At 37.2% G+C, this 72,089-nt stretch overlaps 3 protein-coding genes and 1 pseudogene across 5 annotated transcripts; 1 reads left to right on the forward strand and 3 right to left on the reverse strand.

Annotated features, from left to right (window-relative positions):
- Nucleotides 1-3,810: 3,810 nt before the first annotated feature.
- LOC149016600 (uncharacterized) lies at nucleotides 3,811-18,800 on the reverse strand. 2 transcript variants are annotated; one of them, XM_089154703.1, is made up of 4 exons: nucleotides 18,289-18,800; nucleotides 8,065-8,136; nucleotides 4,370-6,301; nucleotides 3,811-4,243 (listed from the first exon to the last, which is right to left on the reverse strand). In XM_089154703.1, exons 1-4 carry the CDS (start codon nucleotides 18,296-18,298, stop codon nucleotides 4,143-4,145), a joined length of 2,115 nt encoding a protein of 704 aa, XP_089010829.1. In that variant the 5' UTR covers nucleotides 18,299-18,800; the 3' UTR covers nucleotides 3,811-4,142. The 2 variants fall into 2 exon arrangements, with proteins under 2 accessions (XP_089010829.1, XP_089010828.1); XM_089154702.1 differs by having other exon boundaries at nucleotides 3,811-6,301.
- On the forward strand, nucleotides 17,936-27,742 carry LOC149016601 (beta-amyrin synthase-like). Of its 2 annotated transcripts, XM_089154705.1 has the most exons (18): nucleotides 17,936-17,947; nucleotides 23,070-23,270; nucleotides 23,435-23,620; nucleotides 23,754-23,843; nucleotides 23,926-24,123; nucleotides 24,241-24,325; nucleotides 24,660-24,826; nucleotides 24,902-25,090; nucleotides 25,179-25,292; nucleotides 25,462-25,581; nucleotides 25,677-25,799; nucleotides 25,873-25,971; nucleotides 26,088-26,144; nucleotides 26,346-26,392; nucleotides 26,493-26,636; nucleotides 26,742-26,919; nucleotides 27,340-27,504; nucleotides 27,620-27,742. In XM_089154705.1, exons 2-18 carry the CDS (start codon nucleotides 23,070-23,072, stop codon nucleotides 27,740-27,742), a joined length of 2,286 nt encoding a protein of 761 aa, XP_089010831.1. In that variant the 5' UTR covers nucleotides 17,936-17,947. The 2 variants fall into 2 exon arrangements, with proteins under 2 accessions (XP_089010831.1, XP_089010830.1); XM_089154704.1 differs by lacking the exon at nucleotides 17,936-17,947.
- A 16-nt stretch (nucleotides 27,743-27,758) lies between these two features.
- LOC149016602 (alcohol-forming fatty acyl-CoA reductase-like) lies at nucleotides 27,759-32,508 on the reverse strand. Its single transcript, XM_089154706.1, has 10 exons — nucleotides 32,338-32,508; nucleotides 32,113-32,216; nucleotides 29,995-30,197; nucleotides 29,794-29,894; nucleotides 29,503-29,695; nucleotides 29,204-29,365; nucleotides 28,891-28,972; nucleotides 28,540-28,806; nucleotides 28,260-28,387; nucleotides 27,759-28,160 (listed from the first exon to the last, which is right to left on the reverse strand). The coding sequence occupies exons 1-10, from the start codon at nucleotides 32,414-32,416 to the stop codon at nucleotides 28,007-28,009; spliced, it is 1,473 nt and encodes a 490-aa protein (XP_089010832.1). The 5' UTR covers nucleotides 32,417-32,508; the 3' UTR covers nucleotides 27,759-28,006.
- Nucleotides 32,509-59,627: 27,119 nt separating this feature from the next.
- LOC149016603 (F-box/kelch-repeat protein At5g60570 pseudogene) lies at nucleotides 59,628-60,779 on the reverse strand (annotated as a pseudogene).
- Nucleotides 60,780-72,089: the final 11,310 nt, after the last annotated feature.

The following is a 72,089-nucleotide window of genomic DNA, read 5'->3' on the forward strand; positions in this document are numbered from 1 at the left end:
CCAATTCATTAAACATATAAGTCCAATTTGTTAGTAAAATAGTTAACCCATTGTATATTTTTCTTTAATTTAAAAAATGCCCTTACCAAAAAATGAGGAAAAAAACTAAAAAATCAAAAAACAATGTCTTCATCAAATAACTTTTGTACACGAATCGAATGTCATCTTTTTTTTTTGATAAATGAGAATAAGATTTCTTAGAAGGGTATAATATTATTTGCAATAATATAACTAATTCTATAAATTATATATATATATATATCTAATAGAATAAGATTTATGTATTTTTCAAACAAAAAGTGAGGTGTCAGTGCAATTTGCTCTAAATAATAATAAATTCATATCTTACCAAAAAATAAAGCATTACATTTCTCTAGCATATTGATAGCTGGAAGACTCAGTTAGTTGAGTTGGTTGAGTTCGACTATTTAACCGCTTTCCAATCCTTGGTTTAGTACCATTTTTTTTATAACCTCAGTTGCTTTCAATAAATAAATTTTCTACCTAAAAAACAAGGCTGGAAAGATGGCTAGATATAATTTTCCCAAATGCAACCCAACCCTCAACTTGACTCTCCCTTAGCTGATTTCCTTGCTTTGGATGCAAAAAAATTATCTTTTGTCACGCGTCTGGTGGTCGTCCCCACTCTTTTTTCATTATGGACAATCCCTTGTTCTGACTAGACAGATCTCCTGGAACTCTTTTATATGATATGATATTTTCTTTGGTTCAAAAAAAATTAAAAAAACTAATAACAAATAAATAGACTGTTGGATCTTCTCCAGTGTTTTCCACTTTGGCTAGCTATGCTTTATTGCATTTCTCATAACATCTTCATGTTTCCATCAATAGTAGGGTTCTCTTGAGGAGGCTCCCAACCAAAAAAAAAAAAAAAAAAAAAAGCTGTAGAAACATCCATTTTATATTAATTAAATGTAGAATTAAATAGTATATGAAGGGAAATAGTGGTTTTCCTTCCAATTTTCCAACATGGAGGTGCAATAAAGTTGCCCTTGTTCGACATCTCTCCTTGCATATAGGCATGAAACATGCTGTTTCAGTTTTAAAACATTCTTGCTTTGTTGCTCTTCATATGATTTCTATTATTTTGTTTGTCTATTCCTTCTTAATGGATTTAATGAGATAATTGGTTTTTCAAAGTGGGAGGAAAAACGTGGGATGACTTCACTTGATCAAATAATAATCTAAAATCACTAATATTATGTTTTGACCTGAATTCTTGTAAATGTTTTGGAAGATGGATCCGCACGACATATTTTGGTGGGCGACCCGAATGACCCGTTTGCAGAGATCTATGATGAAAGTCACCATTGATCTTTGTATGTGGAGGGGGGTGTAGGGCCACAACAGTAAGATACAACCACACCCGATGGGTTTATCTGATTGGAGTCTATATGTATACATATCTTATGTTTGCCTACCACATTATTGAAAGATTTGGAATTTTCGATTAAGATTTTGGATGAGAGTTCTTGTAACACCGTTCTTGGTGATTGGTTATAAGATCTCATTTTGTTATTCTTCTACATAGTTAACAAACTCTTCTTCTCCACCCATAGATGTAGCATACCACATTGATGTGTGAACCATGTTAAATCTCTAGATGTTTTCATTTTTGTTTTTATTATTTTTTATTTTTTTTATTCATTATTTCGTGATGTTTGTTCTAACAAATAATAATTCAAAATCTATAGAGGATGCTTACGACCAATACCGTGCAAGGATTTTTTTTCTTCTTCTTTTTCTCATTGGTCAGTCCTATCATGATAATCTCCATGGTATCAATAAAAAAGGAGTCAATAGTGTGTTTGGGAAAAAAATTTGCATTATTATTTTTCCTTCATCAATCTCATACAACTCTTACCTCAATAATTTTTTGTGGGGAAAAAAATGTAATTCTGAAAATCAAGTTGTTTATTGCCATTGAAGGCGGCAATGTATGATATGATCCATCAACTAATTACAAATTGTGAAAGCAATTTAGGACTTTAAAGCTATCTTTACTAGTTCCACCACATCAAACCCACTACTCAAGTAAGCTAAGATCATAAGTTATATCGTGAAGTCATTTATGAGCCTCGCATGCAGAGTCTCCTTAAATAAGCTTACAAGCCCTCTTTTGCAGGTCACTTGTCCCTTCTTCAGGGGAATCCCTTTGCAATGGGGTATGGAATGACAGAAAGCAGAAAGAAATGGAAATCTCAATGAGTTTGAAGCAGGAGGGAAGGAGTAAATTGCAAGGGACAAACAAAATGGCCAACACATAAATCTTAATGTATTCTATTGAATCTACTAGACCACACTGTCAGTTTCTTGTCAATAATGGAATTTTGATCCTTAGATTTGCCCACAAACCGCCTCTATTTAATGGTTTCAAGGGTCTTCTTGTTGCATACAATAAATAATTGTGTGCTCTCTCATCTCATCTCATCTCATCTCTGGCTTCACTGAGATGAGTTGGAGATCTTATCCACTTTGAGATTAACCAGTCAAGAAATCTTTGAAGAATTTGATGGGTCAAAGAAAGTGTCTCTTGCTTTCATTGCTCAAATTAAGGTTACCCAGATAAAGGGGAATGTGGAATTTTGATTGGTCTATTTTCTACATTATCTGGGAGAAACCATGGCCCATTCAAAGAGGTAGCTTTTTGTTCAAGTATGGCTACAGAAAAATTTGAAAACATGCTTTATGTGCTTCTTGTGTCATATTTTCCATTGATGCAAACGTTTTTTTCTTTTTCTTTTCTTCTTCTTCTCCTTCGTGGTAATAAAAAATGAAACCCATCATTTTCTATGTTCAAAAAGAAGAAACACAAAAAAATTAGACAACCAACCTCCATGATTCTGGCATAATGCATGCTTTCAATGCATCATCACTTGCGTAGCCATTGCGTAAAGCTGTTGGAGAAGACCAAAAGCTCTAACACAACCTCTCATTGTCACTGGCCTTCTCTGTAAAAAGAAAATTACCCCAAAAGGATTATAAAATAGCAGATACTCTATATCGATCAACACCATTAGCAGCTGCTATTGGTAGAAGACCAAAGAAAGAGAATATGATAGACAAATTAAACATATAAAAGTACTGTGAAAATATATATGTTACCAAACAACCCAGAAATATTCTTCTATAAAATAAAAGTCTAACAATAGCCCCATATTGTGGAAGATCCTGTAAACAAAACTTTCAAACTGCTAAGAAAGAGGTTGATCTGGTTCAGATGTAAACAAATCCAAATGTCATTTACAAGTTTACCAATTTTAAATTGCAGGTTTGAATTTAGATTTATCATTTTTCATCTCCATTTTTGACTTTCTCAACCCAAACAAGGACCTTATTAAAGACCCAGTTCATTATTTGGATCCAAAAAGAGATCCAGATGCAAAGAATTCCTGGAAGTATGACAATGCCCAAGTTGACCAAAGTTTTTAAATTGGTCCAGTAAGAACTGGATTGTGGATCAAGCCCAGTTCCTTTGCACTGGCAACAGCCCATCTAACAAATGGGGAATTTCAGCTTCCATTCTTTTCTTTTGAGCTGACATCAATTTGGATCAAATCATAAAACCAATACCCACTCTACAGAACACATCCACCATTTAATATGAAAAAAGGAAAAGAAATTTCAGCCTACACATTTCTGTTTGAAGTCAAGTACTCTATTAGATCTTTAGAAGATAACAGTTAGGATTCAAAATGTCTGTGCATTATGTTGGTCTTTATGTGAATCTGATGACCAAGCAACAGTATCAAAGTGGATGAATCAGAAGTAAAACCAGTATAGAAAAACCTTCAGCAGAAAAAATGAGACACTAACCTGAATTATATATCATGATGAAACCAAATAAGATTTAAAGAACATAATCCTACTTTGTACCAGAGAAGACTGGGAACAAGAGATTTATCGTCAACCAAATACAATAAAATATACTTCTTGTATGGGCAGACAGAGGTGGATAATTATCCGAATTCAATCAATCAAAAGATTGATATAAACAATACAACTGAGAAGGAAATTATCAATTTAGATTAGAACCCAATTCAAACCCCACCTGCCAGTATATCAAGAACAAAAGGTTAAATGAATGGTACCCAAAACCCTCGGCAAGGAATGCCAACTTCTTAGCAAGAAAAAGAAGTACAACCACCTGAAGTTCCTGATGACTCTGCAACATCCTCTAATCTCAATGTTACTGGTACTTCCTCAACCAACTTCCCTCTATCTGTTGATGAACCATCAACAGTTCTATTCAGTCTCTTCAACCAGATGTCATAGTCCACAGGATATGGGGTTCCACAGAGGCTATCAACATAATCAGCAAATGCCTTTAAGAGAGCTGAAACCTCACCAAGCTTCTGCTGAACTAAACGTCTGGCCCAGAATCTTTCACGCCATTGTAGTGCTGATTCAATGGAATCCTGCTGCTGGATTGTTCCCCCACAGACAAAATATAGGAGATAAACAAGGCTCTCAGCATCTGATGCTGGACACAGCTTCCCCTGCTGCAATGCGTAAGTAGATGAGAATTGTAAATTTATTGCAGGACTATCTCTATCTTCCAGAACTGCACGCCCCCAAGATACAGGGACATATCGAAATCTGGTTCTGGAACCATTGGGATCAAAAACACGTATAATGTTCTCAGGACAGATGTCACCATGTAGAACATTGGCTGTTGTAGCACTTCTCAGAGCTGCTAAACAGTCCCTACAGCAGCATACTGCCTCCTCAGCAGAAAATGGTCCATCCTGAGCAATAATGGATGACAGTGGCTCACCAACTGGAGATGTCACAAGAATTGGCGTCCCACACCATGGATGATCACATCGACCACCTGGACTCTCCTTGTTACAAGGACCAGAATGCAAAATTCGACCAGAGGCAATGATTTCTGGCAAATACTTGCACGAGATCCCCTGTTGCTTAAAAATGTTCAATACCTTAGTTTGCCTTTGTACTTGGTACCACAGGCTCATATCCTCCCATGATGGCTCAAGCATTGATGGATGAGCTCCCACATACACAGTTAACGGCTCACCAGGATGTTCAAGAGAAACAGCACTATACGACAAACAGTTCCCTTCCAGCAGAGCCTCCTGTATTCGAAATCCTTGTCGACCCTGCTGATCCTCCAACACTATCACTTCACCATGTTTAAGCTTCAAATGTGATATTTGCTTCCCAAAGGTTGGATCACCACCGTGGTCAAGTTCAACAATCTCTAGATTCTGGCCAGAAGGTAGCATGGAGACAAGTGCATTGCTATCCTCAATGAGGCAACATTCTATCCTACGCTGATGAAGACGAAGACTGTGATCTGCAGCCAATGCGGAAATTGACCTTCTAGGAGGACCTTTCCACTGAACAATGGAGTAAAAAGTTGCTAGAAGCAGCTGCAGAGTTCCTAGGTCCCCCCAATTTGCATTTCCTAATTTGTTCCATATTCTGTCCACAGGTGAAACAGTGACTTCAGCATGAAGCCTGATCCATTCTGCCACGGAGTGGTACAGGTTGCTTGTGTTAACTTCTAGTTTGCTTAGATCACCCCCAAATTTGACTACCCCACCAAATTTAGAATCAAGAACTAGCATATAGACATAATCACAACCAACATTATTGTACTTGCTCAAAATTCTTGATAGAAGTATATGAAAACCATAAAAGAGGGCTTCACAGATTGACATGACAGAAAAACCCAACCCATTTCCCTGAGCAACATCAGGTTTAAACAGAGTAAATTCTACCACCTGGTCCCACTGAACTTGTATATCATCCCCAGTTTTGGCTATCAAAGCAGCACCACAAAGCTCTCCAATTCTTCCCCTCATTATTGCCCTTTCCACAGTATAGAACCTGGATCCAGGATGGCGAGGACAAGATACAAAGAATGGCAATGGTCCAGATTTGTGCCAGAAGGTGCGCCACAAACCTTCAACAGCAGCATGGAGGAAGTCCTCAAGGGCAAGATACTCATCTTCCTTAAGATCATCAGAATCATATGGTGAGTAGGGCATACGGATAAGCTGCTGAAATAGCACTCCTTCTAACGCATAATCAAATTTACGCAATTCATCAATGTGAAAAGGAGATTTGAAGAATTGCTTGCTCTCAGCAGAACTGGAACATGTCTTTTCCAGAATCCAGTCTTCAAGACACTGCTTAAATGCTTCAATATCAACCAGCTTCCTTGCATAATCTTTTAGCCCCTTGAACATTCTTCTGGAAGCAGGAATGAACTTGCTTGAAGTTGAAACCTCAGATCTCCTATCAGGGGAGACACCTAAACCCAAAGTCCAGTCAGGGACGTAGAAATTTTTTCCTTGTTGAAATAGAGGGAGGGAGATGGGGCAGGGGCATTGGGGGGGGGGGGGGGGGATAGCTAAACAAAGAACAAAAATGTAAAAAGCCCTGCTGAAAGAGAAACCAAGAGCGAATAGTAAAGGCAACAGCTAATGTAACATGGAACTCATCAAGGTAAAACTCGTTCCCCATGATGTCCTAGTGTTGCCAAGAATTACTGATGTCAATGGAGGATCTAGCCTCTACAAACAGTAGAGGTGATTAGATGCTTTAAATTTTAGTAGGAATTAAAGATATGAAGAAGACACCAATAAGAAGGATTTATATTGGCAAATAAAAAATGACAGCATAATAAACTGGACTGACCCTCCCTCCAAAAGGGACTGGGGGCTGGGGCCTCCCTCCTTAATATATAAGCTCGCCCATCAAAGAATTACTCAAGTGCACATAATCTGGCCTGGACACCTTGGTTGCCCACCCCTCCCCCCCCCCCCCCACCCCCAAAATATAAAAATATAAAAATAAATAAATAAATTCAAAGCTAGGGTCCGTAATATTTCAGACCTTCCCCCCTTCTTATGCAGCCTGATATATAAGAACAGCGTAATAACCTCCAAAAAACCAAGCGGTGAGTGGTAGACAAATCATACCCTGGATTTCAAGAAAACAACCTGAAAAGACATCAACTGCCAAAGTAACGAATGTGCAATCTCATAAACTAGAATCCCCAAAGTAGAGGTGTCTCCAGACCCTCTGTTTTGCTAGATCATTTGTGTGCATTTGCTTTTAGGTAAATCTACAATTTCTTTGGAAACAGCAGAGAGAGATGCAAATATTTTTTTTGGTTTAGAGATGGAGGAAAGAGATATGGAATCTTAGTACCTATCTCTTCTTATATGATTGCTGTGTGAGAAAACCAGGTTTCAATGACTAGATCTAGAACCAGCAGAATATTTGGGTGGAATTCAGTATATATCATCCCTTTTCCACATATAATGGATAATAGCTATTAATTCTGTTATTGCCTTGATATTTCTAGTTGATATATGTGGAATTTTGATAATTCTGGATTCTAATGTTGTTAATTTCTTTATATTTTACTTACCCCAAAAAAAAAATTCTTTATATTTTAAAAAGGCAATTGTAAGAGAAAATAGTGTTTCTTTTCTGAGGTCAACATGTTTACATACAGGCCCATGTATTTCATACATTAGCCTCCCTTTTATTGTGTACTCGCCCTTTGAATGTCATTTATATACATGGTATGAAATAGATAATTTTTCATTAGCTATGTCAAAGGGAGACTTCATTATTTCTCTCTTTTTTTTTTTTTTCTTTTCTTTCGGCGGGGGGGATTCGAACTCTGACATCCTACTTGGAGTTGTTGGTTTTTTAACAACTGAGCCACCCCTGGGAGTCAAAGTACATAATAACTTGCATTTAAAAATGGGAAGAACAGTCAATGGTATAATTCAACACCAGCTGTGTAATCAAATTCTCTATTTCACATCATGCACATTCTGTTTCAAAAGCAGTGCTTTCAAAATTTCAAGGAGTACCAGTTAGGAATCTAGTTTCCAAAGCAAAATCAGCCAATCATACAGGGCACTGTACACATCATACATGCAAAAAGAACAATAAGACCATTGGGTTTACAAAGTTGGCAACACTAGAGCATGAACAGTTGAACTTCATACAGAAGACTATTGCTAGAAACAGCTCAGAGAAATCATGGATACCAACCAGATCTAGACCTCCTGAAACTTCCATCAAAACTTTTCCCTGAGGTAGAGTCAAGATCCTTTTGATGCAAACCTGAGAAAAGTGAGTAGTAAGATACAATGCAAACCATACATCCACCTTCTGAAAGCAAACCATGCTACCACCATCTAAAAGGTATTAATTCTTTAGTAAAATAGACAGGGACTAGTAAGACAACATGGAATGAAGGCTCAAAAAATCAACTGATGCTTTGGTAGAAGGAACACTACAGAATTCAGTCAAAATAGCAGTTATAGTAAGTAAAGATGAGAGTTATGTCATAACAGGTTCACTTTCAAACTTCATGTCACATTAGGCATATAACCTAAAGAACACAAATACAAAGAGAGAGAAAGGGGGGAGGCAACAGGAGGGGTGACTTAAACAATTAATCCACAGAAAATGGGGGGGGGGGGGGGGGAATGAGACAAGAAAGGAAGAAGTGAACAATATAAAGCACAAAGATACTCATTGCTTTTGAATTGTACATAAAGAAAAAGGGAGAATCCTGTGCCGAAGGCTTCCACACAAGCAGACTCTAGGGAGGCATTTTCCTACAGTCTTACCCCAGCAATTTTTGCTGAGAGGCTGTTCCAATACCTTGACCTCAGGCTACAACTATGGTCTACTGACAATTGCGCCAAGGTCCACCCTTGGAATTGCACTTTAATCCCAAGATTAAATCCACATTCAAGGTGCAGAAGAAAACATTGATCCATAACAGATCAAATGCAAACAAACAAAAGAAAAAGAAAAATTACAGCAGGGCAAAAATGCTGATTTACACGTGTATACCAGCATAATTCTCAGAGTACCTGAAGGACATTAACTGCAAGTATAATATTTTATACCAATAGAAGTGCAAACTAAAATGATGCAATCACTATGCTACAGAACTCCCAAGGGAATGTAAATAGGGATCAGAACACTCAAGCAGTCAAAAGTCAGCACAGATCAACATGTGACCAATAACGGAGGCTTTTTACAATCAGGAAAATCTGAAGTGCCAATTTTGAAGATAACTGTCTACAACCAGAACCAAGAGAAATGATCTGAAGAAATCATCTTTAAACTTTCATTCTTTCAAGTTGTCTACCACAATAGGGGGATTGCACCTACTGTTTTTGTGCTGTTTTTTATTGATTCCTAATTTATTTCAATTGAACTATACCAAAGTTCAGCTTTAAGCCTTTATTTCTTTGCATTTCATCATGGATACTTTAACTAGGTAAATCCAAGACGAGTCCCTTGGTGGTACACTTTTTGCAAATAGTGTTTTAATAGATGAAACAATAGAAGGATTAATACTAAGCTCAAATTTTGGAAATCAAGTTTGGAATAAAAAGTTTTTCCTTTTCCTTTTCCTTTTCCCCAGCAGGGCCTCCCGGGGGGGGGTTATCAAAAGGTTTCAAGTTGAACCATGATAGATGATAATCTGGTAAAGGTAGAGGAGCAAGAGCTACCACAAAGTTAATGCCTTAGATACCTTCGGTCAATCTTTAACAACGAGGGTGCTTAGAAGATGTTCCCCACTGAAATGAAGTAGGAAGGATGAAGTGGAGATGTGCAATGGGAGAGTATGTGACAAAGCATGCTGATCAAGCTTAAGGGCAACTTTTACAAGACAGTAATAAGACCCAATCAAAACATATGGAGTGAAATGTTAGGCAATTAAGAAAAGCAACATAGATAAGATGAATGTAGTAGAGAAGAGGATGTGCAGCATGCACAGAGAGATAAGAGTAAGGAATAAGCATATTACAACTGAACTGTGAGTTGCACCAACTCAAGACAAGCTCTGTGAGAGCTGCCCAAAGTGGTATGGGCATGTCCAACAAAGGCCTATGGATGCAGGAGTAAGAAAGAGTGACCAGATTCAGTTCAATAGAACTAAGAAAGGATGTACATGCAGCATGGCTTGAACCTGGTGTGATTGCAAAAAGTTCTTTGGAGGAGAAAGAACTGTATTGCTGACCCCTTGAAGTGGGATGTTAATGGAATGCTTTTCAGGTTACCACTTTGATTTCTTCCTTTAGTGTCCTACTTTGTTTTACTCCTTTTTACTTCTTTGGTACTTCACATATTTCTATTATTGTCTCAGCCTCTTTAGGATCCATGTGGCTAACGCCATTTAATTGGGACAAGGTTATGATAGTTATGATTGTTGTTGCCTCCTAATTTGGTTAGTAGTGTAATTCTATTGTTTCCTAGTTAGGATAGAATACTCTGGTTTCTAAATAAAGGGCATGGAAAAACACAAGATCTATTGGATCTGCTTTATTTCCAAAGCGGGTTTCTCTCCTCCTTCCATCAATGTATTTCTTCTCCCTCTTTATCACTGGTTTATTAAAGCTTAATAATGTGAAATGGTATCAGATCCCTGAAGAAGAAGAAGAAAAATAAGAATTCCGGGAGAAAAATCCAATTGAAATACCTGATAGTTTTCTGGTTTTGCTGAAGCTCATAGGCACAGATTTGGATTCTCTCTCATTGCAGCATATTAGCTTCACACAATTACACCTGCTTGTCATTGGTGAATGGTGATTATTAGTTCGTTCTGATGGTCAAGCTGGTTATCTTGGCCTACTTGATTTTTGCCACCGCCCCAAGGTTCGAAAGGTTACTGACACCGCTGTCTATTCTTCCGCTTGACTATTTGGCTGTAGCATCTATCCTCTGAAGTCAATTTGCCGATCCTAGGGGTTTTAGTTTCATGACGTTATCCCCAAATCCTGATGCTCTCAATTAGAGCTACAACAGGGTCAGGTTGGACCGGGCTTTTTAAAATGCTGATCCTGACCCTAAATACCCCAGCTCAGCCCTGACCTAGACACTGACCCTAACTAACTCTAAACACTTGCCCTACTTGGACCAAAAATAACCTATAAGGTGGTAGGTGTGGCTGAGGCCGGCCCTAGTCAAACACTCCTAGTCAGGGCCACACTGACCCAGCCCTGGCCCTCCCCCAGGACCAGAATTTTGAGCCCAACCCCATTTGGACTCCAGGTGGGCCAGGGCAAGTTCGTGCCATCAACGCCAAACTTGTACCCCTGCTATCAAATATTTATGGAGTTATCAATTGTTGCTTGAGGATTGAAGACTTCAAATTATTTGCTTGTTTCTCACATGCTATCTCTTTGAATCTATTCCTCGGTTTGAGCGATTGCTTGGAATGCAATATATTCTCTTCTACCCCTGGTCAATAATTATAAAACATTTCCATATCCTATGCAATTTATTTTACCTACTAACCCTTAATTCTAGCTTATTGCAATTCTGTGACTGGCTCTTAAATTTTAACCATTTTTGTTGATTGGGCGGGCCCATAAGCAAACCAAGTCGGGTTTCTTTTTCGGATTCATTTGTTAACAATTTCAAATCCCCTTCGTATCCATACCCTTTGTGGGTCCTAAATTGTTAAGGTATTTACAGAATCACCCTTCCATGTTAAAATTGAGAGTTTGTTGTTTACAAGACTACCTTTCTAATTGGTACACTCGGAATAAATTACCAAATCTGCCATCTTATTGTTTGTGGGCCCTCAACTGCAATAATTTGGGATCCAAAAATCTTCTAAGGATAGTATTTGCATGGAAATATTTACTACTGTGTGCAGCGATTGGAGACTATTTGCAGCTGATTTTGATTATGGGATTTAGTGTGATACTCATTCTTTGTGGTGCAGAATATTGTTGCCATATCATTCTGGAACACTTCTTTTAATTGCATCCTTTACATCAATTGCCCAAGTGTAATGCTACACAAGAGTCGGAGATTGGTGTTATTATCTACTAGATCAGAGATCCTTATCTGCTCTAATCATTAGTTTGAGATATTATTAAATTTTATTTATTAAGGTGGTATTCGCAACAGTTTTATTTATTTGTTGTATGACAACCTGATGTTATCTAGCTTGCAGTAACCTATACTGCCTATTTGGTCCACAATAAGTTATACTGCATCTCTGATCCACACCATATATTGCCTATTTAGTTAATTGGTCAGCAGCAATCTGACATTGGCCGGTCCGAAGAAAGTTATACTGCTAATTTATCATTGGCGCTATGACGCAAATTTATTGTCTATCAATGATGCCGATGATTAAGTTGATACAGCTACTTGAATGAAGTTCTTCCTGTGTCACCAGCATCTACCACTACTGTTTATGCTCCACATGATGTGGCTTTAAATATTTGTTTGTTTTTCTGTCCAAGATGGAGCCGTGATGCATAAACTCCAGTTTGAGGGATATTGCTAAGTACTATACCATGATAAGGGGAGTGTCCCTGTCATGCTTGTTTTGTTATTTACTGGTTCTTATTTTGGGTAGTAGTCTACTATTGTTTCCTTGTTTTTCTGCCAACTTGAATGGCCACTTGGATGTTCTTTGGGGGTGATGGGACTGAAACTTGGTATATAGCTGGCACAATCAGATATATGAAACAAATAAGTCTCAATCAAAGTTCAAATTCAGACAATAGGCTGTAACTTGTGACCGCTAGGATCAATTAAAAGTCTAAAAGACCCCATTTTATACATATTTTAGTCATAAAAGTACACAAATGATAAATTTCATAAAATGTCAATAAACATTAAAGATGTCAAAACATTCTCTTGGATGTGCTTGAAGGTTGGCTAGATTGATGGTAGATGGAGGCTAGACGCGCAGCAATCATCTACAGGGCAACTCCAATAAATTTCCTACCAACAATAGTCTTGAAGAAGTACACTTCCAGAAGTAAAATGCAGGAACTGAAATGCAAAAATCAACCAAAGTCATCTATTTGTTTAGAATCCTAGGCCACCTTACCCTTCAGACCATCGTACAAGACAGGCCTATCCCAATAAGCCAATTCTTTTCACTATACTCTTCCTCTACATTGTTGGGTTGGCTCTGCTTCCCTCTTGCCGGGGGGGTTCCCCCCTGTGCGGGGGGGGGGGGGGGGGGGGGGAGGGAGGAAGAGAAGAGGGGGGGGGGGGGGGGGGGGGGGGGGAGAGGGGGGATCAACAAATACCTACAATAGGTTTACCCTCGAGAGACCTTAATTCACAGCATAACTTTTGCTGATCGGGGAGGGGCAATTTGGCCAATATCTACGCTATGAAGAGACTGGAAAAGAACTTCATCCGCAATTCACTTGATTCTCCAGGAATCAAGCTCTTGTGAGAGCATTACCATAAAGACCATGTATGTGATTGAATAGTAGAGACAAACAACAAACCACCGAAGCAAAACTGTTGGCATCGACTTGAGCAGAATCATCAGTAAGGAATTGAACAGTAAAACTTACTATTAGTTGATGGATTCAGTTTACCAGAAATGAACACCAAGCTGACCTGCTATCAAAGTGACCAATAAGCTTATTTTCCTTACGGTTGTGGAGTTGAATTTAATTGGAGGAAAAAAAATCATCCACCTTAATTAAATGGATGCTGAGGCTCTGTGCATATAAAATTATACATGACGATCTGAAGACCAGTCTCTGTGATATCCCCTACCAGTCCTAACCCAACTTGTGTTGTAGGTCCAAAACCCAGGAGAGCTGGGCGGCTATTTCGTGGGCATTAAGGGTGGACCCCGTAAGTCAACCCGCTAATATGGAAGTAGAAGATTCACATCATGCAGTCATACAGGAAGAAGACTGGAGAAGTAACTCATACTTGGATGGGATGGGAAGATGGAAAGTTAGATTCTAGGAGTCACATATGTGAGCTGGCTCCATCAGGTAAGACCCCATCACTGTAACTCAGTTATTCAATCATTTAGTCCCATAGGTATGTGTGTGTATGCGGGACTTACTGCAATAGCACTGAGTCCCAGCATACCCCTAATGAATGACTTACAGGCCTTGGACCTAGGTGGAGTAGGGAGTTGAATGATCAAAATATAAGGGTTGGGTAGTAGGCTGAGTTTGACACCCATTGTAGCCACACGGCTACCAACAAGTACAGCTGGTCAATACACTATTGACTGCCTACCAGCCCCAGGCAATAGTAACTAATGTGGGGTAAATTGGGGAAAAGACCCCAATGCCTAATATAGCCCCTAATACAAAGGAAAAGCACTTTATCTCGTGAAAGACGGAATTGAGCTTGAGGAAGGAGAGAAGATAGGAAACTAAAGCTTAGAGGATTGGTGGCCAGATTGGGAGATTGAAGGCTTCAGAATCACTGGGAAAAACAGTGGGAAAAGGTAGATCTCACTCCCCTCTATCTTTACATACACTTTTCATTAAGTTTGGGTAGGATTGGGTCTATCAATAGGGCCAATGATGCTAGGAAATGGTGGGGATAAAAAAAGGGGTTTTAAAATGACTGATTGTTGCACGTTTACTGCTCTTAGAATAGCCTATTGGTGTGATTAGACTAACATTATAGCAAGGTTTGGGTTCTAGTTGAAATTTAACCCAAGAATTGGGTAATTTGAAACCCTAGTTGAAGGGATGGATTAAAGGCCTATTTAGGGGGGGGGGGGGGAATATGCCAAAGTATGCTGGTATAGTGGGGAACCTTCGTTGGAAAACTCACTGGAAATGGGGAGAAAAGACCCAAAATCCAGATTGAGTTTCCTATCAGCAACCTAGGTGGTCGATGCTGTAACGGCCGGCTGGTCTTTCTGCATCGACTAGGTAGGCTGAAGACAGCAGATTAGGGATACTTTTGGGAAATCAACTCACCCTATATGACCACTAACTTGTACAAATTGTACATAGGGAATTTGGACGAAGATAGAACTCACCATCCTACATTTGGAATGCCAATTAGACTGGACCAATCTCAAGCAAGATGAGGGGAATTGCATGCTAGTTTAGGTTCAATTATGCAATTTAATTATCTTATCTGAATTGTATGAAGTGCACATGATTGTTGAATGTGAATACAGTAGGGCATGCATTCATGGGGTGCATTCATGCGGGTGGATGTGTTATGGTGTACATTGCATATTAATTACCTTATTTGCTTATTATTCCAATGATGTATGTTATCATAAATATGAAATGCGGCATTGGGGAATTGCATCCTTTATGATACATAGGGGGTGGCGGCTATGGCCATCACCTCCTGTTAAGGGAATTTCATAGAATTCTTTGTATGCCAAATGGCACTTTGTAAATGTGTCAGTGAGTTTCCTATGTAACCGTCAGTATCTATAAATAAGAAGAACCACTTCAGATTTATTTTCTCTGAAGATTCATTTCATGGTATCAGCAGGTTGGTTCAATCCATTTGGGAATTTTGGGTCTTTGTGTTGTTTATGGTCTTTTCACCCTTGTTTTCTCTCTTCTTGACTAGGTTTTTCGAAATGTCAGATTCTTGAACTGTTCTTCAGCTTTTCTTGAGCTTCTTGCGTCAGTTTCTTGCGAAGGTGCTGCCATGGCATCTGATTCTCCTCATTCTTCTTCTGTTTTTGCATCATCCTTACCTAGTTCAGCTGTTCCTCTCTCAAATATTCATCATTTTCTGCCGATTGAGCTTTCATCTACAAATTATCTTGTGTGGCGACATCAATCTCTGCCAATCTTACAAAGTTCTAGTTTAATCAGGTTGATTGATCCAACGGCTCATGCATCTCACATGATCATGCATACTTGCATATACTCACAATCACATGGTTGCATTGGGTTAGGACCAAACCCTAACGTGCAGCTACCCTACCAATAGAGGTATTGAGGTTGGCAACATGTGGTGTGGAGTAGTGGTACTAGTGGGACACCCAAAAGGCAGTAGGAAGACCATGCAGGGACACAAAGTACCCTAGTGTACCATTCATGTCATGCCAAGATAGCAAGGCTTGAGGTATTGGCATAGGATTTTTGGGGTGTACATCCAAGTTAGCAGTGCTTAAGGATCTATGCTCCTAGAATGGCAAGGGATACCAGGCAGAGATGGCGGGTGTTTAAGGGTGGAATCCTTTGACCATGGAGTGCACTATGAGTACAGATCTTGCATTTAGGCTACGCAATTCCTTGACACACACCAGTCCTATACCAACATTGTGCATTTTCTTTTCATGAGTGATGATCAGTGGATAGTGAGGATGATGAGAGTGGTGAGGTGATGAGAGGAGTGGAGGTGAGATATAAGCTGACTGAAATACCCTTGACCCATCGTGGTTCGGAGTGCAGCCCTTACCCTAAAACCCCGGTAGTGCATTTTCTTTTCATGGATTGAGAGACCACCTCAGAGAGGACTGGTATTTATTAAGGCATGATACAGTAGTTTGAGACCTACACTACAATACATGTTCGGTGGCATATAGGGACTGTATAGCATACATGTTAGGTGTGATTTTTTCCCCCTCACAAGTTTGGTGGAAATCATCCCTTGGAAACTTTTCTCTTTAAGATGGCATCATAGGACTCGAGATGTTTTTGGTGGCAGAGGTAACTCAACCTGAGAAGTCAAGGATGTTGGACATGAAAGGACCTTTCATACTGTTAAATGACGTGATATGATGCTATTACGCTTGATCATATGGATCTTATGTTTCATGGGTTGGGGCCCATTTCATTATGTAGGCTGTATAGGAGGGTACCGTTAAGTCGTTAACACTATGTTTCAAACCTTGCCCATGGATAATTGTAAGTAATTAACTAAAACATGTAACCGTCAGCTTAACTAATCTCGAAACTCATAATATTTATTCTTTGTCATAATGAAATGTCGTGGATATCATGAATGAATGCTTGCTTATGGTACTGTATTGGGCTGATCCTACGGGGAATCCATATGGGGAATCCATATGGGGACTCCAAGTCACTCAAGAAGACCCGATACACCTGAGGTGGATGTGACATTCTCTGTGTCACATCGATTGACAAAGCTTATATTATAAATCATTATAAACCAAAGGCTACTGAAAATTACAGATTTTTTTTTGGCTGAAAAGGCTGCTGAAAATTACTTAGAGATAATCCAGTGATGCACCAAAGCCGAGGTTGCCAGAGATTTCATTGCATAGAAATAGCTACCGTATAAAACTAAAACAACAGCCTAAACATCAAGGGTGGACAGCACTACCTAGCTAGCTCATAAGATACAATTTCAGCTGGTCATTAACGTCTTAAGAAAAAGAGGATTGTCCTCAGACACTAAGAAAAGAAGTCCTCGTAAAATGCATATATCAACAGTGATACCCAGACTGCTGATGAAACAATTGACCATCAAGGATGAATCACCTTCAATAACAAGGAAACTCTACCTTTCTTAAGGAGATCTCCAGCCCTTCAATAGTGGCTTTCAACTCATCTGTAATTGAGTCAGTGTTTCCTTGAATCCTATAAAACTGGCAGAATGTGCCCATAATGATCTCTAAAAACACATCCTAAAATTGCAGGTCCTGGGTTGCAAAAGAGCTTCCATCAATATTGTGATCAATGTTGTAAAGACTGTGGAGGAACACAATCACGCTGAATACAATCTAAAAACAGAAGAAGAAATGCCAGTAGACTCTACCTGAGATCTATATAATAGGGAGTTCAGTTTTAAGGTTGTAATACACATGAGCTTCAGTACAATCAAGTTTTAAATGAGGGAAACAAACCTGTGGAGTGAGATTACAGTTCAATGAAAGGAAGAGCTCAAGGGCATCGATGCACTATTAAGAAAACAAAAAATTCACGAAAGCATAGTCTAAATAGTAAATACAGTAGATTGAGAGTACAAGCTTTAGCAAAAAAGGATCAATAGTTCCATCCTTGGAACTATAAACCAAATAATTTGAGAAGGTAAATTCATCCATCTGAATTACATGATATACCATTCATTTTCCTCTTACAACAACTAATTTGCACCTAATTTACCAATCAAAGGAACAAAGAACAACCACATTACGTGAAACTCAATGTCCTGGAAAGTAATTCTAGTCGGCCTCTTTTCCAACGGTTTCATATCCATTTGAAACATAATTCTCATTTGTAGGCAGCTTCTTCCACTCATTTTAAAAATTTCTTAATAATTTCATAACTCTTGCTATGCTATCCATAAATTTTAATCTGCAGCAATCATATAACCGGACCCAAGAAAAAGGGGGTCCTCTCATCCAGATTCCAGAGCTAAATGCATACCATCTTAAAGTTAAAAACAGCAAGTGTCGCCATTGAAAATAAGCAAAGCAACCACTTTCATACATTTCAACTTCAACATCCAAATGGCCAAGAATGTATTTAAAGTTGGTTCACAAAACAGATCGTCGGAAGAACTCACCCAATTTCATTGTTACAGAGCTTCTGAACGATACCCAGTTGCCAGATCACAAAAAGTCGAACTGGGTAGCTTCCCGAGTTCGAACCCTAGCATTGTTCGAGCTGACACCACCATAACCTACTCCCAGAATCGATCAGGGAACAATGTGGGACTCAATGAAGAGATCTTAGTAATGTTGAAAGTATGAAAAGAGTAGAAAACGAAGAACACCACAAGGGCTGGTAGCTTAACAGCGTTTCACAGCTTAGGAACCCATATGCAACTACTCTAAAAGACCATTTACAGTGTGAGGCGTTATAGATGTTGCTGGTGTCGTATTTGTACTCTTTGCTGTTCTTTAGATGCTTCTTCTTCTCCTCCTCCTCCTTCGCGTGCTCTGCTGCTCTGCTGTATGCGCTGTTCTGCATATCTGTGAAGGAGCCTCGCTTTCAAGAAAACCCTTAAAAAAAGGAAGGCTACTCCACATGACAAAAGAAGCTCAGGTAAACTCTACAAGGCAGAAAAGCCCCACAGACCATTCTCTCTCTCTCTCTCTCTCTCTCTCTCTCTCTCTCTCTCTCTCTCTCTCTGTTTGGTCCCCATTGAAAGCGCAGAGACTGTCATTCCAATACTGAAAACTTTCTGAGTTTTGTTTTGTTGCTCTTCACTTTTAGTTCATTTTTCTCATTTTTAAATCTTATTTATATACTTTATTTTATAATAATGTGTGGCTCCTTTGTAGCTTTGTCTTGTCATCCTTGCCTATTGACCATTCTCTTTAAGAAACTAAAAACACTGTGATACTATGATTACTAGAATTATGTTAATATTAAAGTATGATAAGTGAATTTAATAAAGTTCATGAGTTGCCATGTTCAATTCCTATTTTGCTTTTCTTTTTTGGGTAGAACTGCCATGTTCAATTTCAATTCAAGGACAACTATGGTTGGGAATATCCCATATTAGTTGAAGATCCCCCAAATTTCACTAGCCAAATTAATTTGTAATAAAAAGGCTTAGAATAGACAATACTGGGTTGGTAGTGTGATAAGACCTATATAGGTTGCATTTGTTTTCTTAAAGGTGATGTGGGAAAAAATAAATAAGAAAAGAAAAAAAAAATCAAGGAATTGTGTGGAAGAAGAAAATGAAATCAAGGGATTTTGTGAAAAAAATATTAAATGTGAGTCTCACTTTTTTGTTTCTACATTTTTTTCACAAAATTTCACATATTTTGTGGACTTTTGAAAATGCACGAGATAGAAAAGTTAACATATCACCTCACAAGTTTCTTTAATTTAATGAAGTTAACATATCACCTCACAAGTTTCTTTAATTTAATGAAGTTTGTATCTATTTTTCTTACTTTATGAATCAAACGAACCATACTTTTGAGATTTAATAGAAAATTTTACTTCTTAAATTTTTTTTTCCCACATCATCTTTTTTCCAGCAAACAAATGCACCCTTACAACATGTATATATATCGTGTTTGTTTAAAAGAAAAAAGGCTTAAAGTATGGGGTTAAGGGTTCAAATTTCCTAACCCTTAAAATTAATACCATACTCTAAGTGAGTCAACACATCAGTTAGACCCCAATTAAAAAAAAATTTTGCCATTGTTAACTAGTCATAGTGACTAAGCGTTGATATTTTTTTGAGTTTTTTACATGAGCCCCTTCCATTTTCATGGGAAACAAACCGCACCCCCTCTAAAATCAAAACCTTGCAAATACCTTCTCCACCATTAACTCCGTTATTTAGGACTGTTAACTAATTTTAATATGACCATATTACCCTCAAATATGGTAACGTTTGAACTTTTTATTTTCAAGAGTTTTTTACATGAGCCTCCCCCATTTTCATGGAAAACAAGGCTCACCCCCTCTAAAATAAAAAAAACCTTGCAAATACCCCCTCCACTCCTCCATGATCACATTTTTTGGAGGGAGATTCGCCCCTCGTCCATATTGTTGGTGCTTAGAAATGAGCTCTACTCTAAAATGCGTTGAAGAAGTGTGAGACAAGCATCATCTTCTATCTCTGTATTGTGCAGTTAGAAAATCCAAACTCTTGCTTTCAAACTATTGAATTAAACACTTTTGTAGGATCACGAATGACAATGTATAAATGTCAACTCTATTAAAAATGTAGAGTGCATGTCATATATACATGGTGGTTCTAAATATGGAGGGGGTATTTGCAAGGTTTTTTATTTTAGAGGGGGTGGTGCGCCTTGTTTTCTATGAAAATGGAGGGGGCTCATGTAAAAAACACTTGAAAATAAAAAGTTCAAACGTTACCATATTTGAGGGTAATATGGTCATATTAAAATTAGTTAATAGTCCTAAGTAACGGGGTTAATGGTGGAGGAGGTATTTGCAAGGTTTTGATTTTAGAGGGGGTGCGGTTTGTTTCCCATGAAAATGGAAGGGGCTCATGTAAAAACTTTTTTTCTTATCGGAGTCTAACTGATAAATTAAATAATTCGATAGGGGGACATTGATTTTAAAGGATAGCTCTGAATTTTTTTGTAAAAGATACATTTAGTAAAATGAACCTCAAACTAAAAAAAAGAATAAGAAGAAGAAGAGGGAGAAGGGGAAGAGGGCGGTAAAAAAAAAAAAACTTCTTATCTAGATAATTACTTCCAGCACTCTCTTTGTTTTATATAATCATTTAGAATTGGCAAATTGGAACCCTCAAAAGGTATAATGTGATTTGAATCCTTCTTGAAAATGTTAGTGGGTGTTCGAATAATAGGGTATAATTACATTTTGTGCTTCATGATAAAATTTGTTCATTAAAATGCTGACTTTTTCCATGCTTTTCTCCAAAAGAGGATTCTTCAAGATCACTCAACTAGCACATTATTATGCTTGATTGACATAATTATGTCCCTTGGTATAAAGTTTTCTATAATATTAAAATAAAATGTCTCCATTTTTCAGTTTACTTGTATCTGTGGTGAAAATGGAGATGTTTAGGTCCATGATGCATCAAGAAGTACTTCAATGCCTAAAACGTGAAGGGGTTTATACAAGTTGGTTTGTAATTCATTATGTTGTCTATTCTTCTTCTCTTTAATTTTTTTCCCCTAATATGAAGTCTATTGAGAGTCAATTAATGTACACTTTTGCTACATTCTTAATTTAAATGTACAATTGATTTTTGCTCCTAACCTAAAAGTGATTTGAAACTTGGACTGTATCATTAGCATAATTTTTATATATAATTTAAGGGAAACGAGGAAACAAAAACCGACGAAAAGGCCCCCAAACGGGAAGAGAAGGAATATGTAATGTTAATTGCCCCATAAAATTAAAAACAAAAGACAATGTTAACCAATAAAAAACGATTAAATGTCAATTACCTAAACAAGAAAATGAGAAGGGCAAACCAAAGCGATGGTCCCACCTCACTAAACCAAGAATTAAAGAAAGGATAAAACAAACGATTGGCCTCCTCACAACCATTTATTTTGAATGAGAAAGACCAAACCAAACCACAATTGAGTTATCAATCATATCTCTCCTTCCTTCTTCTTCTCTTCTCTCTTTTTATTATTTTTTATTAGTTTTTGAAGAAGAAAAATACTTTCCAAGTAATAAGGGACCGAACGACAAAGGGTAAAAAGAAAGAGATAAGTATAAGGGATTTTGGGATTTAAGAAAATAAAAGGCCACACGAACTCGGACTTCGGTAGGGGGCAAAGTAATGTAGCAAGTTAAGGTTGAATTAGTAATTTTAAAAGTACGGGGTAGGTAATAAAATCAAAATGGTAATTATCCCATAATTTAAATATACGATGGATATTTGTTCCTATCCCCAAAGAGATTTAAACTTCGATTACATCCTTAGGATAATTTTTTTTATACTCTTAGCATGAGGCTTTTATATGCCTTTGATATCCATGAATCCTGAGTGGTGGATAACGATGTTTGGGGGTTAAGAGAGAGATGATGGGGGGGTTACCCTGTTTCTGAATTGGACAGATTTGATTACTATGTTCCACTGTTGAGTGGGGCGGCCATGGGCCTCCCTGTGGGTCCCCACAAGGTGATTTGTAGCATTTGGGACCCAAGGATCAAACTAGAATGAAGCATTTTTTTCATTTCCTACTTTTTCAACACTGCTTGTTGCAAAGTAGGGAGCACGATACAAATGTTGTTCTAAGTTCATGATCCTTTCTTTTTCTGTATCTTTCGGATCAAAATGAGAGGAGTTGGGGAAGTATTTTGTTTTCATTTCTTTTACCTAGAGTGATTCGGCTTCATGTAACATTCTCCAACCTTGCTTCATGTAGCATTCATGTGCCATGAGGCATTTATTTTGCCAAATGAATCAACAACCCCTTGAGTTGCTTAGTTTGATATCAATTGATGAACTGAACGGTATCCATTATTGGTGGGAAAAGATTCTACCAAAAAAATTGGTGGTGGGAGAAGATGGGTTGGGCCTGATTATTTATCTACCAGGTTGAGCCCCAGGCCTTTATGGTTGTGGGCTTGTTGGTTCAGATTGGGCTCAAATATGGGCTTCTGGGTAATGTCCAACCCAGGCCTTTATTACAAGTTGTTATATCACACATTCAAGCACCCTCCGGCATTGAAGGCAGGGACCAATCTTGCTTCATCCACTCCCCTTAAAAACCACCACTTCTGTTCTTCACTGTAGAACCTATATTGCTTCATTCTTGAGCATCTCATTAGAATCTACTTGTCTCCATTAAGAGAAGAGAAGAGAGAAGAGAAGAGAGAAGAGAAGAGGAGAGAAGAGAAGAGGAGAGAAGAGAAGAGGAGATGTGGAGGCTAAAGATTGCAGAGGGAGCTGATAACCCATATTTGTACAGCACTAACAACTTCGTTGGAAGACAGACATGGGAGTTTGATCCATCTTATGGCACACCTGAGGAACGAGCTGCCGTCGACATGGCTCGTCACAAGTTCAGCATGAATCGCTTCCGAGTCAAACCCGACTCCAATGTTCTTGTCCGATGGCAGGTAAAGTAAAAAACTATGCATGTTAACTATATTGATAAAGTTTTATCTGAATTTGCAGTTTTTTTCAATTCTTATCATGCCAAGCTTGTGTAGAGTGATTTTCAAACTCTTTTTTCTGTTAACACATTAACATCTCCTATATGTGATCACTACATATAATCCAGCTCACCAAGGAAAATAACTTTGTTCAAGACATACCTCCTGTGAAGATAGCAGATGATGAAGAAATATCATATGAAGCAGCCACTCAAGCATTGAGGAGAAGCGTCAGATTCTATTCTAGTCTCCAAGCAAGCGATGGCCATTGGCCTGCAGGATGTACAGGATCACAGTTTTACCTTACCCCATTTGTAAGTTTTCTTATCATAATGTTGGGATTCCACCTTTGATGTTTGCAGCAAAAGTCCCAAAACAAGAGAACCTGTGAAGATGAAGATGAACAAGTACAGAAAAACTTTTTGTAATCTCTATTTGTCAAAGCAGGTCTTTTGTTTATACATCACTGGACATCTTAATACAGTTATCTCTTCCGAACATCGCAAAGAGATTCTTCGCTATCTATGCAATCATCAGGTTTGAACTGCTTCTTGTTTTTGGTTTTAAATATGGAAGGAGAGGACTCTTATCATCAAAATGGTGTGATGCATTTTTATAGAATGAAGATGGAGGTTGGGGTCTGCATATAGGGGGGCATAGCATTATGTTCTCCACAACATTGAGCTACATTTGTATGCGCTTGTTAGGTGAAGGACCAGAAGGTGGCTTAGATGATGCTTTGCCTAGAGCAAGAAAATGGATACTTGACCATGGTGGCATCCTTGTAATACCATCTTGGGGAAAGATTTGGCTTTCGGTAGGACATTTATTAAACCAATCAAAAGAAGTAAATTTCTGCTTATCTAATCACGATCAGTTTAAGATATGCATGGGCCTGAAACTTATTGATTCCTTTGTCCTCTTTTGCTTGTAGATACTTGGATTATATGAATGGGATGGCACCAACCCAGTTCCCCCAGAGTTATGGCTTCTCCCTTCATTTTTACCTATTCATCTAGGTTCGCCTCTCTTCTGTGCCTATTAGGGTTTATTCAGATGTATGAACACAAGATTTGAACCAACCTAGTAAGAGATATGTTAAAGGGCTTGACTCAATTCGTTCCATCAGTTTTTGAACTTTTGGCACACTGGTCAAGTACCTAACAATTTTGCTGTTTTATTTGATACACAAGGCAAAAGAATTTATGCATAGTTACAAACATAATACATTGCATCAAGTATACATGCAAGGACATCCCAAATTCCTAAGTTGGGTTTTGAACCCCAAATAAGACATTATTTCCTCCCTATATGATGCTTTTGGTTTCATTTTGCATGTTGCACTTAAAGCAGGGAAGTTGATTTGCTACTTGCGTATGGTTTACATGCCCATGTCATATTTATATGGGAAGAGGTTTGTGGGATCAATCACACCTCTCATTCTGCAATTGAGAGAGGAGCTCTACCTTCAACCATATAATGAAATAAATTGGAAGAAAGCACGCCATCTGTGCTTGAAGGTAGGTTCTATTTACATCCATCATGAGATCTTCTAATTATTAAAATCAAGAATTTTTCAATTTTTTCCACATCAGGAGGACATTTACTATCCCCATCCCTGGATACAAGACTTGGTCTGGGACAGTTTATATATTTTTGTAGAGCCTCTTCTAAAACTATGGCCATTCTGCAAACTGAGGGAGAAGGCTCTGCAAACCACAATGAAGCATATTCATTATGAAGATCAAAATAGTCGATATGAAACCATAGGAAGTGTAGAAAAGGTAATGTATATATGTGCTATACTAAGCAAATATATGTTGTTAGTTAAATTGAAAATGAAAATGAAAATTAAGCTCTTTATTTTTGCAGCCGTTATGTATGCTTTGTTGTTGGGTGGAAGATCCAAATGGAGAGGCATTCAAGTATCATCTAGCTAGGATCCCAGATTTCCTTTGGATGGCTGAAGATGGAATGACAGCTCAGGTTTCAAGAAAATGTCTTAATAGTAGTAATAGTTAACAAAACATTGATTAGTTTTATTATCAGTTTGGATAAACATTTCATAGAAAGTCTAAGTAGTTTTTTTAATTTGAAGCTTTCTAAATTTGACCCACATAACTCATATGCTAATGCTACTATAATTTGATTTCAGGGTATTAGCAGCCAGACATGGGATGCTACTTTATCTGTTCAAGCAGTATTAGCAAGTAATTTAATGGAAGAAATTGGACCAACTCTTAAAAAAGGTCATGATTATGTTAAGAAATCACAGGTATCAACTTAATCTCAAAATAAAGTATTGACTAATCCACCCCCCCTCCACCCCCCTCATATTGGCCTAATTATCTCATGTTACTTATGTTGAAGGTTCAGGAGAATCCGTCCGGTGACTTTCGAAGCATGTCTCGTCACATTTGCAAAGGGTCATGGCCTTTTGCAGATCAAGATCATGGATGGCAGGTTTCAGATTGCACAGCAGAGGGGCTTAAGGTACTGGTCTTGCTCCATTTATCAAGTTTAAGCTTTGATTCATGGCTTACAATTTTCCAGCTAATTTTTGCAGGTGACTCTTATGCTATCACTGATGCCAGCAGAAATTGTGGGCGAAGCTTTGGAACCTCAACAGCTATGTGATGCTGTGAACATCATTCTTTCTTTACAAGTAAAGATAACTTTTCCAAAGAAAGCACCTTGAGCATAGTATATCATTCAAGTGTTTCATTATGGATTTATTGAAATGCTGTGTTACAAATCATCTTCCTAATTTGTGATTTATAGAGTGAAAATGGTGGTTTAGCAGCTTGGGAGCCAATTCGAGCACCATCATGGGTAGAGGTTAATTTTTTCACATACTAAAATTACTTTAAACAATTATGTTTGAATCTGTTGAAGTCTTTACAATTAATAGTACATAATCAAAGAGGAGCCTGTTGGGAGATGTTGCATCTTCTATGTTTCAACAATAGTAGTTCAGATTAGCCTTTTTTTTTTAAACAATATTTATACAAAGTAATGATTTTTCCGTTTTCTTTTCAGATGTTCAATCCATCAGATCTCTTTGAAGGAACTCTGATTGAGATTGGGTAATATTTCTTCGCATTTTCTAGTTCTCACTTTAAGCATTTCCCCCATTATTTCACAGTATAAGCTTACTGGAGACTTAAGATCAGGGTGGTGTTACAGATTTGTCGAGTGCACTGGATCAGCAATCCAAGCCCTAGTCATGTTTAAGAAATTATATCCTCGACATAGAGAGAAGGAAATCGAAAAGTCCATAAAGAAAGCAGTATGTTATCTTGAACAAATTCAATTCCCGGATGGTTCATGGTATGGTTCATGATCTCGAATGCTTGGAAGTGTTCTCTTCTTTCTCTGTTATTCCATCATATATACTTGCAGGAACTAGTTACCATAACAAAACTATATGCTTAGGATTGGATATTGGGGAGTGTGCTTCACCTATGCAACATTCTTTGCACTAGGAGGATTAGCTGCTGCTGGGAAGACCTATTACAACTGCTCAGCAGTGAGGAAAGGTTGTGAGTTCTTACTATCAAAACAAGAAGAATCTGATGGTTGGGGAGAGAGTTACCTTTCATGTCCAAACAAGGTAATTCCTCGAAACAAGTTCCATATCTTAAAGGCTGAATTACAATTTGTGTTGGTATAGTCTGTCATATTGTGATCTGAATTCTTGTATCGACTTCGAAAATCCATCTGTACCGACATACTTTAGTGGACAACTTAGATGACCCGACCGATGAGTCTATCCGTTATGTCTATGAGATCATTGAGAGATTTGATATTTTTTGCCTTAAAGTTTTGGATGAGAGTTCTTATAATGTTGAGAAGTGTTCATTCTTTTCTTCTTCAGAATAGTGAAAAAATATTCTTCTCCATCCATAGGCACACCGCATTGGTGGATAAAGTTATGAACTAAGTTAAATCTCTAAGTTTTTTCGCTTTTTTTCGGTTTCAATTTGTGATTTCTTGGCATTCGTTTTAACATAATTTGTGTTTGCTTAAACAGGAATATGTTGCATTGGAAGGTGGCAGATCAAACTTAGTTCAAACTGCATGGGCTTTGATGGGTCTTCTTCATGCAGGACAGGCAGAGAGAGATCCAAAGCCTCTCCATCGTGCAGCTAAGTTATTGATCAATTCACAAGATGAAGAAGGTGGTTTCCCTCAACAGGTAATTTCATCACTGGATCAAGGCTTTCCTTCTTCATTTTGGCTTGAAGAAAAACTGGAAAACTAGATCCTTTACTAGATGTGTCATGCTTACCCACACTTATTCATTTGTGCAGGAAATTACAGGAAGCTTCATGAAGAGTTGTATGTTACATTATTCAACTTATAAAGATCTCTTTCCATTGTGGGCTCTTGGAGAATATCGCAGGCAGGTTCTACTACCATCACAAAAATACTAGTTTGATCAATGTGATATATTCCACTATTTCAATAAACAGTACTGACATTTGATTCGTACTAGAAAATGTTCATAACAAAATAATGCCTACAACTAAAGGGAAGAGATGCTTTGATACTTATAGCTTTTTGGACTTTGATAATTTCTGATTACCCTTGAACAGTTCTCAGAAACTCAAAATACACTTTAACATAACAAAAAAAGAGATTAGGAGAACAAATAGGAAGGAATAGATGAACTGAAGGAAACCCCCCAGTTCTAGCTTTCATTTGATGGAGTGTTGAACAAGGCCTGGAATGTGAATATTGACGAAATAATCTTCCCAGTTGATGCACTTTGGATCTAAATAAAACTTCCCTGAAGCTATGTTGTCATCTTCTTTAACCTCTCTCAGCTTCTCCAAATTTGAATCATCAAATCTGCAACATCAATAAACGTTAGGATCATACACAACAATCAAATTTCTGAACCAAGCTTGCTTCTCTAATTGATCATTTTAATGCATGTAATTCACCAACCTTGCTTCAAAAAGGGCAAAATGTTCATAGAGATCAACAAAACGCATTATTAAGTTGTATTTCCGGTTGAGATTTCGATAAAGATTCTCCATTGATTGGAAAGATAATGCATTCACAACTCGCAAGACCTGAATAATCAATATTAATTAGTGTTAAACCAAATTAACCTTGACTAATCAGTGTATCAAAAGGGTTAATTATGCAACTTGGGCCAGCCCATAAGAAGTCCAATTATAGTTTGAATTGTAGTGGGCTGGGCCTGTAGTCATCATGTCCTTACCTGGATTGGTAGCTTATAATTTAGAATCATGAGATTGTTGAAGCTAGCCTTTGTGGGAAGTAAAGTTCCTCTGTTAACTTGAACTGGCTTTCCATCCTTTCCAAGACATGGATGCTTGGAGAAGTATTTGTAAGTGAAATCAACAAGTGCATCGTTCTTCATTGGGTTCCTTTTAGATGTGCCAACATGATAGATGAATTCAGAACGTTGACGAGAATGCTCGGCGATCGTCGCTAACATCGCGTTCACCACCATATCTCCGGGAACCTGTGTTTATCATTAAAACCCAACTGGTGGTTGAAACCAAAAAAACATTCATGAAAGTGGTCTAGGAAGAGAGACTGAGCTTACCACATCTAGTGGTGCCTCAGGATCTGCTAAGAAGTGACTCAACTTGCCCTTGCCATAGCTCACAATAAGAGAATCTATTGTCCTGCAAATCAGTAATCATGCTCATTAATGAGGGGCCCAAGATTTCATGGGCCACAATTGGGCCTGAAGAAAACCTAATTTTCTCAAATGGACCAGATTTGGGCACAAAGGCCTGGGATTTGGGCCAGCCTAAGGAAATGGAATTTGGCCTTGAAATTTAAATTGTCTACAGGCTAAGGAAGCCTGAAGTTGTAGAACAGAAACATTACCAAATGCATACTAATTGAGATACCTGAAGCCTTCAATCCAACCAGGGAATGGTTCTCTAAAAGTGCTCGTGATAATGGTAGGACGCAAAATAACAACAGGCATATCGCCTCGGAGATTCCCGAGAATTGTTTCTCCGATCGACTTCGTGAATACGTATGTGTTTGCCCAACCAAATAATCTAGCCCTGATAAGAAAAAAATAGGTAAATAATTAGTGCTTCTCTACACAGCTTATGTAGATGGAAATTTTTGGCTGGGCCCGGATGTCTGTCCCTAAAAAGTTTCTCCCATACATAGACAAGCTAAGAGAACTTTCTCAAACCTTTGAACGCCCAAATCTTGCATGGCAAGCTTTATGGCTTCATCTGTAGCTTTCTCTTCTTTAAGTTGCTTCAATTTTTCTTGGACTAGTTTGTGTTCTACTGCAACTTCAAGCCTACGGTTTCCACCAAAAGTTTGGTCCTTGTAGAATGGGTTCTCTAATATGATTCCTTTCCTTTCTCTGGTGACATAAGCTGTAACAGATCACCTTATCAAATGAGCTCCAACACAAACAATTGTTCTAAAAAAAAAGAATGGTGATGAAACTAAATATTCAAATTGCTGAACTTACCTGTTGAGACATGGAAAAGCAATTCTAGTTTGGTGCATTTCTTTGCAAACTCACAGATGTTTTGAACTCCAAAGGCATTGGTGCTTAAAGCAACATCATATCTACAAAGCAACGCACAAAGAACTAATGTTACTGCACTGTAAAATCACGAATGGTTCTTATGTTCATCAATGGTGATCTCTACAATCCTACTAAGCTTACCTCTCATCAAAGGTGGTATTCCCAGCAACGTTTATAACGAAGTTGACTTCTCTCCACAGTTCTTCCTTCAGAGTAGAATCTTTTATGCCCAAGTTCTCAAAGGAGATGTCACCGGCGACAGCAGTGACTTTGTTTGAGATAAATGAACTGAAACCAGTTCCATGTTCCTCCTTCAAAACCCTAAATACTTTCTTCGCGATCACCTGTAGATTCAAAAACAATGTGAGCATATTCCATCTAATGCAACATCTGGAGTATGAATCTAGGTTTCATTAAGGATCTCATGCGATTTTGGATCCTCTACTTGTCGAGTGGAGTTTGTGCTCAATTCTCTCACACTTGTTCACCATAGGAGGGAGACCAATTTCTGAGTGCTGAAAAAATAAATTAGAGGTGAGACTCTCAGTGGCACGTGTGCGTATACAAATCTTCTCCACTCAACCTGCTTGTAGGCCTTGTGTCAGACCTTATGTGAGAGGGAAAGGAAGGGGACACGGACAAGTCCCACCTCTAATTCATTCTATTTACACTCAGAATTAGATTTAACTCTTATTATACAGTAGAGAAGTGTAAAACGACTATAAACTTCTACACTGACAAGTAAAAGATCCAAAGTCTCTCTAACCACCCCTCATCAAGATCATTGCAAAGCATGAAGAAGATGTCTCATTTTTTTCAACCATTGGATGGGATTGAGGGTTATAGGGAGAGGTTGCAGGTGTAAATTTCTCTAGTACCCTCCCTGGACCCTCATGGCCTCATCATTCACCAATCAATAGATATAAAAACTATTTTTTTGGGCACAATGACCAAAAAGATTTTGACAATAAAATAAGAGAGCAAGAAAATGACAAAACATGCAGAAAACGCTCAACCACATCTCGTCAGGGTTCCAATAGTGTCTGGTGGGTTGCCAATAGTCAACAACTACATTTTGAATGGATCGAAAAAATTCATGACAATTCTTGCACAAAAGAAAATTCATCAAAAAATATACTTCATTCCACATCCGTTTAACCTAAGTTTCTTATGTAACTATGAATTCGAACTCACTGTTCTAAAAATAAAGTTGAATGCGGCTCAACAATTTTTTTTTCCAGAATTCAATTAAATTCTCTGAGAGTAGTTTCATATTTATTTAGATATACGGTAAAGACTTCACTTCTAGTCCAAGAAAATTCAAACTTTACTTTTAAGGAGGTGGAAAAGAAGGGGAACCCCACTATATAGAGGACGGAGGAGATAGGGACAACTGAGGTGTGAATCCATGCCTTAGTCGAGAAATGAGGCTTTGATCTTATGTATGGTAGGGACTTATATTCCTCGTAATCAAATTTTATCTCTAGGGGAGTGGAAAAGAAGGCCAAACCCCATTATAAAGAGTACGGAGGAGATAGGAAAAACTGAGGTGTGAATCAATGCCCTGGTCGAAAACGAGAGACTTTGATCTTATGTATGGTAGGGACTTATATTCCTCGTAAGTGCTTTGCAAGGGAAAGGCGAGCGGCAGATGTCAACTCTATTTTTGGCACTTCATCTCCTTGCTTTCATCTCATGTGTGGTCCATCCATATTTATTTCAAGTAGGTTTTTCATCAAGAAAACAATAACTTTGTCCCCTTGGATAATAAAACCTCCTTCATACAGCTACCTCAGTGTGTATGTGTGTGTATGCATTTAAGATTTTTGGTCAATCAAAATGATGTCGACGTACCTTCTGTATATCTTAAGTCAAAATTAATAACCTAAGCAGACCCAATTAGTCATATAGAAAGTTTTGTAGATTTGATTCAGATTAACTAGATAACTTGCTAGGTAAACCACTACTGGTTGTGTCAGCTTTGCAAGGAAGATGCTACAGATTTGGCTGGATCTCTAGACACCCAAGCATCATTCATCCTTATTAAATAAGCCTCTTAGCTAACATCTGAGATCATAATTTCATTCCTAAATACTTCATTTACTACTAAAGGGTTAATGGGTCAGGTGGCTTGAACAGGTTAGACAACAAAACCAAGACCAAGAACAAGAAAGAAGAACTAAAACATAAAAAAACAACAAGCAGAAGAAGAACAAGAACGAGAACTGTAAAGAGAAAAATAAAGGCCATGGAAGATACTTCATTCTGCAGTCTCTGTGCAGCAAACGTATCATTCTCTGCCCTTAACAAGATAAACAGCTTCTTGACATTAGGTTGGGACCTAAGAATTTTCTCCATGAAAACTGCATCCAAAGAACCAGTAAAAGGATCTTGAGCTAATCTGAAAAGGATCTTGAGCTAACCTGAAAAGGATTCATATATAACTTCAAAAAAATATAAGAAACAAAGTTTCAAGATTCATACTCTTTGCCAGGAAGCCACTAGTACCAGTGATCAAGATGTTCTTGTTCTCCAGAGTTCTTACAATACTATCAAAATCCATTGTGTAATAGAAGAGAAACGCAAAGAGAACAGACACGAACTTTAAGAGGAGTACAGAGACTGACAATGGGTTGTTTGAACTATAACACCCACTTTATGACAAGCGATGGAAGAAGAGTAGAGGTACATGGACTCTTTATAGTGTTCAATACTGTAAATAGAAGATAAATTATTTTTTCCCTGTGGAGTAGAGGAAAGATATTTAATGATTCTTTCACGCAATTTATGACCAATGGGTTGAAAGATTTTTTTTTGTATAGAAATCTATCGACAACCAGATTTAAGAATATTATTTGTCACCGTTTCATTAAAATCTACCAATATTAAATGCTTGTTACAGTGTTACTTTTTTCTTTTCTTGGATTGGAAAAAGGAGTTATTTATATAAACTTTGTCTTTAGATCAAGAACTAACGGAGTAATTAAGGTTAAGTATAACAAATAACCCAAACTCAGGAAAGTCAAATTCTGCTAAGTTTTTAATTGATCCTTTGTTTTATTTATGTTCTTAGTTTTGGTGGTTAAATCTATTATGGAGGCACGTCAAGTGTCTTCACATGCAATGTCTTCCATATATTACTATTAATCTCTCAGAAGTCAAGCTCAACCAGACACTGCATCTATTCCATCACTCATCCAGTTCTAGCTCCAAGGTCACCATTATAAACCATTAATTTTCAAGGGTGGGTGGGAGAATCTACAGAGACGGTTAACTTAAAGCAGGTAGCCTTGCTTGCTGAAGCAGCATCTAGATACAGTCAATATACCTAATGCCTAATAGACTCTTCAGGTCCAAGACCATTTTTTATCAATACGTTGCCAACTATTAGGGTTCGTTTCTGGTTCACCAATAAGGGTTCTATTCTATATGTCACATTCATGAAGATTTCTTTGTATTCTTCCATGTGGGGAGAGGGGGAAGGGGGATTTTGGTAACCTAGATTTTTCTTGAAGTTTAAATTGAACACTTCTTCTTATGCATGTCAACATAGACAATCTATTATGGAAGTGATTTTATAATTTTGGGTAGATAAATGTTTCTTCTTATTTTCAGATCAAACACCATCTAGTGAAGAAATCACGATTCGATTATTTCTGGTGGTACATGTAATACTGTCCACCTCAATATACATAAACTCATTAGTTCTAAAAAAAAAAAAAAAAACAGAGACATGAAAATATTAATATTACTTAAAAAAATAAAAAAATCCCCAAATTAAGAAAAAAAAAGAAAAGAATTTTTAAGTGCATCTTATTTATAAAAAAAAATGAAAGAAGAGAAAATTTTTAGTTGTTAGTTGTTTGTTGTTTGGGAGTAGGAACCATTTCAGAAAGATAATAATACAAAATATGGATGGGAATGCTGTTTCTTCTAGGTGAACTAATCAATTTTAATAATAAAAAAAGGGGTTAAAATAAATGCTTTGGTGTGGGGTTGCGATATCAATGATGAATTGTGAGGATGAAGGGATGAAGCTCTGAGGCCATGCTCATACAACATAGACTTTCTAAATATGTTTAGTCTTGTTGGTGCATTCACATATCCTTTATCAATATATTCATTTCATATATTAGAGGAAGAAGATTGTGTGCACGGATTGTGCACCATGGATCGGATGATCATCTACAAAGTTGGAATCGAATAGGAGAAAGTTACACAGTTCAATCTCACCACTTATAGAATGGCATGAATTGTGCATGAGATATCCTTGTTGTACTATTTAAAGGAAATTCATGTACATCTCCATCATTAACCAATTGAAAAGTTCTCTTGTAGATTATAGATTTATAAAAGGTGAATATTATGACCAACTTCAGAAATCTAGCAAGGTATGAAAATGGCATCTAATTATACAATCTCTTGTAATAAAGTATGAAACAAGAAAGTCCTGATTACATGTATCTTGAAGCTCTTCTTGATGAGAAAAACATTTACCTAAAAAAAATCAAAATCAATGCTTTTTCAAAAAAGGAAATCATATATTTTGATTTGAAGAAACATTAATTCGCATACCCTAGTTTTGGTCTTTAGGTTAGTCTGTGACAAGGTCACTCAAAGTCAATTTATGTATTGTTATTTTCATTCTTTTATTTTAATTCAGTGAACATACAGTCTGGTGGGGCACCGATTAGGCTGGCCCAGTGACTGAAACCAAACCCTTCTGACTTTGCCAGGGTCACCTAATTTGTAATCTAATGAAGCCTACCTTTTGGGTTGACAATAGAATTATGTTGGTTCTAAGTCGGGCTCAAAGTAGGTTTGAACATGATGCTATCCTAAATATACCATATACCATTAAGTGTATGCCCTAAAGAGGATAGTCAGATTTGGGGAGAGACAATAAATGGAATGTTTACTTTTAAATCAGCATACCATATGATCAATAATGGTATAGGTACTACTCCAGTGGGTAAGACAAATGAGGTGTGCAAAGAAACCTGGAAAACATGTGGAGCTAAACCAAGGGCCGGTGAGAAGTTTCTGTGGAGAGCATGTGTGGATAGGACAAATGAGGTATGCAAAGAAACCTGCAAAAACATGTGGAGCTAAACCAAGGGTGAGAAGTTTCTGTGGAGAGCATGTGTGGGTGGCGTCTCATCTGCTGAAAATTTGGTTCATAGAGAGATTAATATTGACTTCAGTTCCCAACGTTGTGGTGGAGACCTTGAATCTATTGATCACATTTTGTTTGAATGTGATTTCGCTAGAGCAGCATGGCATGCCTCCCCTCTCAAGTTCCATCCCCCAAATGAACCAAAGCTCCATCGTTTTATTGAAAACTGGGCTAGGCATCATACCTGTGCTAGAAAACCTAGAAGGACAGAAACAAGTTCATGTTCAATGGGTCATCAGTGTAGTCTAATGTGACAACACTTAGAGCTGTAAAGGAATGAGCGACTTTCCTATAGGCGTGTAACTTGTCCCCCTTCGAGGGTGTTGGTGTTGTTTTGGTGTTCTTGTTCTAAGGGTTTTGTGGCTGTGATCCACTTTGGGCTTGACCCAACCCTTACCCTGGCTGACCCTGTCTATTGCATGTACGATAGTTTGGTCTTTTGCCGCTCATTGGTTCGATTTGAACCTTGTGTTCTCATGCAGGTGTGTTTGTACTTTTTTTAGTTATCTAAATGAAGTGCTGTTTGCCAAAAAAAAAAAAAAGGAATGAGCGACTTTCCTATAGGCCAAACAACTCAACCTCACCTCAAGCCCAAGTGAAGTGGTCCAGAAGAGAAAGGTGGATTAGAGTCTCAAGTGGAGGACCCTAGTGGAACCTTACTTTAAGCTAAACTTAGATGTGAGTTTTAACTCTGATGGTTCTGGAGGGTTCATCATTAGAGCCCATATGGGAGAGGTTCGTCTTGCACTTATGATCCCAGTCCGTTTTGTTGATGTCTTGCAGGGGGAGGCCTTAGCAATGAGTTGGTGAAGGGATCGACCACATTGTTGCTGAGTCTGATAACTTGGAACTCATAAATTCCATTAATGTAGGTGCGCCGGTGGTCGTAGTAGCAAAAGAGCTTGTATCGGACATTACCTAGTTGGGTATGTCCTTTGTGGACTATAAGTTTTCTTATGTTCCCAGGTTAGGTAACAGTGTGGCTAACTGCCTGGCTAGGAAGGCCACGTCTATTTCGGGGAGGACTTTTTGGCCACTTTCCAATCCTTGGTTCCTTGACTCGATGCTAAGCCCAGTGTGTTGTTCCCGCCTTACTCAATAGAAGTTTATTTACAAAAAAAAAAAAAAAAAAAAAAAGAAGTAGGTTTGAACAAATTTAGGCTAACAATGTTTTATTGATGATAAGGATGATTCAAATTTCGAAATAAATACATGTGATAAGGAATAGATGTTAGTTAAAATTTCAAATCGCAAGTGATAAGGTTGTTATAAAGAGTTCCACTTGTATACAAACTTTAATCAAGTAATGTAACCAACTCAAAATATAAATGTACCTCATCCATTCATGTGCTGTGATATGGGAAGACTCTCAAGCATAGACTTCTACAATTGATAATACGAACACAAGATATTATGAACATAATAGAAACAACTCGAAGGAGCACAGAGATATAATGTGGTGCACACACCAATGCCAGTGTACTATGTCCACAACTGAGAAGAAGAACTCTTAGTACTATGTAAGAAGAATATTACCATGGAGATCTCTCAACCAATTGCCAAAACAACTTTACAAAAACTTTCACCCAAAATCATAAGATGAAAATCTCAAATCACATAATGACTCCATAAGAGAACATATGTACATATTTTATAGAATTTAATAAGGATAAATAGATTGACGGTCCAGTCATACCATACCTCCCATAGGGGTGAAGCCATCTACTTCCATAAAAAATCTCACAAATTGAGGTGTTGAGATCGTCCATCAATTAACATATATTGGTATAGGTCAATCTTCAATACCGGATTCAAAAATTTGGATCATACATAATATCAACCGTACACGATATTCATTTCATGTGTCCCCATAATCAATAATAAGAGTGAAGCACTCAAATAACACAATCTTTTTTTTTTTTTGGGGGGGGGGGGGGTGTGTGGTACAACAGAGCTTTTTGTATATAGGGGATAGGAATATTACATCTATCATCAGCGAGAGTCAAATCTACAATCTCTTCACTAAGAGCCGTTGATCATTGCCAATTGAGCAATTTTAGCTTTGATAGTCTTTCTATTTTCTTTGAGTTTGACAGAGCAAACATATTCTTTAGAGGAAACTTTAGTAAGTCCAACACACAACTTAACTTTAGGTCAATCTTCTATACCAGATTCAAAAATTCAGGTCATACATAATAGACAACTTGGACGATATAAATTTCACAATGTCCCCATGTTCAATAATAAGAGCAAAGCACTTAAATAACATTGTCCTTTCTCTCTCTCTCTCTCTCTCTCTCTCTCTCTCTCTCTCTTCAAATACAAGGGAATTTTTTTTATATATAGGGTATAGGGATATTTACATATGCCATCAGCAAGAATTGAATCTACAATTTTTTCACTAAGAGGTGTTGGTCATTGCCAATCAAACAACTCAGCTTTGACAATCTTTCTATTCTCTTTGAGTTTGAAAAAGTAAATGATATAGGAAACTCTAGTTAATCCAGCACACAACTTAACTAATTTTGCAAGATTTTGTAAATAGACCTTACACTCGCTAGATGATATTTTACATATTATGCTTCCTCATGATTATATAAATTCACTCTTTGCCATAAAAAGAGTGGAGAAAAAAAAAAAAAATAAAGATTTCTTTTTGAAAACTGAAAATTACAAAACAGTTCTGTATTTTCAAACATTTTTCAGGAGTATTTTCTCCAAACGAACCTATTGTTATTGTGACAACAGATTGAAGACGAAATCTTTGAATGGTATCGACATAGAAAATTAGTGGTGAAATGCTAGCTTTTTTTTTTTCTTTCTTTCTTTTTTCCTTCTTCTTTCGTAATCGGTGCCATGCTTGACTTGGGTGGATTGCATGTCGTCCTCATTAAGTCAAGGTACGTCGTTAGGGATCCGACATGCATGTTCTTCAATGAAGGCAATGATCAAAAGTCACTTTCTCACACAGTCACTTTGGAGCTCATTTTTCCTCCATAGACATCATCCACAGCAAGGCGATGCAGAGAAGAAGTTGGTCAAACTATATGGAGGAAAAAAAAAAAAAAAAAAAACTCAGAGTTCATATTTAGTGTATGTAGAAGTTGAAATTTTACTTTTAGGAAATATTTCAAGGACAACTTAACATAATTACGAAAATAATAAAATCCTCAGAATTATGTCAAATTAGCAATTCCCTTTTTTTTTCTTCGTTAGAATAACTAATTGTTTAGGATTCTATTTTACTAAGGAAAATATTGTAAAATCACAAGAGATTAAGAACAATTTTAGAAATCATGAAATTGTCTGACTTAATGTAATTTGCTAATGAAATGTATTATTGTACAAAGTTAAGACATTTTAAGGGTTCATTGCCAATTCGGTAAAGTTTTGAAATATTTGTATTTTTACCAATTATCTTGAGATGTCTTTGAAATTTTGCTTTTTTATTATATTATTTGCTGCAATTATACAAAAGAAGAACTACATATAAAAAATAGTTCTTGGATCATTATGGAAAGCAACAAAAGAAACATGCATTAGCATCAATAGGTGGTATGGTCATTTTGCATTATCTTGCAGTAATGTTCCCGGCTTGATATCTGTGTACTTGTGTTCCTATCCAATGATTTATCTACACTCTATTTTGTAGACATGAGAAGAGTGTATGTAAGGGATAAGTATCTAAATTCAAATTCATATTCAAATTCACCGTAACTAACTCTATCCTCGATTGATCTTATCTCCAACCGATCAAGAAGAGTTTTGAGTTATGGTTAAAGTATCAACAAGTTATAAAGTTTGATTGTAAACAAGTTGTAATTCAAATCAAATATTCAAATTGTAGTTCAAATAATATTAATATACATTTCCCACTCATGAATTAGAGTGTGGAAGAATTCTTTAAACAAGATTCTAACTTGGTATTAGTTTTTCAACCTAGCACCACCATTGCCATGGCTTCTCCTCTGATTTCACCTACCAACATCTTTCTCTCTTACCTGTAAAGCTTGATCGAAGCAACTATCTCTTTTGGAAATCACAATTTCTCTCTTCATGCACATGACCTTTATGACTATGTCGATGGAACCAATCCAACTCCTCCTCAAACCATACCCCATCCTTCCATCACATCACCCACATCAACCTCCATTCCTAACTTTGCATATTCTCAATGGCGCAAGCAAGACCAGATGATCTTATCTTGGATCATTTCATCCCTTTCTAAAAGTGCTCTTTTTCAAATAGTTGGTCTTACCAATTCCCATGCTGCTTGGAGTTCCCTTGGACAATTAAACAAGTTGTAATTCAAATTCAAATATTCAAATTGTAATTCAAATAATATTAATATACATCTCCCACTCATGAATTTGACTGTGGAAGAATTCTCTCTTAATCGAAATTCTAACTATGTAATTTTACCATGTGGGTGATTTATCCTTTTGGGGAATTTTTCTATTTTTGAGAAATTTTCAATGCCACCCCTGAGATACCCCTTAAAATTAATGGCACCCCTTGAGTTATCCAATTTTTCAATTTGGATTGTATAAGGTGAAAATATTGAAGACATTTCCTGTTGATAGGAAATCATAATTAAGGGATGATGTAAGTAAGTTAAATATTTTAAAAGGATAATAATAACCTAAAATGAAAAATCCATGACTTTTTTTTTCCGTCTCTATACTATCTGTGATTACTTCCTCTCTCTATCATAAATCCTCACAAAATTTGAGACATATGAATCATAAATAAGTAAATACTAACTAAGACAAATGGTGTTAGTAAGGGGGCGTCTGTCTTACTCAAAGAGTAGCACTAACATTAGAGGATAAGGGTTGCACTGAATTTTTCATTTTTTTTGGGGATAAACTTTGAGAGTCATCCTCACGTCGTCTTAATTGAAAAGAATGTGGATGCTTTCCATGGTTTGTTCACACTGACCTTGTTAGCTGCTCGAGGAACTCTAATGGCCAAATTCTATGGATGGGTTGCAGAAGCAATAAATGAAGGTGAATGATATGGTTATGGAGAAAGTCTGACTGCCCAACTACTCTAATGTTCATAAATTGGACCAGCAACTTGTAAACTGATCTAACCTTATCAGTAACAGTACTACTAGTAGTGATAGGAGAAATGAGAAACTAAACATTTTTTATTGGCCTTCAGGGTCACCTAATTTGTAATCTAAGCACAACTTTTGGGTTGAAAATAGAGTTATGTAGGTTCTAGACGGGTTCAAAATAATTTGAACAAATTTAGGCTAACAATGTTTTATTGATGATAAGAATGATTAAAATTTCGAAATAAATACATGTGATAAGGATGGGACTTGGTTCAAATTTCATATGGCATGAGATAAGGTTGTTGTAAAGAGTTCTACTTGTATGCAAACTCTAATCGACTTGACAATCACGTAACCAATTTGAAATATAAATGCACCTCACTATCCATTCACGTGTTGTGATATGGGAAGACTCTCAATCATAGACTTCTACAATTAATATTGTTATGTACAATGAACAACAAAAAATTACGAACATAATTAGAAGCAATTCGAAGAAACACAGAGATATAATGTGGTGTACACCCCAATGCAGTGTGTTATGTCCACAACTAATAGTAAGAACTCTTAGTACATGTAAGAAGAAGATTACCTTGGAGATATCTAAACCAATTGCCAAAACGGAGTTACAAAAACTCTCACCCAAAATCTTAAGATGAAAATCTCAAATCATATAATGACTTGATAAGAGAACATATGTACATATTTATAGAATTTAACCAGGATAAACAGATTGACGGTCTAGTCGTACCATACCTTCCATAGGGGTTAAGCCATCTACTTCCATAAAAAATCTCAAAAATCAAGGTGTTGAGATCGTTTGTCGACATATGTTGGTATAGGTCAATCTTAAACACCGGATTCAAAAATTTGGATCATACATAATAGACACCCTACATGATACACATTTCATGTGTCCACATGTTCAATAATAAGATCAAAGCACTCAAATAATGTTGTCTTTCTATTAGTATTTATTTATCTTTTTGGTACAAGGAGACTTTTTGTATATAGGGGATAGATGTATTACATAGGCCATCAACGAAAGTCAAATCCACGCCACCTCTTCATTAAGAGGTGTTGATCATTACCAATCAAGCAATGCAACTTTAATAGTCTTTCTATTTCTTTGAGTTTGACAAAGCAAACATACTCTTTGGAGGAAACTTTAGTTAGTCCAAACACACAACTTAACTTATTTTGCAAGATTTTGTAATAGACCCTAAACTCTCTAGATGATATTGCACATATTATGTTTCTTCATGATTATAAAAATTCACTCTTTGTCATGAAAAGAGTGAAGAAAATATATATGTCTAGATTTCTTTTTGGAAACTGAAGATTACAAAACAGTTTTGTATTTTCAAGCATTTTTCACGAGTACTTCCTCCATGCGAACCCATGGCCATTTTGACAATAATTTGAAGACGAAATCTTTGAATAGTATCAACCAGTACAATTTAGTGGTGCCATGCTTGCTTGGGTGCATTGCATTTAGTCCTCATTTAGAAGTTGAAATGTTACTTCTAGGGAATATTCCTAGGACAATTTAAGATAATTACGAAAATTATAAATATTTTGAAATTATGTCAAATTAGCAAATACTTTTCCCCCTGTTGATCACTAATTGGTTAGAGAAAACGACGAATATATCCTTAGATGCATTACACTGTATCTTACAATATAAAATATCGCAAGAAGAAGAAAATCATAGAGAAAGAAGATAAAATTCAGGATTCTGTTTTACTAAGGGAAACACTGTAAAATCACAAGAGATTAAGGACAATTTAGAAATCATGAAATTATCTAACTTAATATAATTTGCTAATGAAATGTACTATTAACTCCGCCAATGCTTTGCTGTCAATACCAAGCCTGGGTAAAGGAGGAGGGTTGGTGCGTCATGACCACTTTTGAAGTGCTTGGGACCCTCAAATGCCCAATATGGGTTAGTTGAGGCAATCATTTGGGAGCAAGAGCTTTGGCCTTTAAGGTTTTAAGACACGTTTTTTTTGGGGCCAAAGATGCAATAAGATGTCGTAGAGTATGTCAAAAAGTGTCATCAGTATCAAATACATGCACCAGTGCAAAGGCAACCAAAAGATCAATTAACCCTAATTTTTAATCCAATCCCATTTGCCATGTGGGGAATGGATATAATTGGACCACTACCACTGGTGCCAGGAGGCAAGAAGTTTGTGGAGGCAACTATCGACTACTTTACAAAATGGGTAGAGGTAGATGCATTGGAAACCATAATGACAAACCAAACGGAGAACTTTTTAAGAAACCAGGTGATATATCGTTTTGGATTACCAAAAGTCTTGTTTACAGATCATGGAAGACAATTTGATAATGACAAGTTCAAAGACTTTTGTGCTCACTACCCACATCAAATACGAGAATTCGTCTGTTGCCTATCGTTAGTGCAATGGCCAAATTGAGGTAACTAATCGAACCATTTTAGATGAAATAAAAAGGCGAATAGAAGATGCAAGATCAATGTGGGTTGAAGAGTTACCCAACATCTTATGGGCCTATAGGGCAACAACATGAACTCTAATTGGAGAAATGCCGTTTAAATTAGCGTATGGATCAGAAGCATTGGCTCCAATGGAAGTGGTGGTTGGATCCGAGAAATTTGAGGCTTTTAGCCCAGAGGCTAATAAAGAAGGGCTATGGGTGAATCTCGAATTTATAGATGAAGTCAGAGAACAAGCATTATATAGAAACATAGAGTATCAACAGAAGACAACTCATTTTAACTCTAGGGTTAGGCTAAGGTCCTTCAAAGTAGGAAATTTGGTCATCAGAAGAGCATTGATATCTGATCCAAGAAATGTGGGAAAACTAACTCCAACATCGGAAGGCCCCTACATGGTGGAAAAAGTGGCTAGCATGAACACTTATTGGTTAAGGGATCATAATGGGAATCATCTTCTAAGACCATGGAATGTGATTCACCTGAAGAAATATTACCTGTAAGACAGGAGTTTCAAGAGAAAGGTTTACTTTGCTGAAGAATTAGAAAATATACTAAGTAAAAGATATAAGAAAAGGAAGTTCTTTTTTCCAAAAATGTTGAATATATCATATTCTAAAGGCTTCTAATCAGACATATTCTAAAAGCTTCTAATCAGCCAGGATTTTTAAGGCTTTTAATCAGCTAGGCCTCTAATCAGCCATATTCTAAAGGCTTTTAATTAGCCAGGCTTCTGATCAACCATATTCTAAAGGTTTCTAAACAGCCATATTTTATGGGCTTCTTCTAATTAGCCAAGTTTATGACCAGCCAACTTTCGGCTCATGCAAATTTATAGCAACCGCTACATTCGTTCGGCTACTATCCAGCAACTAGGGATGTAAATGGATAACTGAAATCCGCTTCCGAATTCGCATTCGCATCCGTTTGAAGGGTATCCGAATCCATCCAATTACTAATAGGATGCGGATATGGTATACCCCTTTCTTACCGATTATTATTCGTCCAATAAAATTATCCGATTAAGTTATTTATTTATATTTATTTTTCTTATTTTTATAAATTTTTTACTTGTAATATGTGACTATTTTTCTAGAGTTTCTACTAAAGTAGCTACCAAAGTTGCTAAATTCTTAAATTTCAAACCTAGCCCTCACAATTAAGGGGTAAGATGTAAATAGGAAGTCAAAAACTTGTATTCAATCTGTATTCATGTCTATTTAGAAGAATCTACTTAAGAAAATAACTATCCGATTATCATCAAAATTCGATTGAATTCGTCCGAAAACCGATAGGATATTATCCGAATCCTTCTGAATATAATAGGATGCGGATATTGGTATTACCACTATCGGATCCGAATCCGGTCCATTTACACCCCTACTCACGACTCCCGGCCGCTTCTTTGGATGTCCATGAGCCCAAATCCTAACATTTGCAACCTTACCAATGCATGATCAACAGTGGACCACTGAATCTTCGCACAGACTGGTTACCGCTATAGGATGAGACAAAATCACATCACCGTCATCACAGATCATTCCGCTTCAATACCCCATCGAAAGGGTAGTAGCATATATGAGTACCTAGCCATACAATCTAGACTCCTTAGGTATGTCATCTGGCAATCATGATAGTGCTATGGGTGTCGTAGGCCAGTGTCCTATACCACAACTCTTGATATCCCAAGCAATGGATAACCAAATGGATACCTTCAACCATGATTACATCACTTCATTAATCATCATGATGTAATTAAGCATTCAACATTTCGTAACAATTAAAATACATTAATCATAATTCACAATTCATAATCAACCATAACTCATATGAACATACTGATTACAACAAGTTACAAGATTACATATGCATTAGAAGTTATAGTAAAATCACACAATTCAAGTCTCTCTCTCTCTCTCTCTCTCTCTCTCTCTCTCTCTCTCTCTCTCTCTCTCTCTCTCTCTCTCTCTATATATATATATATATATATATATATATATATATATATATATAATGAGGGTGTCCTTACCTATAGATAAGTAAAAGCTTACTAAAGTGCAGCTAGATCTCACTCACAATAGTCCCAATATACCTTAGAGATCACCTAAAGATAGGTTACGAAGTTACATTAAGGACATGAGTCAAATCAAAGCAACAACCAACTTCACAGGGCTACTGTGACCTAGCCGATTGCTTGGGGTGGTAGGTTGGCCAAGCGACCGCCATAAGTGATCGATGCTGTTCCAGACTACTTTTAAGTCCGAAATTCCAACTTTTGATCTCCCAATTTTAATCTGACTTTGGATGATCTAAATTTGAATTTCATCCTTAACGAGCCTACAACACAAGCACGAACCAAAACCCTAGAATTCTAATGATTCGATATTCACATCATCTCCTTCAATTAGATCTATCCTTTATTTGAAATGCAAGGATCCGTTTTCGAACATGATCTAACCGAGATGATGGGGAATAGAACCAAGACAATAAACTCACTACCAATCCAAGGAGAATGGATCCACACCATTCAAAGAGATGAGGAAAGAAAAATTAGAGGTTGTGAGATCGACTTACCTCCAATTGATTTGCAAAATTGACGAAGGATTGGATCTTCTTTGCAAATCATGCTTCTTTCACCTTCCAGCACATATTCTCTACCTCCTAACCATCCTCAGCCGTAATCCCGAATATAAAAATGAATAAAAAGGTTGAGATTGGCTATAGATAGAAGACTGGGGAAAATAAGGGTTTAAAATGTTGCAAGCATACCTAACGGTTGGTTGGGGCGGTTGATTGACCAATCAACCGCCTTAAGCAACCCCTCTAGTACTTTTCAGTACTTGGATGTTTTGCTCAAGGGGTTGATCCCCAACTCAAACCTAAGCCTCTATAGCATGTGGGGGAGTTCTTACCTTGATTCCGGATATCTTCAATCACACCTTGACTTTGACTGGTGATCCACTTTCCCAGTCCATCAGAGTTTCTACAGGTTCTTCTTTGAATTCCCACTAAAGCAGGTTTTTCATCAGTAGAATCAAGATCCATGGACTCAAGGTATGGATCATGGACTTCAATCCGGATACTCCACAACTTAATATGGCTGGACCTTCAAGTACTTGGACTTGCAATACGGATTCCAGGTTAGAATTACAGGGGTTGTTACAAGAGGAATCAGATGACTCACAGGGGTCGAAAGATAGAGGAAGATAAGTATAAATAGGAAAGGAGTGGGAGTTCAGGTAAGAGAATTTATATTTTCACTTTTCGTCTTAAATGGAAGTGAACTCTTTCTCTACAATTTGAGATATAGAAATCTTCAAACTAACTTAGACAGATCGGCGATCACAGTGACCGGCTCTATGTCTAACAATCTCTCTCAGTGATTGTAGGATTGGATTCTCATCTACAGATTCTCATTAGATTGGCTCAAACGACTTTGACCAGCGTTAGATTGGTCTGCTCAAGTGTTGGAGTTGAGCGGTTTGACAACTAGCTAAATTCTTTACCAATAGTATGAAGTTAAGACATTTTAAGGGGTCATTGCCAATTTGGTAAAGTTTTGAAATATTTGTGAGTTTTACCAATTATCTTGAGGTGTCTCCGAATTTTTTCTTTTTTATTATATTATTAGCTACAATTATAGAAAAGACCTAATACATATAAAAACACAGTTCTTGAATAATTATGGAAAGCAACAAAAGAAACATGACATCAATAGGTGTAATGGTCATTTTGCACTATCTTGCGGTGTGATGTTCCTTGAAAGTCACTTTCTCCATAGCAGGTAGAAGATAAAAAACCCGGCTTGATAACTGTGTACTTGTGTTCCTATCCCTCTCCTCCTATGAAATGATATACCTACCCTCTATTTTGGAGACATAAGAAGGTTGTAATTTTACCATGTGAGTGATTTATCCTTCTGATGACTTTTTTTGGGAAATTTTCAATGCCATCCATTGAAATTCCCCTTAAAATTAATACCACCCCCAAGTTATCCTATTTTTCAATTTGAACTCCTATAAGGTAAAAATATATTAAAGACATCCCCTGTTGATAGGAAATGAAAGTCTTTTTTTTTTGGGGTAAATGATAGGAAATCACAGTTAAGTGATGATGTAAGTAAGTTAAATGTTTTAAAAGGACAATAATAACCTTGAATGAAAAACCCATGCTCGATTTGTTTGATCGTCTCTCTACACTATCTGTGACTACTTCCTCTCCCTAGAACAAATCCTCACAAAATTTTAGAGAAATGAGTCATAAATAATTTTTAGAGGATAAATTGGTTGGGGAGTGGGGGGAAGGAGAGGGATGCTGCACTGAAATTTCCCTTTTTTTTTTTTGCATAAACCTTCTGGAGAGTCCTCACCATGGAAAGAAGTCGCAGAACGCCCGGAGAACGGCGCGGGACGGCAACGGAACGAGGAAAAAAAAAGAGCAACACGACGGAAAGCACAACCCAAACACAAGACAAGACCAAAAAGGAAAGAACGGAAGAAAACCGAGAAAACAAAAGAAAAAAGTAAAACACAAGAAAGAGCAAACAACAACAGGACGCAAAAACAGCCAAAGGGAGGGAAAAAACAGAAAAAGGAACAAAAGAAAAGAAGAGGGAACCAACAGCCGAAGAAGGCCGAAGGAACACAAAAGGGCAGGGGAGAAAAGGAAAAAAAAGAAAAAAAAACAAAGCAACAGCCAAAGTGATAGGGAAGAGAACAGAAATAAAGGAAACAAAAAAGAAGACAAAAAAACGAGATAACCCAAAGCCTAAGAGAGGCAAAGGAACAAAAGGACAGGAAGAGAATTAAATGGAATATTGGAAATAAAAACCTTTGACGAGGAGGCCACCAAAATATTGCATAAAAATACCAAAAAAAAGGGGGGGGAATACGCGGATCGCGCTGGGTGCGCGGCGAAATGTCCGAAATGTCGTTCCCTGGTCCTCACGTCGTCTTTATTGAAAAGCATGTGAAAACTTTCCATGGTTTGGTTACACTGACCTTGTTAGCTGCTCGAGGAACTCTAATGGCCAAATTCTATGGATGGGTTGCAGAAGCAATAAATGAAGGTGAATGATATGAAGAAAGTTTGACTGCCCAACTACTAGTAATAATAGTAGTAGTAGGAGAAATAAGAAATTAACCATTTTTCATTGGCCTCCAAAGTCTTTGGCTCTTTGCCATCTTCTAGTAATCAACTCTTTCTTCAAGTATAGTTGCGTCTGAGACCTTCACATCGCAAGTTCTATATTTGACTGGTCATCGATAAGATCATTAATGTAGTTTGGTGAGCAGTTGAATTGAGTGAGCTCAAATCTGAAACTACACATGCACTGAAACTGATTGAAATTTTGGGTGGTCAATCTCCAAGTTCATTTTTATTTCTTTGTCAGAATGTCTTTCTCCGTCTTTCATTCTTTATGCATTTGGCCATGAGCCCATGACAACCATACCCATAATGCCAGATTTGCCCGTTTCTTCTCATAGCTCAACCCTAAATAATTTCTTGTACAAAAAAGTCAGTTGGCCCAATTGATGCCCGAGCATTTCCTTAGGCCCAGTAAAATAGCCCACTAGGTCCACTAGCCTAAACAAAACATCTAGAAGACCGTCACCAATTTCGAGTCAAGTTTACAATAAACCTTGTGTGAACCTTAATAGAATTAGCACGAGATTTTAAATGGATTGAAAGTTTTGGAGAAGTTTATTTTCCAACGCAACAAACGGTGAGTCATTTGCTATTTTCTAAAGGGAGTTATGACCATTTTGGTGAAAGAGGTTGAATCTAAATGCCTACCTCTGTGGGATTCTTAGTTTTGTTTAATTCTCAAGGCCATTTCCCCACTTCCAACACATTGGAACTATTCTCTTTTGGATGACTTACAACCAGCTACCTCTTCATATTTTCAATGTCTTATATAATGGTATTCTCAAGTTTCAAAAGTCATTATTTAATGTGAAAGTTAGCTAGTCAAACTAGTCAGCCAATTTCAAGAAATTTCAGAAAGTTGTGTTAGCATAGAGGAATGTTTCAATGCTCATCTATGTAACCTTTCTATTGTGAGTAAAATCAACAACATATTGGAATGGTATTTGAGTTTTGCTTTTGACTTTAGAAGGTGTTCTTCTAGTTCTGCTCTTACCCTTGGGTGGATTTCCTTTGGGTGGCAAGTGTATTATCTTAGAGTACTGCTTATTTGTATTACCTCCTACTTATCTATTCTTTCCGGCGTCACCAATAATCGTTGGAAAAAAAAATATGGCTAGTATAAGACTTATCTGATTGGTGCGATACAAGAAGACATTAGTAACACCGTTATGAATCTTCAAGTATAAGATGTACATGAGTTAAGTTGTACAAAAATGTACTCTCTTTAAGACATTTGTTGGAACCAGAATATGGGCAAAAGGTATAAGACTATAGAATGAATGAAATAAAACTTTTATGATTTAGTAGAACACATATCTTTGTAGAAGTTGAAGAAGAAATCGAACACATCCCTATGCATCCGTATGTCGTAGAAGAACAATATAATAATCAACAACAAGAACTCGAACAAGGTGAGTTGAGGCGTATATTATCAGTACTTTTCCTTAAGGTATTTGAACGCCCCTATAGTGCAGACTGGGTTTGACCGTGGTGTTCTCACCTCCAAGATACAACAACTCCTTAGTTCCAATGGCATGCACTCCAATGTAATCTACTTGCAAAGAACGTCCGAAGGTAGTACTCACAAACTCGTCAAAACTACTCACACCTTGATAAAAAACCAAAAGACTAATACTTGTGTTAAAACTATTAGAGTAACTAGGGATCAACTCCTCTCTTTATATAGAATTGAAGAGGAAGAGACACCTATAAAAGGTATCTCTAGAAGGTACCTTCTAGATTATGTCTTTTCCCTTAAGTCCTATTTGTTAGCCATTCAAACAAGACTTTCCATAGACTACCCATTGGCTATTTAGGTATTTAAATAGGGAATAACATTACTTCTAACTCTTCATTGTAAAACAAAAAAAATATATTTTGAATCTTATATTTAAAAACAAATTTAAAATTCCAACGACATTTGAATGCCCCTTTCAGTGAAGATTGAGTTAACCTTGGTGCCCTCACCTCCAAGATAAGATAACTCCCTAGTCCCAATGGTATGTACTCTAAAGGCAACTACTTGAAAAGAATTTCCAAAGGTAGTCCTCAAAAACTTGCACACAAGACATACATTTTGATAAAAAAAAAAAAAAAAAAAAAAAAGGAAAAAGAAAAAAGAAAAAAGAAAAAAGAAAAAGAAAAAAAAAAAAAAAAAAAGAAAAGAAAAGAAAAGAAAAAAAAAAAAACCAACAAACTAAGATCGGTTCAAAAGTTGTTAGAGTAACCAGGAACAAACTCCTTTCTTTGTACAGAAGAGGAAGAGGGACATCTATAGAGGTATTTCTTCAGAAGACACCAAACGGTGTCTTTTCCTTAAGGTTTGTTTTTTAGCCATTCAAGCTAGTCTTTCCAAGAGTACCAATTGGCTATTTAGGTATCTAATATGGAATACCATCACGAAATCAGATCCTCCCCACCTAGGTGGGGTTTTCCCGATCCACTCACCCTCATAGTTGGGTTGCCACAAGCCTGCCATGTACCATGGGCTGGCCGTGTGTGAGAGAGAGGGGATGGATGGGAAGACAGGCTGCCAGGGTGGAGAGAATCTGGACACATAACATCACCTCTAGCCCTTCTTTATAAAACCCATAAATATTTTGAATCTCACACTTTAAAAATCAATTTAAAATTCCAACAATAATCTCCACCATGGGCAGCCCTAGCCTAGCTAGGTTGCTACTGAATAATAGGCTGATGGCAGGCTTGGGTTAGCTAGGTTTACCAAACTTGGAACCTTTATGTGTGAGGCTGCTTGTGCACAAGTTGGCTGGTGGGTCAGTTGAAAAAGGTGGCTTGACCCTATTTCAAGGTTTATGAGGCAAAACCAAAGACCAAGATCAAGAGTAGTAGAAAGGAAAATTGTTAAATAAGTCTTAAGCCAATTAAGCCAAGTTAAGAGATTCTGTATTGCACACTTATATGGAAGAGAAGGTACACAACACGTATAGTGATAAAACTATTAATGCAGATTCCAAAGACCATATCAATCCACATCAAATTCCAAACTAAGTACTAATAAAGGACTGTAATAAGTTCTCAATTTCTCAAAGTAATCTTTAACAGCCTATGGTAATCAAACCGTCATTGCAAATCCTACGACTGCTTTTTTTTTTTTGGTAAGAAAGTCTTCTTTATTAAGCAACAGGCAGAGCCGAGGAGGAAGAGCAAAGCGCTCTCAACGAAGGACTGGAAATGAGCCAAACAGTCACGCCCGAAAGTGACTGGGCCCTCCGGGCTAGGAAGTCCACAACTAAGTTGATCTTCCTAGAAATAAGAAAAAACGTACAATGAGAGAAAAAGTTCTCTAGGTGCAGAATATCATAAAGTATGCAACCGACCGAAGAGGGCCTTGGACTTGTTGGCTGATGAAGGAGGTGTATGAGTTCTTTGCAGTCCGATTCCACAATAACATTTTGAATATCTTCACTTAGCCCATAAAGGAGAGAAGATCTAAGTGCAAGAGCCTCCCCCTGGTTAGCCGAAACGCCCGTTGTGGGTTCTGAGATATAGCAGAAATGACAGTGCCCATGTGATCTCAAATCCTACGGCTGCTACTTATATATTAATTATAAGCTTCAATAAAGAGATAGAGCGACCTAGGGATCCAAGCTCAAGGCATAATGCAGACGCATCAGATTAATATTAATGTCAGAGGGTCTAAGGACATCAGCTTCATGGTTGTTATGAGCTTCTAGGAAATAACCGGCGATTCTAGGGCTCCATATATAGTCACGGACAAATGTAAGCAGCAATATATTCTCCAATGGAAGTCCCATGCATGAAAGATCAATCTGCCATGAACATGTTTACCGAGTGAATTGACACAGACCATAATGCCATTGGAAGCTGTAGATATCTAGAACAAGTAGTATGATCTACGTTCGTTAATACTATTCTAAACCATAGAGAACAAGTAATCAATCTGAGCTAAGAAAAATGTCCAGAAACAATTCTCAAGGATAGTAGAAACATCCAAAACTTCTTCACAGTATTTAAAAAAAAATCAAGTAGTAAGAGTACTGTTCAAGAGATCAACCAACATCAAGCATCAGTGCATCACAGTATCTCTCTGCTAACATTTTATCATGTTCAACTGATGACATGCAAAAGAGTTCCAGAAAATTCTCTTTTAAATCGAGCAGCTTAGGATAAATTAAGTAATTAGAACTCAACCTGGGAGGGAATAAGTAAAGGAGCAACTGAACCAAAAGGATCCATATTGGTCTCTTCATTCTTGTAAAACCTTCTCTATCTTTTTTACCCTATCATTTCGTTGTTTAAAGAAAAAAAATCTACGTGAGGCTCTTCATTCTCCTCTAATTAATTATCGATTAAATCACAAGAAAACTAATCTTCATCTCAGGAGCTGCTAGTTCCAGTGATATTTTCATCACTGTTTGAGTTGTCACAGAAGCTCTATTTTCAGTCCGATTACCTCTTGGAAGGAGAAAATAAAAACTACTTTATCAAGAAAAAAAAAAAAAAAATAGTAGTTGACAAAATTTACATCAGCATCAGATAATTGAAACTTTCTAGCCAGGAACTTTTTCACTATCAGAACCGTTGGTTCCTGAGTTACTCCAGGAGCTTTTCTGGTAGATTCAAATGAAAAAAAGGTAAAAAAAGAAAAGGAAATTAGGTTAGCGTTCCATTCATTTTGTATCTCTTTTAAGACGAGCAATGGAAAAAGAGCGTAAACATCTAAGATGCTTGCACCACTCACCTCACTCGAATGTATGCTTTGTCAAGCTGAGGCAGGCTTACTCCTTCCCTGCGATCATGAGCTACGATCAAATTTTTTTTCTTATAGAAAAGAAAAAAGAAAAAAGAAAAAAGAAAAAAGAAAAAAGAAAAAAGAGAAAAAAGAAAAAAGAAAAAAGAAAAAAGAAAAAAGAAAAAAAAGAAAAAAAGAAGAGAAGATTTGGAGGGTTCATTGAGGAGAGCTACTGCTAGATCCACTTACTCATTGGGCTCAGAGATAAGACAGAACCACACACCATTCGAATCGCTTCTTTGCTGGGCATAAGTGATTGCGAGGGGGTGCAGCTGCACTTCCCTAAGTTGCACATGTAGACGAGAAACTTCAGAAGGCACCAGAGGATCTTCATTGCTGGAGCCATTTGGAAGCTCTGATGCTAATTCTGTTCCAAACGGCTGCTGTGCCTCCAATGTAGAGGAGGCGGAGGAGGATGCTGAAGGTGCAGCAACACTAGCATTCAATCTGCCGCGCTGCATTCCCCTGCTGGGACCGAGTGGAAGCTCAAATAAGTTATCCTGATTATTGTTGTTGTTGGACGAAGAGAAATCCATGAGTGCTGCAGCGGTGAAAAAGATGGACTGGGATTAGGTTTTCTGTATTTTGGTCTGGGTGGTTTTTATAGAACAGCAAAGACTGGAAGGAGGGAGAGTCTTTGCTGTTTTCATTCTAGTATGATCTCCCACAAAGAGAAATTGATTTCTTCCTTCATTTCTGAACATTTAATGCATTTATTATCTTTAATCCTCTTCCTGCATAAACGCTACCCTAATGTTTCTCTTTTTGGTCCTATTGGGATTGGGAACCCAAAAAGAGTCATAGATGACAACCCAGGGATACCTATGCTTCCGCTAGTATCCAAAGCTTTCCTTTTCTTATTTATCTTGCAGTTGCACCATATTAGGGTTCCTCATAAAAGCTCAGAGAGAGATTAGGATATGTTAAAAACCTTCATGTACTGAAGATTACCAAAATTCCTTGTGGGAGAGTGTTTCAGCTTCTTTATTAGTGGGTTCTGGTTTTGAAACATTCCTTTTATTTGGTTGTGAAGAATGGGTTTCTTCAAAGGGCCAATTGAGTGAGAAATGAAACTAAAAACGTAGAAAGACTGGAGACAAATTCGACATTAACATAATTTTCTTTTGTTCGATGAATCAGTTAGCCATGGAAGGGTAAGAATAGAGAGTAACTGTCATTCAGCAACAAATGTTATTTTTGACTATATGCTGCAAGCGTGTAGAAGTGCCAAGAAGGTCTAAAGTGGAAATGACCTTTGTAGAGTTGGAGATTAAGACAGTTGTAGTAGAGGTGCCACTTCTACCCTCATGGGTAGAAGAAGAACCTAAAAAAAACCTGAACGTGCAGATTTTAATCTTATGCTACTTGGACATTTTGTTAGCAACGATTGAAATTAGAGCAAATTGCATTTGCACCCTAAAATGGAGGCATTAAAACACTAACACCTCACTTAATGTTTGAAAAACATAGACACCCCAATTCATTAAATACATAAGTCCATTATGTTAGTGAAACAATTAACCAACTGTTTATTTTTCTTTAATTCCAAAATGCCCTTACCAAAATCTGAGGAAAAAAAAAAAAAAAAATCCAACAACATTGTCTTCATCAAATAACCTTTGTAGGCGGAAGAATGTCTTTTTATTTTTTTGGGTAAATGCGAATAGGATTTCTTGGAAGGGTATATAGTCTTTGTGATAATATAATTAACCGTTCTAACCGAATAGAACCTATGTGTTTTTCAAAAAAAAAAGTGGGGTGTCAATGCTATAAAGCCTTCATTTTGGGGTGCCAGTGTAGTTTGCTTTTGAAATTTTGACACATAAGCAGCAAAATACTTCCAAAGCTTATGCCTTGTTTTACTATTGGATGTATTGTATTGCTCATGTGATGCGATTTAAATGGTCAACAATAGCGGTTGTAGAACACCTAAATAGAAAAGGATCAAAATCCCAAAGATTTATTGTTTTCTCATAATTTTTTTGTCTAGAATTGAGTTTTGTGTTTGATGTGTATTGGAGATCCATGACTTTAGTTACAAGTACTACTCTAGATGCTACTAGACTTGTCTATCAACCAACGAGAGAAAATGTGTTTCATGTGGTGTATAAATTAAACATTACTATATCTTTATCTCTTTTCTACAATAGGGAATAGATATATCATTTCACTGTAGGAGAAAAATTAGATGCCTAATGGCTAACAAAAGCTACATAGTTTGACAATGTTTTTTCTTTCTTTATGATATGTGACATGTAAGTGCATATAAAGGGAAGGAAACTGAATTAAAGAGATTTTTTCCCCCTATAGAATCTATTGCAAATTGTAACATAAGTAATTTTGTCTGTTTGGTAAAAAGAAAAAAATATCACAACTAATTAATTTAACAATACTAGATGCGATCGATTTAATGGTGGTATTAAATAGCTCACATCTAATTGTGCTAATTATTATTATTAGTGTTTTGAGCTAGTAGTGGTAGTTATGCACTTGTCAATAAATGTAATATTCTCGTCATGAATAAACAACTTACTACCACCGAAACATGCATCATGCTCTATTACGGGAACACGTCTTCACAATGCACCAAAAATGCAGATCTTTAAAATGCCTAACCTCTATAGTTTGTCGTTTCTTAAGTTTAGGAAAAAGAACTTAGTCTAAAAATGCAAAGAGAGATGGATTTATGGGAGTGCCTACATAGATAATACTTCCCAATATATATATATATATATATATATATATATATATATATATATATATATATATATATATATATATATATATATATATATATATATATATATATATATATATATATATATATACTATTTTCTACCACTATAAAAGTACAAATCATGGAAAATGGCTCTATTTTCTATCCCAAAATCCCCTCAAAACCTTTTTTTCTTCTAATTAAAAGGTCATTTATATTTAAAAGCGAAAAAAGTAACATTAAATACACCAGGAAAGGGAAACACCATCAATCAACAAAATATAGTGAACATGGTTTGACTACACAACCATTCAAGTTCTTATTCTAAGTGTGTACCAAATAAGCTCCACCAATAATCTTTTACCCTCAAACTTTCACTAAAATGATGTAGTTAATTATGTCCAAAACTGTGGTTTATCATTCATAAAGTATAATATGTATTTGTAGATTACTATATTAATTATTATTAATTACCATTCATAGGTGTCACTAGTAGCTAGAATCTAATGGTATTTTCTCTCTCAAGTTAGCTTGGAATTGTATTAGAAGGCAGTACTGTAAGGTGGAGTGGCATAGGGCTATTTGGGGTGTGAACTTGCAGCCTCAAGAGAGTGCGTTTGTGTGGAGAATGTTGATGGGACTCCCAATAGATTTGGTGGTGCAAGGATGTGGTACTGCCTTGGCATCAAAGTGTATATTATGTGGTTTGAAGGTGGAGAGCATAGACAATCTATTTGTGCAGTGTGCTTTGGCAAAAATTCAGTGACCTTTTTACTTTTAGATGGGAGCCACGACAAATTATAGAAGAGGTATGGGCTTGGTGGCATAGGAAGGTCACAATCACCTCTTTAGTGAATGTGTGGTGAACAACTTTGTTTTGATTCCATACTTCACTTGGATGGAGAGAAACACTAGGAAGCATGATGGAGTTGGTCGAGGGGAGGATTGGGTGTTTAAGTTGATTCTGTTGGAGCATCAGTTGGAGACCTATAGTGTGGAAGGGGGGGGGGGAGCTTAGGAAGCTCTGAAGGTGAAGCCAAATGCAGCACCAAAAGAAGTGGTTTGGAAATGACCTGAAGTGGGCTGGTTTAAGCGTGGGGCTAATTTGGGACTCTAGTGCCATGGTGCTGTCCTCTTTCCATTGGTATTTGGTTGGTATAACAAGCTTAGAGGCTAAATTTCTGGGCTTGATGGAAGGGTTGGCTGCTGCTCGGTCCCTCAGTATTGAGAAGCTATGGAAAGAAACTGATTCTTTATCAGCGGTATTGGTAATGAAAAAGTTTTGAATTCCTTGGTGTGTGTTGCAGCTATCGTACTGGTTGAGAGCTTATGTAGAGCGCACTGATTGGAGGATTGCCCACTGTTTTAGGGATGCTAATCCAATCACTAACTTTATGAGCCTGGTTGTTTAATGCAGAAAGGTTGTAGATTCCGTCAATATCTCTTTTTCCACGATGGTGGGCAAACATGTCACTCCATCAATATTTCTTTTTCCTGTTGTTTATGAATGAAATTGAGAATGTATTGGAATTATATGTGAGTTCGGGTTTTTGGCTTTAGAAAAAAGAGTTCTAGTTTTGCTCCCCTTGGGTGGATATTCTTTGGGTGACAAGTGTACTATCTTTGAATACTCACTTGTATTATCTCTTACTTTTCTATTCTTTTCCAGCATCACAGTAATCCCAACCATGGCCAGCCCAGGTCCCCAGTGAATAATAGGCTGAAGGCAGGCATGTGTTAGCTGGGTCACCAAACTTGCAACCTTTAATTATGGTTTAAAACAGGCCCCTAGGGCATGGTCTCATCGGCTTGACAGTTATTTACTCACTTTGGGATTCTCACCTGATTCCAATGTATGCTTTTTAAGGCTGAGGCAGGCTCACTCCTTCCCTGTTTTCATGAGCTACGATCAAAAACTTTTTCAGAACCAAAAAGAGGTTTGGAGGGTTCTTTGAGTAGCGCTAGCATAGATCCACTTACTCATTGGGCACAGAGACAAGACATAATCTGATAACTTGAACTCATACTAAAAGGCATTGGTCTTCGCCAATGGGGCCAAACCTTGATGTTATCGCTGTTTGCATCCTAGTATAATCTCACACATAGAGGATATTGATTTCCTCAATTTTTGAACATTGAAAGCATTTATTATCTTTACTCCTCTTTTCATAACGGCTACCCTAATGTTTCTCTTTTTATTCACATTGGGGTTCAAAACCCAAAAAGGAATCATAGATGACATCCCAGGGATATCTTGTGTTTTCCAAGTATCCAAAGCTTTTACTCTTCTTATTCATCTTGTAGTTGCACACACATTAGGGTTCCTAAAAAAGCACAGAGAGATCTCGATTTTTAAAATACTTCATGTATTGTAGGTCACTGAAATTCTTCTTGGGTGAGTGTTTCAGCTTCTTTATTAGTGGGTTCTGGTTTTGAAACATTACCCGGTGTTGGTTTGAAGAATGGGTTTTTGCAAAATGCCAACTGCCTTCAAATTGAAACTGAAGAAAGAGAAAGGCTGGAGATAAACTGGACGTTAACATATATTATTATTTTTTGGTTAGATGAATGAGTCAGCCATGTAAGGGTAAGAATAGAGAGCACCTGTCATTCAGCAAAAAAGAGTTTTTTACAATGGCACGGTTAATGCAAACATGTTGCAAGCTTGTTGAGGTGTCAAAAAAGGCCAGAGTGGAAATGAGCTTTATAGTGAGTTGGGAGATCAGTATAGTTGCTGTTTTGAAAAGGTAAAACCCTAACAACTAAATTTGGTGAGAACTGAAAATTTTCTAAAACCCGTGATCTATTACAGGTTTTAGTCAATATACATAGGAAGAGTTACCTTATGGTAAAAGCACATTCAATTAGGTAGAGGACATACGTTACACGTGGATCCAGTATACACTATGAAAGACCAAAGATTTGAAGGTAGACAAGTGGTCTTACTTGTCAATGATGACTGTTCCTTTCAGGTAGGGATTGGGCAAAACCAAAATCCTCCCTAGTAACATAGTTGCGAACGTGGCAATCCAAAATCAACCATCGGGTTGTACGTGCAACATTTAGAATTTGAAGATATTAAATATATGTATCCTAGTAATGAGGCAACAATGTGAGCATGGTAGACAAAGTATGCAACTTGACACTAACACATACTGGATAACTAAAGCTATCAGTGAAGTTGGAGCAGCGAAGTGCTAGTGAACATTAGTAATGGCCGACTTATAAATGGTCACAAGAATGAACAAGTGCACCACCAAGTAATATTTATCCGAGTTCTGATTAGTTAAATAGATTGTTTCACCTCACTAATCCTTCAGATGACATAATTATGATGGAAAAATTTGTAAAGATACTGAAGTAAGCAGATTTGTATTTGTTATGATGCTCTAGTGAACAACCAATAACAATAATAGTTAGATGTTCTGGTCTAATGACGCTTTTCTTCATTTAACGGATGCTTAAGGCTCATATTCCTTTGACAAACCAAACAAAGGAATATCATTCAAGTTAATCTTACCTAGTTTTCACTAGTTTAAAAAAAAAAAAAAAAAAAAAAAAAAGTATTTTTTCCTCTGATTCACCCACTTCACCTTTTTCTCTAATCGTCTCTTGGCTTGTAAGTGGATGTATAAAGTTTGTAAAACTAACATGATGAGTTCTACTGAATATGCAACCATCTTAATATGAATGAGGAAATTTGGTCTGTACATTGTTATTGTTATGCAAAGATCATATTCCTTGTTTACCCAGAAAAATTAGAATCAATCTCCCTAGCATTTGTCTCCAGTCATTTCATTAAATTTTATTTATTTGGTAAGTAATCACTCTAGCTGTTGAATTCACCTAAAAGTTCCAAATACCAAAAGAAGTCCCCTATTCATTTGTTTTCATCAAATTTCATAGAATATCAGAAGAATGAGGTGTATCGTCGTTGGGCTCATATAGAGTTTGGATAGTTTGCATGCACTAATAGGTGAACATTCATTTGAGAGCAAATCATATGGTATTTTTCTTTTCATAAACACCTGTTCTTTTTTTATAAATCACAAAAATGAGACATGCAGTAGGCTCTCAGGTGTACGTTAGTTGATGGTACACACATCTAATTATAGAAATATATGAATACGAAAATTGTATATAGATAACTCAACACCTAGAAAGAGCTGAATCCAAAATGGGTAAATGACTACTAAATGGCAACAACAGTACAACTCAAAAGATACAATTATGCTCAAAGGCAACTGAGAGTGTATTTGAAATATCTAAACTTCTCAGATCATTGAGTTCATAGGTGCATATTTGGGGTAAACTCTTTAATGGTGCGTTGTCAAGTAGACTGGTCTAACCCTCCAAACGAAATCCAAACAGAGGGTATAAATCCAACTGATAAGATAGTCATGCAAGCATCAGCTAGCAACCCATCACTGCACAGTTTTGCACAAACCCACCTACTTTCTCTCGGGCGGAAAGAACTTCCCATTCTGGTCCCTCATTTCCATCCTCTGGACACCACGAATACAGCATGAAAGCATCATGAAAAGTCCCTGGACGTGCAGCAATGAAAAGCAACTTGTCATCACATCCCTTAAATGCTACACCCCAACCATTGATATTGTCAGCTCTGACTGGCAGTCTCTTCACAATATTCCATGTATTATTGGTTTTATCATATTTGTTCACTACATCTGTAGTTACATCAGCAGCATAAAGCTGATTCTTAACCACTGCCACGAGAGGAGGAGTCGTCAGACGTCCACCATGCCAACCAGGGATCATGTCAGTTATCCTCCTCCATGTTCTTGTCTCCATATTGAACTCTTCACCACAAGTTAAACGCTCATCTTGACTGTCAACTCCTCCAATAACGTAGAACTTGCCATCCATGAAGAATCCTGCGCAAAGTCTACGAGGAAAGCTCATATCTGGCAAACATTCCCAAGAACCCGATTCAGAATTGAAAAGCTCAGCAGATTTCTGAACACAGCTATTTAGGTTAATTCCTCCAGCAACAATGGCGATTTCTCCTAAGCTACCTGAAGCAAACAAGCATCGGGGATGATTCATTAAAGGGCCCTTAGACCATTGATCATCAAGCAAGCTGTACTTCCATATGGCAAACCCTGATAGTTCAAAACCAAAGACAAGGAGCTCGGTTCCTACTGCAAGAGATTCTCTGTCTCCATGTGTGAAGCAATAATCCCCTGGAATTATAGGTAACCTCATCCACCTACGTCTTGTAGGATCAAAAGCTTCCCAGGGCATATCGCTAGTAGCTAGATAAACCCATTGTTCAATAACACCCATTTGACGCCTCAACTTGTAAAGAACCCCAGTAGAAATCAATGCATGAATCTTTTTATTCACAGATGCAAGATTTGGGTAATCCGATCTGCTCGCCCAAATAAGAACATCCATTGCAATGTCATCATAGAGACCTGGTATAACATCACCTGATGATTGGCCCGTAGAATCTCCACCAGATCCTTGGGCAGCCATGGCTGGTGAGTTAGAAATTGGTATTTCCTTTTCCTTCTCTGCCTCTTGAGTGTATCTGTGACCCATGGATAACTCTGTAATATATATAAAGAAAGATTAGAAGACAAACAATAACTCATACGTCACAGCAGGAGCAAGAGAAGTATCAAAGCAAAGATAACGGATGAATCTGATCAACAGTTAACAGAGGGGCAAAAACTGAATAGAGAATTGAAATGGAATTGCATGCATCATGATACAATCAGATGAAACAAAAAAAAATTAATCTGAACAAGGAACCAAAGGGAATTCACGATCTGCATACGAACGAATTACGAAACTACATCAGTTTCAATTGACACGTTTTCAACCAAAGAAACATTATGAAAGTGGGGAGATGAAAATACCTGAAGAAAATGAAACGGATTATTAGCTTTAATATATATGCAGGAATATCTCAAGAGGAGTCCCCTTCAACAAGGCCAACAAAATGCTCTGAACCTCAAACCTCGTAGACAACCTGAAAATTTCTGAAATCCAGAAATTGCCGACGAACGGATCCAGAGAAAGACCACACAGTTCCGGTGTAAAAGAAAAAACTTTAAAACCCAGAAAGAAATGCCAGTAACGCACGGTCGCTCAGGAATCTACTGCGGTATATTTCAACGCAATCTCTACGTAACAGTCGACCGGAAAACGATCATTAATGCACGTTCTGGCGGATTCTTTCAGCTACACAGCCTTGCCAGATCTAATCAAAGAGAGGGAAGAGAGGGAATTTCAAACTTCAGAGAGTCTCTTCTTACGTCAAGAACCTCTTCTGCTTCTGCTTCTCCATCACTCTCACCCTTTAAAAACGAGTGTTTTTCAGGATGTTGCTTTTCAAAATTTGTTTTTACTGCATGCTTGCGCAGTCGGAAACCGTAAAAAATGGGAATAGGGTAGGACGGAACGGAGAAAAAGTGTGGAAACCCTAAAGCTAGCAAAAAGTAATTAATGGTCATCTACAACCCATCTTTTTTCCTTTTTTAGAGCTGAGATAACCCTGGCCAGCTTAGCGCGTCTTGACCCATCTTTCGTCCAAGAATAAATGCTAGGAGGACAGTCTTAGCTGTTTGTATCCAGGTATAATCTCCCGCAGAGAGAAATTGAGTTCTTCCTTCATTTCTGAACATTTAATACATTTATGATCTTTGCTTCTCTTCCATCATAACCGTCACCCCAATGTTTCTCTTTTCATTCCTATTGCGGTTCAAAACCCAGGAAAAGGGATCGTAGATGACAGCCCAGGGACACATATGCTTTCAGTAATATCCAAAGCTTTCCTATTCTTATTCATCTTGTAGTTGCACCCCATATTAGGGTTCCTCATAAAAGCTTAGAATGAGATCTGGGTTTGTAGAAAACTTCATGTACTGTAGGTCACTCAAATTCCTTTTGGGTGATTATTTTTGATGCTCGGTTACTGGGTTCTGGATCTAAAGCATTTCTTCATGTTGGTTGTGAAGAATGGGCTTCCGCAAAGTGGCAATTGAGTGAGAAATGAAACTGAAATTTAGAAAGACTGTAGATAACCTCAACATTAACAAAATTCTCTTTTGTTCAATGAATTAGTCGGCCATGGAAGGGTAAGAATAGACAAGAACTATCATTCAGCAACAAAAGTTATCCATGATACAGGGGTTAATGTAAAAAAATTGCAAGTGTGTAGAGCTACCAAGCAAGTCCAGAGTGGAAATGACTAGGGCTGCAACTGGGCCGGGCTGGGCCGGGCTTTTGCAATCCCAAGCCCAGCCCTATATGGTATAATTTGAGCCCATTCCCGCCCTAGCCCAAGTTCAGGGCCAATGATTTTTGTCCCTGGCCCTAAGTCCTACAGGGCCAAGCCAAGCCCATTCCCGCCCTAATTGGCCCTAATTGGGCCGGGTCGGGATGGGTTGGCCATGATTAGCCCTGATTGGCCCTAATTGGCCCTGTCCCTGGCCCTATCATTGGCCCTGATTGGCCCTAATTGGCCTTGTCCCTGGCTCTGATTGGCCCTGACCCTGATTAGCCCTGTCCCTGGCCCTGATTGGCCCTGTCCTGGCCCTAATTGGCCTTGTCCCTAGCTTTAATTGGCCATATCTTTGGTCGTAAATATCAAATGTAAGACATGTAGTAATTAAAATACATATTAAAGTAATTACATACTTAAATTCCAAACTCAGTTCTGGAAAATAAAATAGTAAAGATGTCAACAAATAATCCAAAACTTATATTCAATATGTATTTAACTATTTATACCCATTTAGATTTTAGAGAAATAGAGAAATCCAAATTTCTAGGGTTTTTTAATTTGCTATTTGATGAAAATTATGGTTATTATATGTAAGCTCGAAGGGAAAAAGAAAAAGATTTATCTCAATTCTCAATTAATTTCTAGCTTCTAAGACAATGGTCAAACTTCATTCCAAATTTCCAATTTGTCTTTTCCCCCAAGTTTCTCTCTCTCTCTCTCTCTCTCTCTCTCTCTCTCTCTCTCTCTCTCTCTCTTTTATTATGTTTTTTCCTTTGGTTTTTCTCCAGCAGCAAAAGAGTTAAAATTATTCATGAAATAGAATAAGTAGAGAGAAGAATTGTAATTAAATTTAGGCATATTTGAAAGTCAAGTCAATTATAGAGAATGTCACACAAACTCTTTTTGTAAACTTAGAAACATCAGAGATTCAGAATTCAAAAGGAATCTGATAAATGAAAATTTTATCTTCAAAGTCAAGAACTTAAGCCGTAGGTAGGTATGTTTTCATTCACAACTGTTCAATAAATTGATATCTTTATTCAATACAAAAAAAATCATATTCAAAACATTGTTAACAAGTAAATCGACAATAATTTAGTATTCACAAAAAAAAAAAAAAGTATTTTTTTCATAGCTAAAGAAAATGATGTTTTAGTTACAAACATAGCTATATGTTTTTAATAATTTTTTTTGAAATATCATAGTAGATTTGTTAGATATTCATGATGAGAAGTTGGGGTATAGATTTGTTAAATATTAATTCTTTATGTAATAGTTTTTATTATTTATAATATATTATCTCGCTTTAGTCAAAAAACAAAATCAATATTTTATTGAACTAAAAATGACTTTGTTGGAAAAATAAAAATTACCTTAAAAATAATAGAAAAAATGAATTTATAGTCTAATATGATCAAAGTGATTGAATGTCAAAATCAAGACTCATATCGATGTTAGTATGAAGATCAGGGTAAAAATCTAGTACTATAGTACATGATCATCGTCAAATTAATATTAAGATTAGGCTAAAATTAGGGTCAGGATCAGGGCCAAAATCATATACATGCTTATTACATTGGTAATGAGGTTATAATTTATTTTTATTAATTTTCTACAAACATGTTCATGTTTCTAAAATTTGACACGTGTCAAGTATCCACCTATATGTATTACAATTAATTCCTCTCCATGTGGGTGGAGGGTCCAGAGTCTTTAGACTCAAAGCAGGGCCAGGATCAGGGCTAATATCAGGGACAAGATCAGGGCTAGAATCAGGGCCAAGATCAGGGCTAGAATCAGGGCCAAGATCGGGGCCAAAATCGGGGATCGGGGCACGGGTCGGGAGCAAAATCGGGGCGCAAGATGCTGGGTCGGGCCAAAATTAGGGCCAAAATCAGGGCCAAGATCAGGGCCTGGGTTAGGGCCAAAAATCAGGGACGGGCCGGGATGGGCTGGGCGGGCCAGAGAGTAATCCCAGGCCCACCCTTGGCCCTAGTTCAGGGCAAGAATATTTTGGCCCTAACCCGCCCTTAGGGCCAAAATCTTTAGTCCAAGCCCTATTTGGGCTCAGGGCGGGCTTAGGGCGCCAGGGCCAAACTTGCACCCTTAGAAATGACATTTGCAAAGATTTGGGAGACTAGTATAGTTGCCGTTGAGGTGCCACTTCTACCCTCACAGCTAGAGGATCCCGACTCGCCACCAAATGTGTGTAAGGATAATATCCGTCTAGATGGAAAATATCCTTGTGCCAAAAAGAAATGGAAAAAAAAATTTAAATATAAACATGCAGATTTTAATCTGTTGAGTCGAGATTTTTATGTTTGTGTTTTTTCTCTTTTAATACAAATAAGCTTTTAGTTAAAAAAAATAAAATCTTGTGCGGCATATACTTTTTGTTGTCAACCATTCAAATTTTGGCACATAAGCAATAGAATATTTGCAAAGGTTACCCTTTGTTTTACTATTGGATGTATCTTACTGTTCGTGTGACGAGTTTTAAATGGTCAACAATAGTAGTAGTATGACACCAAAAAGTAGCAAAGTGATCCAAATTCCAAAAGATGTATTGTTCTCTCATAATTTTTCAACAAGAATTGAGTTATGTGTTTGATAATCCGTATTGAAGAGCAATACCCTAGCTACGAATACTACTCTAGATGATGGAAAATTTTGTATAAATTAAAATTTCATCTCACTAATCCTTTTGACATAATTATGATGGAAAATTTTGTAATGATATTGAAGTAAGCTGATTTGTACTTGTTATGATGCTCTAGTGAACAACCAATAACAAAATAGTTAGATTTTCTGGTTTTGGACTTTCTGGCTTGGAGAAGGAAAAATAAAAAAAATAAAAAAGACTCTACATTCCTTTAATAATCACAGTTATTGCTAAAGGCTCACATTCCTTTGACTAACCAAACAAAATGAATATCTTGCAAGTTAATCTTAACTAGTTTTCCCAGTTAAAAAAAAAAAAAAAAAAAAAAAAAAAAAATTTGTATTTTTTTTGATTCACCCACTTTACCTTTTTCTCTCATCTTCTCTTGGCTTGTAAGTGGATTTATAAAAGTTTGTAAAACTAACATAATGAGTTCTGCGGAATGTGCAATCATCCTAATTTGAACGAGGAAATTTCAGTCCATACATTGTTATTGTTATGCAAAGATCATATTCCTTATTTACCCAGAAAAATTAGAATCAATCTCCCTAGCATTTGTCTCCAGTAATCTCATAACATTAGAATCAATCTCCCTAGCATTTGTCTCCAGTAATTTCATAAAATGTTATTTATTGGGTAAGTAATCACTCTAGCTGTAGAATTCATCTAAAAGTTTCAAATACCGAAAGAAGTCTCCCTATTCATTTGTTTTCGTCAAATTTCATAGAATATCAGATGAACTGAGGTGTATCATTGTTGGGACTCATATAGAGTTCTGATAGTTTGCACGCACTAACAGGCAAACATTCATTTGAGAGAAAATCATATGGTAATTTTCTTTCCATAAACACCCGTTCTTGTATGTAAACCACAAAAATGAGACGTTTAGTTGGCTCTTAGGAGTACTTTAGTTGATGGTGCACACATCTAATTATAGAAATATATGAATACCAAAATGTTATATAGATAACTCTACTCCTAGAAAGATCTGAATCAAAAATTGGCAAAGAGCTACTAAATGACAACAACGGAACAATTCAAAAGATACAATTATGCTTAGAGGCAACTTAGAGTGTATTTGAAATATCTAAAAGTACCAGGTCATTGAGTTCATAGGTGCATATTTGCAATATAATTCTCTTCTAAACTCTTTAATGGTGCCTTGTCAAGTAGACTTGTCTAACCTTCCTAAAGAAATCCAAATAGAAGGTATTTGACTCTCACTCGCCCTGATATAGCATTTGCTGTCAATAGGGTTTGTCAATATGTGCATCGCCCTACAATTGATGATTGGGCTACGGTTAAGCAATTCTTCGTTATCTAAAAGAGACCCCATCCCATGGAATTCTATTTCGGCCAACAACTAATCTACTGAGTCTACTTGGGCCCTAAGTTGATCTCTTGGAGTTCCAAGAAACAACCCACTGTGGCCCGCTCCTCTACAGAATCTGAGTACAAAGGGGTTGCTAATGCTACCGCTGAGTTGATATGGTTACGTTAGCTACTGCTTGAACTTGGGGTTGTCACTTCTGCACCAACTCTATCTTGCGATAATATTGGGGCTACTTACCTTGCTGCTAATCCGGTCTTTATGCACAAACCAAACACATCAAGATTGACTATCATTTTGTTCGTGAACAAGTTGCAACAAAATCTTTCAATCCGATTCGCTCCCACAGGAGACCAAATCGCAGACATTCTCACCAATGGCTTATTTGCTCCAAGATTCAAAATTTTAAAAATCCAAGTTCACTGTCTGTTCTCAAACAATGACCTTATGGGGGAGTGTAAACGATAAGTCTCTTGGCAACCTATCCTGAAGAAATTGAAAATCAATCTCCACGTGTTTAGTTCATGCATGGAAGTTAGAATTGGCTATAACATATGTGGCCCCCACATTATCACACCAAAGAATAGGAGTAGAAGGCAGATAAACCATTAACTCTATTAACGAAGATTGTAATCAAGTGAGTTCAGCAGCCACATTTGCTAGGGCCCAATATTTTGCCTCAATACTAGAGCGAGCTACAATTTGTTGCTTCTTAGAACTCCAAGAGATAAGATTGCAGCCCAAAAAGATAGTGTAGCCATCAGTAGATTTTCGATCATCAGGGCAACCGGCCCAATCAACATTATAGAAAGTCGACAAAGAATTTGAAGATCGATGATGAATAAAAATGCCATTAGAGGTGGTTCCTTTTAGGTATCGTACGATGCGCATGACAGTAGACCAATGATCAACAGTTGGAGAGTGCATTAATTGACAAATTTAATTGACTGCAAATTGAATATCAGGCCGAATCATAGTTGCATACTGAAGAGCACCAAGGATGCTCCGATAGAGAGTAGGATCCACCATTAATTAACTTGTAAACTTATTGAGTTTGTCAGTGGTGGAAGAAGGAGGAGAGACAGGCTTGCAAGCAGACACATTTGCCCTCTTAAAAAGATCTTGAATACATTGGGATTGAGAGAGATGAAGGCCATCATGAGATCGAGTGGCATATATGCTCAACAAATAATGAAGAGAGCCCAAGTCCTTTAGGGCAAAAACGCCAAGATCACTAAGGAATCAGGCCAATAAAGCGTTAGAATTGCTAGTTAGAATAATATCATAAACATATACTAGAATAAAGATAGTGCTAGCAGATCCACGAAAAAAAATAATGAGGTGTCAATTTTAGAGCCAATAAACCCATATTCAACAAGAGAGGAGCTAAGCTGGTTGAACCAAGCACGAGGAGCCTGTTTTACCACATAAAGAGACCGGCGAAGTTTGCAAACATGGTTAGGATGAAGGGAGTCAGTGAAGCCTTGCACACATGGAGTAGTGGTGGCTAGGGCAACCCTAGATTCGGCTAGGGTTGCCTGTGATTTTCCTTTTTGCCCTCAGATTGTGAAAGACCATTATTATCCTTAACAATTGGGCACAGAGATAAGACAGAACTAGATACCGTTCAAATCGCTTGTCTGCTGGGCATAAGTGATTGCGGGGGCCTGCAGCTGCCTTCCCTAAGTTGCAGATGTAGACCAGAAACTTCAGACCCTTCAAAACCAGGAGGCACCAGAGGATCTTCACTGCTGGAGACATTTGGAAGCTTTAACGCTAATTCTCTTCCAAGTTGTAGCTGCGCCGCCACTGTGGAGGAGGTGGAGGAGGATGCCGAAGGCGCAGCAACACTAGGACTCATTCTGCTGTGCTGCGTTACCCCGTTGGGATCGAATCTAAGCTTAAATAAGTTCTAATTGTTATTGTTGTTTGTTGTTGGTTGTTGGATGAAGTGAAATCCATGAGTGCTGAGACGGTGAAAAAGAGGGGCTGAGATTAGGTTTTCCGTACTTTTGTTTGGGTTTTTATAAGATTAGAAGGAGGGAGAGTCTTTGCTGCTTTTATCCTAGTATATTCTCAGGCACAGAGAAATTGATTTCTTCCTTAATTTCTGAACATTGAATGCATTTATGATCTTGACTCCTCTTCCTTCATAACGGCTACCCTAATGTTTCTCAGCCAGGGATACTTATGCTTTCCAAGTATCCGAAGCTTCTACTCTTCTTATTCATCTTGTAGTCACCCAAAATAGGGTTCCTAATGATTTGTAAAAAACCGTTACGTATTGTAGATCACAGAAATTATTTTTGGGTGAGTGTTTCAGTTTCTTTATTAGTGGGTTTTGGTTTTGAAACATTCCTTCGTGTTGGTTGTGAAGATCAGGCTTCTTCAATGTGCCAATTGCATGCAAAATGAACCGAAGAGATAAGACTGGAGATAGACTTGACATAACATAATTTTCTTTTTGTTAGGTGAATCAGTCAGCCATGGAAGGGTAATAATAGAGAGTAACTGTCATCCAACAAAAAGAGTTCTTTATGATGGGTGGGGTTAATGTAAACCGGTTGCAAACATGTTGAGGTGCCATGCAAGGCCAAAGTGGAAATGACCTTTGTATTGGGTTGGGAGATTAGTATAGTTGCCGTTGAGGTGCCATTTCTACCCTCATGGGTGGAGGATCTCAACTTGACACTTAGTGGGTGTAGGGATTAGTTACCTCCGGATGGAGAACATCCCTCAACTACATCATCATTATTCTAGGAAAAAGAACCCTAAACATGCAGAATTTAATCTTGTGCTGCTTGGACATTTTCTGTCAATGATAAAAATTATGGCACAATAGGAGTGGAATATTTCGCAAGCTTAAGCTTTGTTTTACTATTGGATGTGCTGTATTGTTCATGTGACATGATTTAAATGGTCAACAATGGTGGTAGTATAACACTTTAATAGCAAACTGATGTTAATATACCCTGGATAGCATTGATAAGGAGATAACTTGATTTAGAGGCTGTTGGTCACTCTAGTTTCAGATTTTGATTCATGATCTATGATAAAGTGAGTTGGATCCAGTGAGGTTGGGTGTATTTGGGGGCAACTGATGTTGCGGGTTTGAGGGATGGCACTTTGATAGTATGTCTGTTATTTTTCTTTTCGCTTTTTAATACAAATGACCCTTTTAGTGGAAAAATGACACTTTAATAGCGAAGGATCAAATTCCCAACATATGCATTGTTTTCTCATTATTATTCGACAGGAATTGAGTCATGTGTTTGTTAACGTGTATTGGAGAGCAATGACTCTAGTTACAATTGCTACTCTAGATGCTATTGGACTTTTCAATCAGCCAAAGAGAGGAAGTGAATTTTGTGTGATGTACAAATTAAGTGTGACTATGTCAATATCTCTTTCCTACAATGGATATATCATTTCAGAGTAGGAGAAAATAGATGCCTAAATGCTAACAAAAACTACGTAGTTTGACAATGTTATTCTTTCTTTATGATATTGACATGTAAGTGCATATAAAACAAAGAAAACAAAGTTATAGTACAAAATCGCTATTATCGTTAAAGGTAGTAATATCAATGCTAAATTAAAGAGTCCCCCCCCCCTAAAAATTCTATTGCAAATAGTATCACAACTAATTAATTATGACAATACTAGATACAATCTATTTAATGGTGGCATTAAATAGTTTACATCTGACTATGGTAATTATCGTTATTAATGTTTTGAGCTACTAGTGATAGTTACACACCCGACAATAAATGGAATATTCTCATTAGGAGTAAATAACTTGTTAGGTTTTTTTTTATTAAAATCTATATTATCTATATTAAGTTTTAGAGTTAGTTTTTGCATTTCCTTTATTTAATTGTTTTGTTAGTGTGTGACACCCATGAGTAAAAGGAGGCCCTTCATGACCTTGGTTTTGAGGCTCTTCATGACATTGGTCATGGGTCTTAAAGGTCTTGATCATGGTGATGAGGTGGGCTTACTTGAAGGGTGGAATTTACTCAAATTCTAACTCTTGACTTTCATTTCTCATTTAAACTTCATGACCATTCATGGCCATTACCATGAGTAGGTTAAGGTCTTTGAATGGATTAAATCCAATTCATTCCAAAGAAGTGAATATGAGAGTTACTTCTCCAAGTAGTGGGGAGGTTAGGTCAAGGGGGTTTATTCACATTCGTGGAGGAGGGACAAACCCATTGATTCTCTATTAGTGGAGAATTGATTCTCCCCCTTGTGAGGAGGTGAGTCATTGTGATTCAATGACCCAATTCATTGCCTTGAGAGTCTCAAGGGGTGTAAGGTGTGGTTTGGGCCTATATAAACTCAACCATTCCTTGCATATTGTGTGCAATAGAGACACTCCTCACACTTGCATAACTTGTGTTACAAAGGTCATTTCTTTCTTTGAGTTGTTTAAGTGTTGTGCTCTAGCTTTTGGCTCCTTGAAGGGACTAGAAAAACTACTTCATCTTCTAGTTGGATGTTGCTTTATCTTGGAGGTGGTGGTGCAAAGAACCCTTGGTAGTAGGGTGCATCAATCACCTTAAAGACAGCATTCAAGGTGTGACTCAACCTCATTGATTGGTGGTTCGTTCGATTGCAACATCAAGCTCTCCAGATCGGCTAAGGATCTTCATCTTTCAATTGTGTTGCAATTTCAAATATTGTATTTTGTAGAATTTGAAATACAATTACCCCAACATACTTATTACCAACAAAGCATGCATCATGCTAGATTGCATTGAATTCGATTTATTACGGGGACATTTATTCACAACGCACAAATAATGTAGATCTTCTAAAATGCTTAATCTCTATAGTGTCTCGATCGGTGATATAATAATTCACTTCAACTTTTTGTCTCTTTGTTTTTCCTTTTCATTTTATATTTAAGGAATTCCATTGTTAGGAAAAGTGGAAAGTCAAGGAGAAGAATGAGTGAAAAGAGAGAAGCTCTAGATGATTCAGGGGTGCCTAGGGAGTATTTCTTCCACGTTTGAAGCTTCCTGAGGAATCTGATAATGGAGGTTGTGGCAATGGGGAGGATAGGAAATCGTATGCTGGAGTTGTGGGGAGTTCGAAGATGCTTGAGATTGATTCTCTCCATTCTCCTGTGCAAGCTGGGGTGTATCGCAGAATTGTGATTCCTCAACAGTAATATGATTTGCAATGGAACTACTTTTGTTTCTCCTTGATTGGTAGGGCAAATTTCAGATTTACTACCAATGGATGAGTTGCAAGATCTCGCAAGGGATCCTGGAAAATTTCCCCGAGCAACCCATCTCACCAAGCTCATCTATCTCATGACAAGGAAATTGCTAACTAGAACAGGAAAGGCAAGCAACCAGTGAAGGGTATTATAATTTTCTTGACAAGCCCATATTCTCAAGAACAAGGAAAGGAGTATAAGTCGTTCCGACCTTCTCTTCTTTACCAGTGACAGAACTCTACGTTTCTATAGGTCTTATTCATTCACCAATCCATCGAATGGATCCCTAGATACCACATCTACATGTCCACTATGTACCAAAAAAAAAAAAAAAAAAAAAAAAAAAAAAAAGAAAAGAAAGAAAGAAAGAAACAAAAGAAAGAAAGAAGAATACTCCC

This window comes from Hakea prostrata, chromosome 5 (genome assembly GCF_041222555.1).
Source record: "Hakea prostrata isolate BN-2017 chromosome 5, UWA_Hpros_2, whole genome shotgun sequence".
Classification (NCBI taxonomy): domain Eukaryota; kingdom Viridiplantae; phylum Streptophyta; class Magnoliopsida; order Proteales; family Proteaceae; genus Hakea; species Hakea prostrata.

Excerpts from the sequence above, each read along its gene's own strand:
- LOC149016600 (XM_089154702.1), bottom strand. Across the intron at positions 6,302-8,064 it reads TTTCAGGAGGTCTAGATCTG|GTGTCTCCCCTGATAGGAGA; the intron begins GTTGGTATCCAT and ends CTTTGGGTTTAG.
- LOC149016602 (XM_089154706.1), bottom strand. The coding sequence starts at position 32,416 with ATGGATTTTGATAGTATTGTAAGAACTCTGGAGAACAAGAACATCTTG. Across the intron at positions 29,895-29,994 it reads AATACCACCTTTGATGAGAG|ATATGATGTTGCTTTAAGCA; the intron begins GTAAGCTTAGTA and ends GTTGCTTTGTAG. Across the intron at positions 29,366-29,502 it reads CAAGATTTGGGCGTTCAAAG|GGCTAGATTATTTGGTTGGG; the intron begins GTTTGAGAAAGT and ends TTTTCTTATCAG.
- LOC149016601 (XM_089154705.1), top strand. The coding sequence starts at position 23,070 with ATGTGGAGGCTAAAGATTGCAGAGGGAGCTGATAACCCATATTTGTAC. Across the intron at positions 25,800-25,872 it reads GCACAGCAGAGGGGCTTAAG|GTGACTCTTATGCTATCACT; the intron begins GTACTGGTCTTG and ends TAATTTTTGCAG. Across the intron at positions 26,393-26,492 it reads GGAACTCTGATTGAGATTGG|ATTTGTCGAGTGCACTGGAT; the intron begins GTAATATTTCTT and ends GTGGTGTTACAG.